This window comes from Castanea sativa, chromosome 5, assembly GCF_040712315.1.
Source record: "Castanea sativa cultivar Marrone di Chiusa Pesio chromosome 5, ASM4071231v1".
NCBI lineage: Eukaryota > Viridiplantae > Streptophyta > Magnoliopsida > Fagales > Fagaceae > Castanea > Castanea sativa.
In genome coordinates, this window is record NC_134017.1 from 54,804,887 (window position 1) to 54,876,975 (window position 72,089).

General features: G+C 36.4%; 3 protein-coding genes and 1 pseudogene across 7 annotated transcripts; all 4 read left to right on the forward strand.

The window, feature by feature from the left end:
- Window positions 1-25,242: 25,242 nt before the first annotated feature.
- LOC142633685 (uncharacterized) lies at window positions 25,243-40,306 on the forward strand. Of its 2 annotated transcripts, XM_075807926.1 has the most exons (7): window positions 25,243-25,330; window positions 37,698-37,732; window positions 37,852-37,899; window positions 38,190-38,250; window positions 38,347-38,481; window positions 39,519-39,686; window positions 39,787-40,306. In XM_075807926.1, exons 1-7 carry the CDS (start codon window positions 25,307-25,309, stop codon window positions 39,919-39,921), a joined length of 606 nt encoding a protein of 201 aa, XP_075664041.1. In that variant the 5' UTR covers window positions 25,243-25,306; the 3' UTR covers window positions 39,922-40,306. The 2 variants fall into 2 exon arrangements, with proteins under 2 accessions (XP_075664041.1, XP_075664042.1); XM_075807927.1 differs by lacking the exon at window positions 37,852-37,899 and having other exon boundaries at window positions 25,265-25,330.
- On the forward strand, window positions 25,248-27,591 carry LOC142633684 (uncharacterized). 2 transcript variants are annotated; one of them, XM_075807924.1, is made up of 6 exons: window positions 25,248-25,383; window positions 25,500-25,547; window positions 25,838-25,898; window positions 25,995-26,129; window positions 27,046-27,213; window positions 27,314-27,591. In XM_075807924.1, the coding sequence occupies exons 1-6, from the start codon at window positions 25,307-25,309 to the stop codon at window positions 27,446-27,448; spliced, it is 624 nt and encodes a 207-aa protein (XP_075664039.1). In that variant the 5' UTR covers window positions 25,248-25,306; the 3' UTR covers window positions 27,449-27,591. The 2 variants fall into 2 exon arrangements, with proteins under 2 accessions (XP_075664039.1, XP_075664040.1); XM_075807925.1 differs by lacking the exons at window positions 25,248-25,383; window positions 25,500-25,547 and adding an exon at window positions 25,601-25,726.
- Window positions 35,221-37,570, forward strand: LOC142637051 (putative disease resistance protein At1g15890; annotated as a pseudogene).
- Window positions 40,307-41,930: 1,624 nt separating the features above from the next.
- On the forward strand, window positions 41,931-48,376 carry LOC142637421 (putative disease resistance protein At4g27220). Of its 3 annotated transcripts, none has more exons than XM_075811699.1 (4): window positions 41,931-42,027; window positions 44,152-47,313; window positions 47,405-47,828; window positions 47,986-48,376. In XM_075811699.1, exon 2 carries the CDS (start codon window positions 44,157-44,159, stop codon window positions 47,082-47,084), a length of 2,928 nt encoding a protein of 975 aa, XP_075667814.1. In that variant the 5' UTR covers window positions 41,931-42,027; window positions 44,152-44,156; the 3' UTR covers window positions 47,085-47,313; window positions 47,405-47,828; window positions 47,986-48,376. The 3 variants fall into 3 exon arrangements, with proteins under 3 accessions (XP_075667814.1, XP_075667815.1, XP_075667813.1); XM_075811700.1 differs by having other exon boundaries at window positions 44,152-47,043; window positions 47,209-47,313; window positions 47,405-48,376; XM_075811698.1 differs by having other exon boundaries at window positions 47,405-48,376.
- Window positions 48,377-72,089: the final 23,713 nt, after the last annotated feature.

Below are 72,089 nucleotides of genomic sequence, written 5' to 3' on the forward strand. Positions count from 1 at the left end.
ACAGTATCAATGAAAACTCTTCCTCGAACACAATCCGAAGATAATTTATAATATTGCTGTCTAAGGCTGATTACAATTATAGATCATTGGATTATCATTTACTATTGTCTTTCTTCTCCAAAGAAGAAGCCTCCCCTCTACCGAAGGTCCCCTTGCTTATTTATACTTCCTCTTCTTCTCTTTATCATCTTCCACCTCATGGTTGTAACGTTGGTTTTGGATACTTGTCCCATCAATTTCTCCTCAAAATCCGCTGGGGTCAGGGACCAAGTTCCGAACCTCATGCTCAGATCCAACTTTTCCATTAATGCAGTCAGTATATCAATCACAGAGCCTTTAATGGGTGGGCGGTGGTAGCAGCTTTACCTTAGATATTTCCACTGTTCTTTCTATTATCCTCCACGTGTGCCGTGTCTTCCCGTGGTCTTAGGATTTCTTATAACATAGCCTGGGGACTTTAAACCTTTCTTCCTATGACCTCGGTTTCACTATCTGAGGACAAATATATTCCTCGAACACGATTGGTCAATCGTTTATCACCTCTTGCTTGGCATTTTCTTTATGAGGTACATTTGCGCACTCCTAGATCATTTGATATCCTCGAACTTGGGTTTTTAGCCCAAGAGACTTTGTTGGGCCATCCTCTGTAAACTACTGGGCCCAATGCCCCTACAATATATATATATATATATATATATATATATATATATATATATATATATATATATATAATGGTAAAAAAAGACTAATTAATGCAAATATTCTGATTGATCTGATTTATTATTCTTTATTTATGATATTCTATACTTATCTCTAAACCCAAAAAAAGTGTCTACCTCTTTCTCTCTTTCCCCTCCACCACTTTTCCTTTCAATTTCAAATTCAATTTTTCTTAGTTTATTAAAAAAAAAAAAGAAATTGAGTTTTGTCAATGACCCTTCTTGTCCCTGCAAAATAAAATGAAGTGTACATTTTAAGTCTTTCACAATTAGCTATAAGCATTAAGAAATAAAGGTTTACATACCATTACTAAAATCGTGATCAAACAATAAGGTTATGGCATGTTGTAACCACGGTCATGTGTCAAAGTGATTCCAGCAAGGTCATTGGACATAAACATGTGTCATTGGTAGGATTAGTTGCAAATAGCTACAAATAACCTGGACATACGATTACTACAAATAACCTGAACATGTGTCTATTAGTGAAAAAAACAAAAAAAAAAACCACAGTCGAGATTATATGATTAGTTGCAAATCAAAGTTCCCTCTCATCAAGCTCAAGGTTTAAACATGCAGTGGAGAGAGAGAGAGAGAGAGAGAGAGAGAGAGAGAGGTAAACACTTCTTTTGGATTTAGAGATAAGTATAGAATGTCATGAATAAGAAATAAGAAATCAGGTCAATCATAATATTTGCATCAATTAGAGTCTTTTTTAACCATTAGATACATTTAAATCCAATGGTTTAGAAAATGTGTTAACTCTTTAAAGTTACACTAAGTATATATTATTAATGAATATGCAAATTGCAAGAAGTTGCATTCAATGATAATTTGTGGTTAACTTGTGGCATCGGATTTTTTTGCAAAATACCCCCATTTTCATACAATTTCGTTAGTTAACAACATTTTTAAACTATTTAACAAACTAACATTTCGAGCCTTTTAGACTCAAGTTCACCGTAGCAAATTGAGCATAAAAGACTTGAGTTCTTTGAGGAACTCGACCTTATGAGACGCAAGTTCCTTACAACCCAGTTCCTTCATCAGCCTTTAGTTCCTACATAACCAACTCCTTCAAAACCTTCCTCATAGGTTCGATCTTCTTCATAGATCCGCTCACATGTACGATCTTCCTCACAGATCAGATTTTATCCAAGCAAAATCTCCACCACCTCATACCGATTTGATCGAAACTTTCCTCATAGGTCCTCACAAACATCTCACCAGCAAAACCAAACCCAACAAAATACACAAAGCCAATCGCACCACCACCTCATCCCGATTGGAACTTGCAAATCCAAACCCAACAATCACGCCACTACCTCATTCTGATCGGAACCTGCAAATCCAAACCCAACAATTGCCCACAACCTCATCTCAATCGAAACTTGCAAACCTAAACCCAAAAAACGCTATTCATCTCAATTGGAGGTGAGCTCCAGAGGGGAACAAGAGATATGAACGAAATAGATACCTTAATGATGAGCTTTGGCCTTGGAGGCTTGATTTGGGTTTTGATATAGAGAAAAAACCAAAGACAAGAAGGTTTAGGGAGAGAAGAAGAAATTAGAAAGAAGAAAGAAGAAAGAAATATGTCGAAGTTTTTTTATTTTTTGGATTTCTTTTAAGGAACTCAAGGCTATGAGACTCGATTTCCATTGCCATAACGTGAAACTCGAGTCTCTTAGGCTTGAGTTGCTATAGTGAACTCGAGTCTAAGAGATTTGAAATATTAGTTTGCTAAATAGTGTGGAAACGTTGTTAATTAATGAAATAGTTTAAAAAATATGTGTTATTTTGCAAAAAAATCCTATGACTCAGCAGCTTTGTGAATATATCAAAATACTTATGGCTTCATACTTTCTAGGCAAAGTTAAGACAGTGCCTCTCACAGCAAGCAACTTTTCAAAGCTCCCTTCTATCTCACTGAGACTAGCCTAGCCTGATTCAGTAAGTGATGCTTCACCAGACCGCATGTTTACCACTTAATAGGATGAGGGATCGAGTGTGTGAGGATTGTATCATCAGGCTTCCTGTTACATATGCTTGAGTCAATCTATGTGTACAAACACACAAGTGTACAAAAAATTGAAATTGTGAATTAAAAATACCATAAAAACCAATTCACTATCAAACATATATTTGTTATCGAAACAATGATACTTGTTGCACATCAGCATGTACGAATAGACAAGTGTGCAAACAATTGAAATTGTGAGTTGAAAATACCATGACAACCAATTCACTATCAAACATATATTTATTATTTAAATGGTGATACTTATTGCACATTAGCATGTACGAACAGAGAGATGTACAAAAAATTGAAATTGTGAGTTGAAAATACCATGACAACCAATTCAATATCAAATATATATTTATTGAAATTGTGAGTTAAAAATACCATGACAACCAATTCACTATCAAACGTATATTTATTACTAAAATGGTAATACTTGTTGCACACCAATGTGTATGGACACATAGGTGTGCAAACAGTTGAAATTATGAGTCGAAAATACTATAAAAATATATGGCTTGTTTCTAGTCTTCTAAAACCAAAATGTTGGATAAACAATTAAGTGAACTTAACATTAATGAGCACAAAGCTCAACCACTAGGAAATGCATAGATGAGCAACAAATTTACATTTAAGCTCCGTTTGGATCATGTTTTGGCATTTGTGTTTCTACGTTTTGCCTTTTTTTTTTCTTTACCAGTGTCTCTTGCACTGTTCATGGGACCCAATTCTGCCTTGACTCAAACCCAAAAATCATGTTCGAGCAACATAGGGTGAATGAATGACAAGTTAATCTAAGGCTTTCATCCAAACTCTCAGAATAGACTAAGGCTAAAGGAAATGAATGGCAAGTTAAACATCATACCTGATCATCTCGATCTATCTCCTCCAGCACCTAGTCATCCCGAACTACGGCCTCCATGGGCTCTAGCACCTCGTCTAGCACATGGTCGTCCCCCGCGTGGTCGTCCCGAACAACTGCGGCCCATTCTTTATATAATCCTCTCAAAGATTCAAGATATGATTAAAGGAAAAACTATTATCAAATTTGATGGAAAAGAAAAGAATATCATATCCTCCTTGGGTGAAACTAAAAAATACAGTATTTTTGGTGGAAATTTCATGGTGTGATCCTAAGAAGGGACAATCATGCATAATCTTTACATGATAAGCTACAACCTGAATATGAAGAAAATAGTCCTCTTGCTAATGCTAATTAGCCAAAAAAGTCATATCATCATGTTTTAAAGAACTCCTCCTAAGTCCTGATAAATCCAATTCTTAAGGCCTTTGTTCATGAGGAAGCAATTTTAGGTCGTAGCTTCACTTCAAGTGAGAACTTGAGTTCAATATTGATCTTCAATATTCTTTTAGTAATTTATTATAACTCCAATCTCCAAAACTTCTTTCAGAATAAGCTACAAACAAATTTTCCTTTAACTCCTTAAATTGATCTTTCAACCCTATACGAATCCAATCACAGTCGAACATAGTTTACTTTTTGTAGTTTTCCTAAAGGAAAAAACTACACAAAAAAAATTTAATCACAGTAAAGTGCACATAAATGAGAGAATGATTAATGTTAATTATTAATCAAAGGATTTCAAATTATTAAAGAGATAGATAATTAAATGGAACCCTAGAACTCACCTTTTGAAACATGTGTTAATATATATACATATATAAACAAACCAAATCTATGTAATGAGCTATAACTCATGTATTCAATATTCCTGGAAATGTTTCCATTAAATTCAAAAGCATGGAAATACCATCGAATATAATCCACAATGTATGCTATAGATAAATGTAATCACTAATCTATCAACAAATGTGCCACCAAAGAATTAGAAAATAAATGAATGAAAAAAAAAAAAAAAAAAAACCAAAACATAAAAAAGGGCAAACAACAAAAACTATATTATGTAAAAAAAAAATGCCAATCCAATTTTGAGGACCATCAACTCCAAAACCAGTTTACTCAAGCAAATACTGAAGAAATTAAAAGTCACAATACACAAACCAAAATAATGCAAAATTAAAACCTTTTATATAGACAGCAATGCTTCAGCCGCATACTGATAACTTTGAAAAAATATTACACAATCAGCTTTTCAAATATGCATTACTAATTAAATTCACACACATGCTCAATGTTTCAGTCTCATATTTCACTAAACAATCAATGAGTAGTAAGAAACATAAAAATATGATACACACCAACATTGATGTAATACACACAACAAAATAGAACTAACACAGTGTTGGCAATGCAAGACTACACAAAAGGTTCATTTCACTTATAATAGCCATAAATGGCCTCGCTGAAAAGACAAAAACTGGAAAGATATGACAAAGACAGCATAGGATTAAAGCTATAAATTTATTCACCAGGTGAAAAAGAAAAGGAGCATTTTGAACTTACCAGTTACCAATTTTGGCATTTAAATTTTCAATGTAGATTTAAAAAATGCTTCTTTCTCATTGAAATTTATGATTTATGCTAATGATGATTTTAGGGTCCCTCAACTTGTGAAAGTATGCTAGATTTATGTTTCTTTCTCATTATGTTTCTTCCAACCTAGGTGGATACAAGAAGAGTGAAGCTTTGACACTGAGGTTGATAGTCATCATTGGAGAGCTTCCAAATCCAAGTTCCCAATATATATTCTCTCTGGACCTGCTTTTGATTTTTGATACGTTGCATTATTTTTTGGGTGGTACACAACATCTTAGGGAAGCATCTGAGTGCAAAGGCGTCAATTAACTATATATATGGGATTAAAGAAATATGTTCTATGAGCAGGAGAATGCACCTTTGTAGATTCTCCCAGTAATTTTGTTCGATCACATATGTAGAAATAGACCAGAATTGCCCCCAACTCAGACCTACAGCATGCAGTTATGATATGAAGATAGAAAGAATGCTAATTTTGTATATCAACAAAAAAAAAAGATAATGACTTACATTGCTCTCAAAGTTGCTCTATTTTCTAGCAAGAAAGAGTCATCCATTGTCAGAAACCTAGAAACATGAGAAGCAGAAGGTAAGAACACCCAAAGATAATCAAAGCAGAACTCCAAAAGAATACATAATAGCATGTTACCTAATTAGAATTTCAAATTTTGCATGACAAAAAAGTCTAAATTGCTGAATTTATAAAAAGAATATGGGGTTTCTGTTCCATCCATTGCCTCACAGAGTGAAGCTACCATTTAACAAGCCAGAAAAATATATTGCTGCGTTTATAAAAAGAATATGGGTTTCTATTCTATCCATTGCCTAACACATTGAAGCTACCATTTTACAAGCAGAAAGAAAATGGCAAGGACATATTGCCTAACAAAGTACAATAACTTCTGAGTACTGAGTTGTTGTTTTTCATAATTTTAGTCTTCTGATGCTCATAGTTTCTGGGTGGATACGCAGTGATCAGTGGACCACTAGGATGGCTTAGTGTTCCTTTACCTCAGAGTGCTAAACGTATGGGATTTGTTTTGACATTGACAATTTTCATGTTACTCTTGAAGAAATCAAAATCTTTTTTCAATAACTTAAATTGAAGAAAAAATTGTAATAATTTGATACCAATTATTTTGCAATATATTACAATAGAAATTTCAAAGAGACAGTTTATTCCAACAAATATATCATTGTAATAACTAAATATCAATTATTTTGCAATCTATTACAATGACAAACATGAAGCTGCAATGAGTATATTATTGCAATGATCTTATACTTATTTTACAATCTATTGTAATGAAAAATATGAAACAATTATCTATTACAATAAAGATACAATTGAAATAATTTGATCCAAATTATTTTTGTCAATTATTTGCAATTTATTGCAATAAAATTCGTGAAATAATGACCTATTACTATGAGATATTCAAAGAAGTAAATTGTTTATTGCAACAACAAAGATATTATTACATCAAAATTGTTATTAAAATATGTAAGGTTTATTGTAACAATTTTTTTTTAGAACAAGCTTATTGCCTCGAATTTTATTGCAACACTTCGCATAAACTATTGCAATGACTCTGATGTTATTACAACGATTTTTTTTTTTTGTTGTTATAATAAACATTTTTTGTTGTAGTATATCTTATATGTCAGATTATAATTGACTATCGGTCACTTTTATATAGACCCACTATTTTTTTCACCACTCACAATCTGTTACATGGTCAATTTTAACAAAAAATTATGCTTTCATCTAAAACTAATCCATCTCATGCATTTCACAAGTTAAAAGCCAGTTTTAATATAAATTTAGGATCAAAGCAAGCTAGTTTATTGATTTATTTGAATATGCTTGAATGTTCTTGAGTGTTTTCACATGTTCATGATTATTCTTCACATGTTCTTCAATGCACTATAATTTTGATCTTAAAATTAGGTTGAAAATGTGAAATATGTGTTACTTCTTAACTTTATTCAACACATTTACATGCTAGATTTAGGGTAATCTTAATCACACACAATCACAATGTTTATCTCCATTATATTCTTTAGCTAATTAAGGTATAATTAGTAACCACCTCACATGTTACTTAAATTATGTACATCAAATTAAATAATACTACAAGAAAAAAGACAATATAACAAGTATTATTGCAACAAAAAAAATAGATGTAATATATATGCTATTGCATCTCTAGGTTGTTTTTTGTTGTAATAGTAACTTAAATTTATTACATCAATATGAGATTGTAGCAATAATTATTATTTTACACCGAAATATGTTGTTGTAATAGGTAACTCTTATTGTGACGTTACAAGGAAAAAAAAGATGATCATTTTTATTACCTATGGTTTTCCATTTCATGGACATTTTTCTTAAATTGGATGAGTATAGTAGGTGAGCAATTTATTAGCAGTAGCACATGAAATTTTCATCTAATTGGCAAAATAAAGATGCTCATGACAAGTTTCTAATACATATATTGTTTTTAGTAGTAAACCATTTGATGCAATATGATGATTAGATTTATTAGACATTAAGGAAGTTACTAAAAGTAAAGGCATTTTCTTGGGGAAAACTAGTATGTATGCCTTGTCATGCCCATTCTCTTCACCAACCCACCCTCATGCTTAATTTTAGTCATTTTATTCATTTTGGGGGTATTTTGGTCATTCTAGTAGTTTCAAGAGTATTTTGGTCGTGTTAGAGGTTTTAGGGTTATTTTAGTAATTTTTAGGTTTTAGAAATATTTTGGTCAATTTAGAGGTTTTAGAGGCATTTTGGTCATTTTTGAGGTTTCAAGCATATTTTTGCTCATTTTGGAGGCTTTGGGGTATTTTGGTTATTTTATAAGTTTTGGAGTATTTTAGTCATTTTAGAGGTTTTGAGGTTATTTTTTGTCATTTTTGAGTTTTCAAGGGTATTTTTGGTCATTTTAGAGGTTTCAAGAGTATTTTCGTTATTTTTTTTTTAGGTTTAGGGGGTATTTTGATCATTTTTAGAGATTTCGAGAGTAATTTTAGAGGTTTCAATGGTATTTTACAATATACAACCACTTTTATGATTATCGCTAAGTGTAATGAAAAACTACATACACCCAAATAAAATTGTATTGACACCCTCCATAACACACACACACATGTATATGATAGATTTTATTGTTTGCAAGTGATACAACAATGGCTTATATCGTGAACTATCCTCTCTCTCTCTCTCTTTATATATATATATATACACACACACACACACGGTTTCTACTTATTGTGCCTATTGCTGCAATATTACCTAGTTTGTTAGTGATAACTGTTGTTGTTAGCCTCCTATGTTTTTGCTACAGTGACAAGTTAAAGCAAATTATTGAGCACATTAAGCAGGGAGATCAGCTTGCATATGATAGAGGAGGTGCCCTTAAGGTAGAGGAGGGGGTGGCTGTGGAACATATATATATAAACACTAGCTGTTCTTGCAGAGTTTCGAAATTCTAGTCCAACTATGCATTTCAAACCGAAATTGATTTTGTGGCTTTCTTATGATTTTGCTATGATCTTAGGACCTGCACCCATGTGAAAATCAATTTAAAGGGACAAAACAAAATACTCCTCATAAAGACTAAAAATTCATGAGCAACTTATTCTCTTTTATTTTTGGTTGCGAACCATTCCAAATGACAATTAAATGGGCTTGTGGCCATTGTTTTTGAAGAAAGTTATATAGGGTCTCTTTTTATGGAAATTGATTCAACAGGTTGAGCCCAGTGAGAGAGGATGGGCTATTTCCTTTTTTATAAAAAACATGGGCTTTAGTTTTATTAGACAGTGCATATGGGCTTTAACTAAACTAGGATATTCGCGTAGTTGGGCTCTTTCTCTTTTAACAAAGACTCATACTAGCCCTCTAGTTTGAGTCACACACGCTATATATATATATATATATATATATATATATATATATAAATATATAAATATAGGTTAATAATTTTCTTTCAAATTAGCAACTACAATTAATCACCAATAAATCCTTTAATTTAAAAAATGTATATTCTTCAAAAAAAAAAATTCTAGTGAAAGTCACAAAAATTGTTAGGGATAATTGTAAAATGCATCCAACAATTTGACAACATTAATTTCATATGGAAGAGATGAGGTTGATCAAAATGAATCTAAATTTTAAGAGTTTCAATTAATGGAAAAATTATAAATTGAATCCGAATGGGAGGCAAAGTGGTATTTGCACAGTTTTGTGTTTTAATAAAAATCTTATACCTTTTTTTTAATCAAATTCTACCATAATATTATAATCAAATAAAAACATATGTATACCTATACAAATATTAGGTGATAGGGGATAAAACCAACATGACGGTACCACCACATATGGTTAAAATTGTTACGATAGGGTGACGGGTGATTGGACCAAGTAGGACGGATGCGTAGTGGACGGACAGGTAGAATGGATGCACATAATTTCTCCCGTCGTTCTCCGGACTACCTCAAATCACACTATATGATTAGGGCTGATATGGCCTTGATTGTAATTCACGCCAACGTGTATATGAAGAATTCTTGCGCTACACGTTAAGCCTTGATTGAAAATTCATATAAGGAAAAGAGCTCTAAGAGATACAAAATTCCACGAGTCACTCTCCTAGAAGGAAATGATTTCTTGACCAAGGCGAGAATCTCGGCCCTACGCTACTATATATACTCCAAAACCCTCACAAAGCAAGGTACGCACAATATTCTTAACTCTGGCATTCTAGGGTTGAAGAAACAAGATTCTAACTTGACTTTCGGAGGGTTTTTGGCCGGCACCCCACCGGTGCTCTCTTTTAGGTTCTCTATCTTCTTTTCGCAGGTATTGCTTTGGTCTGAGGAGTGCTTGCAACTCACTGGTGATTTTTTCGGCATCATCAGTTAGCGCCGTCTGTGGGAAATAGAAAATCTTTCGATTGCTTCAGCCTCGCTCTATTCCTGAGACAAAGAGTTGCATGGTACTCACTCGATCGATGGCAACAAACAACAACCAAGGCAACGAACCGCACGCCACAGCTCTAGAGAGGCAGGTCCAAACGCTTGCGGCGGCGGTTGAGCGCCTCACCAAGCAGAATCATGATTTGGAAAAACAATTGCGACAAAGGACCGCACACCCAAGTGCACCAGAGGAAGACCAGGAGGGCACTAGTCTGGAAGGAAGGAACGCAGAAAGACCTGAGGGCAGCAACGCTCTAACTAGACCCGAGCAACAAGAAACCAATCGACCATCTGTCTCAAACACTTTGCCGACTCACATAGCTGCCGAAATGCAGGAAATGAGGGAACGCATGGATGTGATGATGAACGCCCTTAGAGGGCGGGTATCCAGCAACCTGGACGACCTAGTCCATAGAACGGATTCGCCTTTCACAGCGTTGGTGAATTCATGCCCCGTTCCTCCAAAGTTTCGCATGCCCCATGTGGAAAACTACGACGGATCCAAAGACCCGTTGGATCACCTGGAGTCTTTCAGAACCCTAATGCATCTTCAGGGTGTACCGGATGAAATCATATGCAAGGCTTTTCTCACCACCTTGAAAGGGCCTGCGAGGGATTGGTACAGTAGGCTGACGCCTAATTCCATCGGCACTTTTAAGGAACTAGGCGCACAGTTCGTATCACACTTTATTGGAAGTCATCGACACAAGAGGTCTATTGCATGTATACTGAGTATTAAGCAGCGAGAAGACGAGACATTAAGGTCTTATATAGCCCGTTTTAACAAGGAATCCTTCTCGATAGATGAGGCAGATGACAAGATACTTGTGGTGGCATTCACGAACGGGCTACGAGAGGGTAAGTTCTTGTTCTCTCTATGCAAGAATGACCCAAAGACTATGTCCGATGTATATTACAGGGCGACGAAATATATGAACGCGGAGGATGCCTTGCTGGCCAGAGACGACTATAAGCCAAGAAAAAGGGAAAGACAGGAAGATACGAAACCAGATAATGGACGAAAAATGGCAAGAACCAGAGATCGACGAGAAGACCGGAGATCCAAACCACCTTCGGAGAGGTTTACAAGTTTCACCCCCCTCACAGCCCCAATTGACCAGGTGTTAATGCAAATCAAAGATAAAGGAACCTTGATGTTCCCGGGCAAGTTGAAGGGAGATCCGAACAAGAGGCCAAGAGATAGATACTGCCGTTTTCATCGTGACCACGACCATGATACGACAGACTGTTATGACCTGAAGCGACAGATCAAAGCCCTTATCAGGCAAGGAAGGTTGCTGAGGTTCGTAAGGAAGGAGAGAACGGATCAACCCCAGGAGCAGAATCCTAGACGGGAAAACGAACGTCCCAGACCACCGGTGGCAGACATACGGATGATAATAGGGGGCAGTACTTCAATGAGGTCGTCTAAAAAGGCCAGAAAGACCTATTTACGGACAGTACAAAGTGTCCAGTCGACGGGCTCTTCACTAGAAAGAACATGATGGAACGGCTCCAGTATCGAGTTTTCTGAAGAAGAGGCCCGGCGCCTTCACCACCTCCATGACGACGCGCTTGTGGTTAGTATACAGGTAGGAGACTTCAACGTCCACCGAGTTCTAGTGGACAACGGGAGCTTAACAGACATCCTTTACTACCCCGCATTCCAGCAGATGGGGATTACTAAAGAGCGCCTAATCCCGGCATGCACGCCCCTCGTTGGCTTTGCAGGGACCCGGGTCCATCCTTTAGGATCCGTCACATTGGCGGTGACAGTAGGAGACTACCCGCAGCAAATAACCAAGGATGTCTCCTTTCTAGTGGTTGATTGCTCCTCAGCGTATAATGCCATACTCGGATGACCCACTCTCAACGTATGGAAGGCCGTCACTTTTACCTACCATCTGATGATCAAGTTTCCCACTGAACACAGAGTTGGAGAACTACGCGAAAATCAATTGGCTGCACGGGAATGTTACGTGGCCATGATGGAGATGGATGACCATGTACAGGCAATAAACATCGAGGAACAAAGAACAGTAGCAGAATCTGTGGAGGAATTGGAGGAGGTACGACTAGATGATTCGAGGCCCGACCAGACCACCCGGATCGGAACCTCAGTCGACCAGACGGTCCGACATGCGCTCCTGTTATTCCTCAAAGAGAACCAATACGTGTTTGCATGGAGCCATGACGATATGCCGGGAATAGATCCAACAATTATAGTTCACAAGTTGAACGTATCACCTTCTTTCCCTCCAGTTTGACAAAAGAAGCGTGTGTTCGCCCCCGAATGGGATTGAGCCGTGACAGAGGAAGTACAGAAGCTACGAGAAGCAAACTTCATAAGGGAGGTATATTACCCTGATTGGCTGGCCAACGTGGTAATGGTCAAGAAATCAAACGGGAAGTGGAGAATGTGTGTTGACTTCACGGATGCGAGGAACGAGCATGCCTAAAGACAGTTACCCACTCCCGCGCATTGACACCTTAGTAGACTCCACCGCGAGACATGAATTGTTGAGCTTCATGGACGCCTTCTCGGGGTATAATCAAATTAAGTTGGATAAAGCTGATCAAGAGAAAACATCATTTGTGACAAGCCAGGGGCTTTTTTGCTACAAGGTGATGTCGTTCGGGCTCAAGAACACGGGAGCCACGTATCAACGATTAATGAACAAAATATTCGCGCACCAAATTGGCAGAAACGTCCAGGTCTACGTGGATGATATGTTGGTGAAAAGCGCAAAGGTGTCCGATCATCTGAGAGACCTCCAGGAGACATTCGACACTCTTCGGACGTATAAAATGAAGCTGAATCCAAGCAAATGCGCATTCGGAGTTACCGCTGGAAAATTCTTAGGATTCATGGTGTCCCAGCGGGGCATTGAAGTTAACCCAGAGAAAGTGAAAGCGATTATGGAGCTATCTCCTCCAAGGACGGTGAAGGAAGTGCAAAGCCTGACAGGGAAGATAGCAGCCTTAAATAGGTTCGTATCGAGAGCAACAGACAAGTGTCTCCCTTTCTTTAGAACGCTAAGGAGATCTTTCGAGTGGACGGACGAATGCCAAAGGGCATTTGAAGAGTTGAAGGCATATCTCTCTGCCCTGCCATTGCTTAGCCCATCCATGCTGGGGGAGGAATTGTTCCTGTACCTTGCCGTCTCATCAGCAGCGGTAAGTGCAGCTCTCATCAGAGAGGAAGGGAAGATACAAAAGCCAGTGTACTTCATCAGCCGGGCGCTAAGAGACGCAGAGGAGAGATACCCACGGATGGAGAAACTCGCTTTCGCTCTTGTAACTGCAGCTCGAAAACTCAAGCCCTATTTTCAAGCATATACCATAAAAGTCCTGACAAATCAGCCGTTGTGGAGAGCAATGAACAATCCTGAAACTGCTGGACGGATGGCTTTATGGGCTATCGAGCTGAGTGAGTACGATATTCAATACCAGCCACGAACGGCTGTGAAAGGACAAGTACTGGCAGACTTCATCACGGAATTCACTACACCTGAGGAGTAGGGGGCAGAAGAGACGCCCACATGGAGAATTCACACAGACGGATCCTCCAATAAGCATGCGGGAGGAATCGGGGTCGTACTCCACACCCCGGAAGGAGATAAGATTGAGTGCATGATCCGTCTGGAGTTCCCCACTACAAATAACGAAGCAGAGTATGAGGCCTTGGTTGGTTGGAGCTTGCGATAGCGGCTGGGGCCAGGAAGGCAGTGGTCTACTCCGATTCTCAAATCGTAGCCAGTCAAGTTAATGGGGGCTATGATTGTAGGAATGAACGAATGAGAAGGTACCTCGGAGAGGTGAAGGGTCGAATGAGTGACCTCTAATTCACGATAGCTCAGATCCCAAGAGAAGAGAACCAAGAGGCGGACCGACTCGCAAAGGCTGCTTCAGCTGAACCTATGATCACCCCAGAACAGGTATTGTCCTTCGTCCAACATTCATCGCTATTAGATAACGTTCGAATGCAGGAAGTAGGCACCAAAGACGACTGGACAGCTCCAATCGTGACGTACCTTAAGAATGGCAAGCTGCCAGATAGCAAAGAAGATGCAAGGAAATTGAAGGTTAAGGCTGCTCGATTCATCCTGATTAAAGACGTACTCTACAAAAGAGGATTCTCCCGACCATATCTAAGATGCCTTGGCCGTGAGGAAGCTGACTACGTGATGAGGGAAGTTCATGAAGGAATTTGTGGAAACCACTCGGGATCAAGGTCTCTGGTGCACAAGCTACTCCGAACAGGATATTACTGGCCGACAATGCAAAATGATGCCCATATATACGTTAGAGCCTGCGATAAGTGTCAACGGTTTGGCAATCTCATTAGACGGCCAACGGAGGAGCTCACACTTATGACGACTCCGTGGCCGTTCGCACAATGGGGATTGGACATCATGAGTCCATTTCCAATAGCAGCAAGACAATTGAAGTTCTTAGTGGTTGGTATTGACTACTTCACCAAGTGGGTGGAAGCAAAAGCTCTTGCTACTATCACGGAGAAAAACATTCGCAGCTTTGTATGGAGAAGTATAATTTGCCGATATGGGATTCCAAGAGTGCTCGTTTCAGACAACAGGAAGCAATTCGACAACGATGCATTCCGGGACTTCTGTTCTCAGCTAGGAATCAAAAATCACTACTCGTCACCCGCCCACCCACAGGCCAAAGGACAAGTTGAGGTCACGAACCGGTCCTTGTTAAAGATTATCAAGACCCGGCTCGAGGGGGCAAAGGGTATATGGCCGGACGTACTACCAAGTGTTCTGTGGGCGTACCGAACAACAGCAAGAACGCCAACAGGAGAGACACCGTTTCGATTGGCGTATGGTATTGAGGCTCTCATACCAGCAGAAGTGGGACTAACGAGCTACCGCGTGGAAAGCTATGACGAGAGCAAGAATAATGAAGCGTTGCGTCTAGAGCTTGACCTTGTGGATGAGCTCAGGGCAGCAGCAGCACAGAGACTGGCACGGTACCAGGACATGATGGCAAAATACTACAACTCCAAGGTTCGGCACCGGGACTTCAAGGTGGGAGATCTGGTATTACGAAAAGTGCTTGGCGCGACGAAGGATGCATCCCATGGAAAGCTGGGTCCTAACTGGGAAGGCCCATACAGAATTATCTCATGGCATAGGAAAGGAACATACTACTTGGAGACGTTAGACGGAAGAAAGTTGGGCCATCCATGGAACACGGAGCACCTAAAGAAGTACTACCTGTAGTGCGGCAGTCATAAGACAATGTTTACCACCTTATTTTCGATTTAATTTTAAGCATTCATAGTTTTACTTATTAGAACCCAAGTTTTTTTCCATAAACAATTTGGTCTGTTGAACTGATATAGTGAGAGGAATTTTTATTTAGAAAATATGAAGTGCATGGTGTTGAAAATTCTACAAGTCCACAAAGTGGATGGATCATCCCAAAGGGATAAAAACCTACAAGTCCACAAAGTGGACGGATCACCCAAAAGGTGAAGAACCTACAAGTCCACAAAGTGGACGGATCATCCCAAATGGATAAAAACCTACAAGTCCACAAAGTGGACGGATCACCCAAAGGGTGAAGAACCTACAAGTCCACAAAGTGGACGGATCATCCCAAAGGGATAAAAACCTACAAGTCCACAAAGTGGATGGATCACCCAAAGGGTGAAGAACCTACAAGTCCACAAAGTGGACGGATCATCTCAAAGGGATTAAAACCTACAAGTCCACAAAGTGGACGGATCATCCAAAGGATGAAAATTCTACGAGTCCACAAAGTGGACGGATCATCCAAAGGATGAAAACTCTACGAGTCCACAAAGTGGACGAATCATTCAAGGGATGAAAACTCTACGAGTCCACAAAATGGACGAATCATCCAAAGGATGAAACTCTACTAATCCACGAAGTGGACGAATCCTCCCAAAGGTGAAAGATTGTACGTCCGCAAAGCGGACGAATCACACAAAGAACATCGAAATGTGCTAAGTCCATACCATGGACGGATTAACTAAGAGCATACAAGTAGGCCAAATAAAAAAGCAAAAATTCGATGAAAATGGACGGATAGTCCGAAATATACAGATACAATAGAGTTCAATAATAAAAAGTCTGATACTTGGTTGAAAAAGTTAAATAAAAGACAAAAAATAAAGGTGTTTCCTATGACCATAATTTACATCAGTCATTAATTGTGACGGTCTCTTCAGGGCCTTCAGGCAATGGCTGGTGAGAATCGACGACGGTGGCTTCTTCGGCGGCTTTAGCGACCCCGTCTTCACCTGGAACCTCGCCAAAGAGTTCCTCCGTCCCTTCAGAGTCGACGGGGTGAGCAGGGGTTCGGGCCTCAGCATCTATGGTTATGTGAGCTAAGTCCAGGTCAGGGAATGATGCCTTCACCTGACAGATGCAGTCATCGAACCCGTCGCTATAAGAAGAACCGAGCTCCATCAGAAGCGCGTCGGAGTCACGATACTCTCTGATGGCATCAACCTTAGCTTGATGGATATTGTCGTCATGAGCTTTCACCGTCTCCCTGAGCAGCTCCACCTCCTTTTCTAAGTTCTCCCGAGCCTGCTCGGAGAGCGTCAGCTTCTGCTCATGACGGACCCTCCACAACTTCAGCTTGTCCAATTCTTCTGCCGTCGCCTTGGCCTTTGCACGTACTCGTTCAAGGGCTCTCTCTTGGGCCAGGCAACGGTCTGACAAGCCCTTGGCCATCAGCACACCCTGCAACAGTTCGGATAGAAATGAGTTCAAGGCGGAAAAGAATGAGACGGAGTCAAAATGACTAAATGAACCTATGATGGACACTAACCTGAGCTAAGCTGTACAGACATGTCTCACCCATGGTTTCGGTGGCATGATTTCCAAGGTCTTCGTAGTCCTCATCAGATATAATGGAACCAATACGATGGAGCGCGTATTGGGGGTCTTCACGAAGCAGGACGGGGGGCTTCTCCTTTACGGGGTGCGGGTTGGTCATCAGGCCCTTACCCTTGCCAATCCCAAGCTTGGGAGGCGGTTTCACCATGTCGGACCCCTGACTGGCAGGTAGACCGGTCATAAGTTTCTGTTTTTTGGAGTGACGGTCCCATCTCTCAGAAGATGGTCTTTTTGGGGCCGTCTGTGACGGATCCTTCTTTGAAGCGTTGCCCCCTTGTTTCTTTTTTGCCGCTTGCTGTTTGATGATAGCCCGTCTCCTGGCGTCGTCCATTTCTACAAAAGAAGACGGTTAAAAAAGGAACTACATAAAGCCAAAAATCGACGGAAGGATTCCAGAACTTACGTTTGCGTACACCTGCGTCGTATCGGCGGGCGACGGATGTAGGTTCAGGACCGTCACAATACCAATGTAACGTATCCAATGTGACGAGCTTCGACCAAGTCCTTTCAGACAACTTAGTCTTTTGAAAAATTTTCTCCAGAAAGCCGAACTATTCAGTTGAGATAGGTGGACGGTCCCTCGCTGCAAAAAAAAAAAAAAATGTTAAGAGTAAACTCATAAAACATGGATGACAGTTGATAAGTGGATAGACTCGTACCAGACGGGGGCATTATCCCCCACGTTTTATCTATCGGCATGTAGTCGTCGTCACCTGGACGACACATCCAGTTATCCCCTCGAAGGAAGAAGTAACGACCCTTCCAGTTACGATTTGAGTCCGGGGTCTCGGACACCAGCCTAAGTACCGGGCTCCTCGGCACAAAGCTGTACCTGCCCTTTGACTTTGTAATTTCAGACGGACGGTAGCAATGGAAAAATTCCTCCACCGTTAACCGTTAAGCCCCATCAGACATCACACCGTACAATACTTCGACGCTCAGGAAAACCCTCCATGCGTTCGGAGATATCTAGGTGACGGCCAGACCCAAGTATTGGAGGAGACGACGATGCAATGCACCTAGGGGGAAACGGAGACCAGCTTTTAGCATTTGCTCGTAGACCCCGACGTCTTCGAGACCGTAGTAATAGCATTTTTCTGTTTTGAATGGTAGACGGATGGATATGGTGTCTGGTATTTGGTACTTTTGCCTCAGCGTGTTGAAGTGCGCTGGCTTGATGGTTGACACAAAGTCATTCACCGTCCACAAAGGGAGCAGGACGAACTCCCTGAAGCCGTCAGGGCCAATGACGGATTGGACCGGGGGGTCGACACCGTCCAAGTTGTCAGTCAAGTCATACTCTGACCCGTCCCTATCCTGCCCTTCATCTTCCTCATGGGAAGGAGAGCTAGCCGACGGTTCCCTCTCCCCGCTGGAGGTGTCTTGGTTTGCTTGACCTAACGGGAACACCTCTTCGTAACCCGCTCCCTCACTGGCATAAGACTGACTACTTGACGCCTCACTAGACATCTGACACCTACATATGACGGGTAAAGGAAGCCTAAGGCTCTAGATTTATACCGACGATGGGACCAACAAGAAAAATAAGGAATGAAACATTGTATAAGAATAGCTTAAAAGCAGACGGTGAGAAAAACTTACAAGCAGACGGCGAGAAGCGCGCGACGGAGAAGTTATCAGCACGTTGTTTTTCGGTTTCCAAAGGAGACGGTTACTCTCTGAAAAAGGTTGACGGTTGCGCTCTGAACAAAAAATTTTCTAGAAAGTGTAAAAGTGAATACGATGGGTGGTATATATATAGAGGGAACGACGCGATAAACGAAGGGACGCCTCGATTCCAGCAAACAACCATTAAAATCCCCCCACGTGTCCCTGAGCATTTATGGCAGCATTCCAGCTTGTCCGTCAAAAATTATAACCGTCATTCCATGAGACCGCTTGGGTGAGATGACGGTATCATGGAATGAGGGGGCAACTGATAGGGGATAAAACCAACATGACGGTACCACCACATATGGTTAAAATTGTTACGATAGGGTGACGGGTGATTGGACCAAGTAGGACGGATGCGTAGTGGACGGACAGGTAGAATGGATGCACATAATTTCTCCCGTCGTTCTCCGGGCTACCTCAAATCACACTATATGATTAGGGCTGATGTGGCCTTGATTGTAATTCACGCCAACGTGTATATGAAGAATTCTTGCGCTACACGTTAAGCCTTGATTGAAAATTCATATAAGGAAAAGAGCTCTAAGAGATACAAAATTCCACGAGTCACTCTCCTAGAAGGAAAGGATTTCTTGACCAAGGCGAGAATCTCGGCCCTACGCTACTATATATACTCCAAAACCCTCACAAAGCAAGGTACGCACAATATTCTTAACTCTGGCATTCTAGGGTTGAAGAAACAAGATTCTAACTTGACCTTCGGAGGGTTTTTGGCCGGCACCATACCGGTGTTCTCTTTTAGGTTCTCTATCTTCTTTTCGCAGGTATTGCTTTGGTCTGAGGAGTGCTTGCAACTCACTGATGATTTTTTCGGTATCATCATTAGGTAATAAGTAAGCTTTCATCAGAGAAAGCAAAAAAACAAAAGATAATGATATGGAAAGGAAAATGATAAGAATATAAGGAAATGAAAAAGAGCCAGAGTCTAAAAAATAAGAATAAGCAAAATAGTGAAGAGCCAAACAAAATAAACCGGAATAGAGGAAAACATCAAACTTTAAATGGGAGGCAGAGTTGGTATTTGCATAGTTTGTGTTTAAATAAAAAACTTGTACCATTTTCTTTAATGTTTTATTTTAAAACCAAGCTCTACCGTGAAAAACAACTTATACAATTAAAAAAAAAGGATAATGAACAAAAGCTAGAGTGCAAATAATTAGAATAAGCAAAATAGTGAAGAGTTTGCACATGATCCAAACCAAATAAAAACCAAAAAGAAACGAATAGCAAAAATAAAAATACCCAAATTCAATAGAAACCTCTATGGTTGATTTGATTTTTTTTTTTTTTTAAACCAATATAGAAAAGAGTCATGTACATTGACATACCATTGAGCAGGAGTAAATGGAACAATGTGATGATGATGGTGTAGAGAAGAATGACACAAAATTAAGATAACTGAGGAAGAAGCAAACAAAATGTATTTGAAGTTGATGCAGGAGCATAGTGGTAACTTATGTGGCAACCATATAGGCAACATGTGTTATTTTTATATTAGTCTAATTGTCTTTTATTTATTTTTATTATTCAGTCAAAGATAATCACGAGTCTTGTTGGTAGTTGTTCCAATCTAATAAATTTGATCATAGGATGATGTGAAGTTAGTCTAGGGAGTTGTCACCTATATTGAAAGCTGTCAAGCATTTAGTTGAAAACATTTATTCACATGCATTGTATTGACCTATAATTATCAACCAGAAATCAGAATAAGGCAGAAACTTTCTATTCATAAAATCATTTGCAAGTGTCCTTGCTTTGGAGTTGAGTGATTCCTCCTAACAATCAAGTGTGTGACTTGGTCGCGTTGAGTAACATCCGCGATTAGTAGCATTGAGTGACATCCGCTAGCTCTGGTTTAGTGGCATCCCTAAACTATTCATCCTATCATTAGGTTAAATCTTTGATTGAGCCTATCTAGCGGGTCTTGGCCTGCATCAATTTGGTATCAGAGCTAGTATTTCTATTGTTCTACGTAAGTTCTCGTTCTGTTTCAGTAAAGTCTGTTCATCTTCTTTGGTAATTCTGTATAAGCTCATGAGGATTCTCTTTGCATGCCATATATGGTTGGAAAGATCTATCTTTCTAGTTTCTAGAAAAAAAAAGCAGATCGTGATTTGAGTTGTCCACAGTGAGATATTCTTGATTTACTGAGCAAACGTCAATCTGTCAGAAAGTTGCAAATTTGCTGGTTCTTATTCCAAAATGCCTCCAATACGTCAAAGGAACACCAATAGTGGTGATGTACAATCTGAGCTTGCTGAATTGAGGCAATCTAACCAAGCTCTCCATCAAATGATAAATGAAATCCTTCATCGCCTTCTAACCTCTCTAACTCGTGAAGGAAGTGATCGCACTACTTATCGCCAAGCTTTGGCCATGGTGATTGCTCGACTACTTCTAGTTCTATTCCAGAACCTGCTGCTACGGCTCAATGGTCTATGGATCATCTAGCTTGAGCATTAGGAAATTCTAATCGAAGCATTCAAGTTAATGTCAAGGATTTTGAAGGGAAGCTCAATGCAGATGAGTATTGTGATTGGATAGCATTTCTACAAGCTTTTTTTTGAGTGGAAGGATCTTACTAATGAAAGAAATGTGCAGTTTGTGGCTACCAAGTTGAAGGGACATGCTCTTATATGGTGGCAGCAGTACCAGAAGTAGAGATTGAAGGGGAACTCCAAGAGTCAATACTTGGGCCAAGATGAAGTTGAAGCTAGGTAAGAAGTTTCTGCCCTTGGACTATTCTCAAGCACTCAACCAAAAGTTCCACCAACTACACCAGCAAAGTGATCAATCTGTGACTGATTATATGGAGCATTTTTACAAGCTTTTGAGTCGTGTCAATTTGCATGAATCTGATGATCAGCTTATGGCAAGGTATGTGAGTGGATTGAAGTATAGCCTTAAAGAACTTATGATGCTCTCTCTACATTCTCTTGAGGAGGCTTATCAATGGCATTAAAAGCAGAAGAAAAGTTGAAACGAAGTTCATATCGCAGGGGAGAAAGCTCTAAGACAGCAAAGGAAAAAGGAGATTCAAGCTCTTTTGATCATCCAAACCCACAAAAAGTGGGAGGAACTAAAGAGCATGAAAAGGGTATGCCAACCTTTTCTAAATGTTTTCGGTGTGGAGAAGTGGGGCATAGGTCCTACGAATGTCCCAAGAAGAATGCTAAATTCCATTTGTTTGAGGAAGAGCAAATGGATGAAGGTAAAGAGCCAATTTATGATGATGAACTAGAGGGGGATTTGAATGAACAGTATTGTGATGCTGATTGTGATGCAGAAAGTCTTGTAATCGAACGTGTAATGACTGTCCAAGAGAATGAAAAATGGTTAAGACACAATATTTTCAGAACTCATTATGTTTCTTCTGGAAAGAAGTGTGTTTTAATGATTGATTCGCGAAGTGTTGAGAATATGGTGTCAAAAGTAATGGTTGACAAATTGAAGCTTTCTTGTGATTGTCACCCAAAACCCTACAAAGTGTCTTGGTTCAAGAAAGGAAGTGAGGTTATGCTATCTCACAAATGCAGAATAAAGTTTTCCATCGGAAAATTTGAAGATGAAGTCTATTTTGATGTTCTTCCCATGGACGCTTGTCATTTACTCCTTGGCAGACCTTGGCAATTTGATAGACATACACAACATGATGGGAGGAAGAATACTTATTCTCTTATCAAGAATGGGATGAAGTATGTGTTGAACCCACTGAGAGATGTGCACGCTAATGTGCCATCAAGTGTTCAGATCAACTTGCTTTGTTATGAGAAATTCGAATTATTAATGGCTTACTTGGTTGAAAATTTTATTACCTCCAAAATAAATATAAACTAGTTGCTAACCCGTGTAATGCACGAGAAAGCTATTAACTATGAAAAAAAATCCAACAATAAAAAAAGAATAGTTATCACATATGCAATGTTGTTGACAGTGTTAAACAGCCTAAAAAATTTTCGTTTTTGTTGCCTTAGTTAATGAAAAATAACAATTAACAAAATTTAAATAAAAATTAGGATTCCAAACACCTAATATCCTCAATTATCTAATAAATGTTGCAATGTTAAAATAACAATTTGTAATCAATTGAAAGACAAAAAAATATTTTTTATAATTTTTTGTGATTTTTTTTGCAATTTTAAATAATTTTTTGTATTTTCTTCTTTTGTTGCTTCGTAGTAGTTATTAAATAATTCATTTTGTTTTCCTTGAGTGCAAATGTTAGTGTGAGTTGTACATTGCATTTAACATCAATTTTTTGTAACTTTGTAGAATTACTATTCTGTTCACTTGATAAGTTACTCTCACAATCATTCGTAATACCTCTAATATAAGCCTGTGATACCAAATTAGTAATTTTGCTATATTAAATAAATACGTACTTTTGTCATTTTATCATGCTTAAATTGCTTTGCCAGATTCTATAATAGGGTTTATAGTCATTTAATTAGTTCTAATTGGAAAATAAAATTTTCCATTCAAAATTTCCCCTTGTATAGGAAGGATGAGCCGTTGAGCTCTTCAAGAACCTACAAAAAGTAATATTTTTAAACAAAAAGATTATTGTATAGTCATTTACAATAATCAAAAAATATTATTTTAAACGGAAAGATTATCTAATAAAGGATATTTTTAATTCTTTACAATGCATTAAATAAACTTATAAATCATAAAAATATCATTATAAATTAATAGTATCTGATAACGCACTTGGACTTTAATATGTTCAATATAAAGCTTTTTTTTTTTTTTTGATAGACAATATAAAGCTCTTGATCTAACTTCAAAATAAATTCTACAAACTAGGAATATAATTTTTTAAAATAGAAAAACTATTAAATTCATTAGAACCTCCTAATATCATAGAATAAAGTGAATAAATAACAATGCTATTTCCATTCAATAACACATATTGAGAGCATATTATGGTTTTGAAACCTAATCCGTTCAAAGAACTAGAGAAGGAAAATGTTCAATGTTTTTAAGGTCAAAATGAGGTCTAAACAAAGTTGAATAGTAATGACATCATAATTAACTTAATATTTATTTAAAATATTAATAAATATATTAAATTAGTATAAATAAAAAAATTAACTAAAATAATTCAAATAAATATAAATACCATCTTTAAAATGTACTTTTTATACCACAACTTTCATTATAGTGTTTCAAAAATCAACAAAATTTTATTAACTGTTAAAAAAATAATAACAATAAAAAGAAAATTATTATTTTACATTATACTATCTAGATAAGCTTTATATAATAAATTAAAAAAATGTCTACAAAATTTTATATTTTTATGCAAATGTGTATAATATTATATATATTTTAATAGATATATAAAATATTATACACACTATATGCATTTGTTTAATTTATGATATAAATCTTAAATTTACAGTATATGAATTTAATATACCAATACGTGGGTTTATAGTATTAGCCATTAGGAATCAAAGTCCAGTCAAATCCAATAAATAATGCAATTAAAAGAAAAAAAAAGTTATAAAAAATTTCAAAGCAAATAAATGGTGGCAACATGGCCACATTTCCAACTTTTTCACGGAGAAGAGGTAGTGTCTGCCATAGTTTGGTGGTAGACAACTTTATCGGAAAATAAAAAAACTTAGACTTTTGGTTTTGGGTACCAATGACAGAAGAAGAGAGAAAATGCCTAAGGAGGAATAAGAAAGAAAACGCAGAAGAATGGAGAAGAAAGAATTATCAGCTAAGTTTCAATTTAAGTTTTTATCCAAAATTTTTAAATTTTCATCGATTTTAGATTGAATTTTTGCATAACTTTTTAAACACACAATTGTGATTGAATTGTCACAAAGGGTTTTTATTTTTTATTCTTTTTCAATTCACAATCTCTCTCTCTCTCTCTCATACTTTCACCCTAAAGCAACTGATTACCTATCCCTCTCACTTCTCATCTTCATTATCTCATGGCAAAGTTAATTAGTCATTGAAGGCCCGTGAATATGCTATGCCATATATGGAACCCAATGGGCTTTCACTCGACACTTGAACCCCTTTCTTTTAACTTCCCGTGAGAAAACCCATTGACTTTCTCAGTCCTCTGCCAAAGCCACACAGCCCACACCCACCAAGGCCCAAGCAGAAGACACTCAATTAAAAGCTCCACAGTCCACTACCACCGCCACACCATAAGTTGCACAGAAAGTCCAACCACACAAAGCCACACCCACCAAGGCCTCTCTACAGAACACAATCAAGGTAACACAAGATTGGACTCTTGTGTTTGTCACTGATTGTGGGTATTAATTCAAATCTTCCAAATCCGTTGGGTTCTTGGTCATGTTTTGGGTTTTCATTCCAAGCAATAGCATTGTAATATTTTGGAGAATGTGAACGGCGGATTTGATTGGAGAATTGCGCAAAAGTGCTTGATTTTTAATTTTCTATGGGTCTGAGTTTAACGCAAGTCTAACTTACAATCTCTTGGGAGCTTTTTCGACTCTTCGTCAAACACCTGGTGTGCAAAAGCAAAGACCAAAAGCCAACCATGCCAAGTAGAAAGAAAGCTTCAAAAAACGATATAGAAATCTCAAAAGCAAGCTTCCTTCCTCCTCAAGAGCAAGAGTACGTGAGCTTTTCTCTTATGGGTTTATTTATTTATTTTTTTTGGGTTGTCAACAATATTAGTATTTTTGTTTTGAATGAATTTTATGACGTTTTGTTGGGGTTGATATATATAGTTGCTACGAAGGGGAACGTCTCGCTTGTCTACTCAAATCTATGCATAGGTGAAACTTCAATCCGTTATCGATTATTTTTTATTGGTGGTGTTTGATTTGACTTGTTAATGGAATCATATTCTCATGTCGATGCTGCAATATACACTTTCATGATTTTGTTGCATTCTAAAAGTTGCCAATTGGGTTTGACTCTTAACGCTGTTCTGACTAGTTAGCCTGTGCAAAATGTATGTGAGTTATGGCTGACTAACTTATTGGACTTGTTACTTTGTCATTGAGTTGTGAACTCAGATTCTCATTCGCTGAATTTTTAATAATGTGATTGTAATGTTGAACAGGGAGATAGAGTCAGCGAGACTCTTGGATAGAAACTCCTTGCCTGAAAAAATATGGTTAAAGGTTTTCTTTCTTTTATGTTTTTGGTTTGGTGTTTCTTGATATGATGATTGTTTTAAATTGAAGAAATCTTATGCGTGTCGGGTTCTCTCTTTTTAGCAACAATTCTCTATTGGGGTCAATGATGTCACTCGCGTCCTTGAACGCATGGCGCCAAGTGCTCAAGTGGGAAGCTCTCCTCAACGGCCCTCTTCAATCAGGAACAATTGTAAAGTGCCTTTAGTTCAGCTTCAAGTAAGTCGCCTCATTGTTATGTTGTATTTTTCTGTGAGATAATTTTTTCAATTGAACTGAGAAACCTGCTGTCATAACAACTTATTCTCACTCTTGTGCTCGTTACATAAATCTCATATTTTGCTATTTCATTTGCCAATGCATGTTACTGTGACTGAACAATATGCTCCATATCAAATTAGGTGGCGGTCAAAATTGCTTTTATTTGATATACTGTCCGCTGAAGTGAATGTAATTCTCTTATTGAGTGTTTATACAATGGTCCTGCAAAGACTATTATGTGAGTAGATATTCAAGTATTGTCGTGTGAGTAGATATTCAAGAATTGTCCTTTTTCTTTGCTAAGGTATTCAATTATTGTCTTGTTTAACATTTAATATGGAGTGGGCAATCACAGTGTACAATGTTCTAACTAAGGCACATTGTTGGTCGAAACTTATTTCCAAAGTTGTCATTGCTAAATTAATTTTCCTGCAGATTTTTTGATAATTAGCTTCCGATGAGAACTTAGTAATAGATAATTGTTGTTTCAATTCACACTTGCAAATGTGAAATGTTTCACACAATGTCCACATTCTCACACCAAATATCTATATTTTACACATGATTTGAAAGAATGTGGATATGATGTTAAAGATTGTGGACACTGTTGGATGTGAAAAAATCAAAGCCCCTTAGTAATAAGGTAGTAAGGATGCCAAACAAGTTCATGGATATACGTGACTATAATAAAAGAAAAAGGTTAAATAATGGACAAGTGAACAATATTCATTTTCAACTTATTGGTGACTGAATCTTGATGCATATATTATTAGGATTTATTGCCATTTTTATCCTGTTCTTAGTTCACCAAACTCAGCACTTTTTTTTTTTTTTGGGTCCAAAAAGTACAATATTTCTCTTTTTGAGTTTGTAGGCTGTACTGTTAGCTTCTGATTGCAACCCGCGGTGGCTGACAAAGCATCTGCCAAGCTTGGCCTCATCAAGGAGGGTCCCACTTATCTTTGTCAAAGATATGAAGGGAGGTTCTTTAAGGTTAGGCGAACTTGTTAAGCTCAAAACTGCAATCGCTATTGGAGTAAAGGTATGGATGTCACTAGATAGAGGATAAATATTTTCTTTTCTTATTATATACCTGACTCTTATCAAAATTATATACTTTGCTTATATCTAATTAAATACAGGCTAAAGGAAATGCCATTAATCAAATTTTTGAGAAAATTCTTCATGGTGATGAAGTAAGCCAGACAGACAGACATGATTCAACTAATATGAAGATTGAAGCCACGGCAGAAAGAGAGTTGTTAGTCAAGAATTAGCTATTTCAAACAAACTGGCTCATTTTCATGGCAGTACAAACCTATAGCTTGAATTTTTTCCTTTGAAGATGCCGAAGAATCTTCACAATGATGAGTGTCTACATACCTCAAGGACTTAAAGACCTCTGAGGACTTCTTTTTTTTTTTTTTACCAGTTTTTGGGTTGTTTTTTTACCAGTTTTTGGGTTGTTTTTTTACCAGTTCTTGGGTTGTAATTATCTTTTGATTAGATCTTAGGGATGTAATTAAAGTTCTTGCATATCATTAGATATTCAACAAATGCTTTACAAGGTTAAAAGATTAGTGGATGTCACTGTTCGAGTTTAGATATAGATCCACCAATGAGACAACAATGTGGGTTCAAAATTTTCAGACATGCAATTTGGCAAGTGTTTTTGTGCGGAATTTATGTATGGAATGTTGATCTCCATGATATTATGCCTTAATACTCTCTCTCTCTATCTCTGGTAGCAAGGTAGGAAGATGGTTAAAATACCACATAAATGAGTATTTTGTTGTATTAAGCTCTAGATTCTGACTATAAATGACACAAGCCCAAAATAGAAAGAATTTCATTCAGGCGTCCTCAGAATATTTTGGATAGCAGTTAGCATATGGATATCTCATCTTCTTTTTCTAAAGGGAGGAGTTATATTTCATAGATGTTGAAAAAGCATTACATTGGGCTGAAGTTGATTCACCAGTATTGGGTATTTTAACCATATGTCTTGCATACTCTGTTAAATTATGCGATACCTGATTTTCATTATAACCAATTCTAACAGAACTAATTCTGATCCGTGCCATTTCTCCTTCACCTCCTCTATTAGGCAGCCAATCTTGGACGGGTGCGTTGCCTGTTACTGCAATGCCGAGATGATTGAGCTAGCATCCCCTTCAAAAATCACACCTTGTATCCCATTTCTAGAGCAAACTCCATTGTTCTCCTTGCTGCGTAGATCTCAGCTTCTTCCCCATCAGATATTGCTTGGCTCTTAGAATTTAGCAATGAGAGCAAGTTTCTTTGCTCATTTGTATGATGTTAACCATTCCTAATGTACACGGCTCCTTAAAAACTGCTCCATCAAAGTTTATTTTGTATAATTTGTCCATGTATGTTTGTTACCCTTTGATGTTTTTGTCTTTATTATCCTTGATGTGCTCATTTTCATTCTTAAAATGTGTGGTCTCACACAAGTGATGCCTATAAATTGTGAAATGAATGATACAGATATTTAATATATAAAATAATTATTGACGCTGAACATCACAGGAGCTTCCTTAACATGTTACCTACTTTTTAATTTCTATCTCAAACATAGCAATAAAAAAAAACAAAAAAAAAAAACGATAAAATATATAGTTGGTCTCAAAATTTTAGAATAAAGCAATTTTAATTCTGGAAGTTTAAAATGATCACTTTTGGTCCTTTAGGTGACATGACCAAAAAAATCATCATTTGGCTAGACAAATTAGGAACTAAAAGCCACCATATAATATAAGTTTGCCAAGGTCTAAAAGTGATCTCTTTTAAATCTGTTTGGTGGGGACTAAAATCGTTAAATTAGGAATCCATAGTAGATTTTGAGGGGGAAAAATAATAAAAAGTGAAAGTAAAAATGTAATTGTAAGGACACAATTCAATTTCTCAATCTATGAATGAAAGGAAATGGGCTTGAAGGGTCTTTTTTACAATAAATTTGTAGATGATGGGTTTAGAATCTAGATTTTAAGGATGGTTTTAGATAACAAGGAAAAGAACGGGCTTCGGGCCCAATGGCACGAAATAAAGAGTTATTTGCAAGAGTATAACTGAAAGCTTCTCCTCGGACACAATCCGAGGATAGTTTATAATGATATTTTTCTAATGTTAGATACAAATATCGATTTATCATATACTATTGACCTTCTACTTCACTGAAAAAGCCCCCCCTTTCTTCGTAGGTCTTCCCCTTTATTTATACTTCCTCCTCTTCTCTTCATCATCTTCCACCTCATAGTTGTAACGCTGGCTTTGGATACTTGTTCCATCAATTCTTTCCCAAAGTCCTCTGGGGTTAGGGACCAAGTTCCGAACCTCATGCTCAGGTCTCATCTTCCCCCTCTCTGCAGTTATTTATATCAATCACAGAGCTTTTAATGCATGGGCGGTGGTAGTAGCTTTTCCTTAGATATTCCACCGCTCTTCCTATTGTCCTCCACGTATGTCGTGTCTTCTCGTAGTCATAGGATTTCTTATAGCATAGTCCTCAGACTCCAAACCTCTCTTCTTATGACCTCGGCTTAACAATCCGAGGACAAATCTACTCCTCGGACGTAATTGGTCACTCGTTTATCATATCTTTACTTGACATTTCTTTATTAGATACACTCAGATACTCCAAGATCATTTGATGTCCTCGGATTTGGGTTTCTAACCCAAAAGACTTCGTTGGGCCATCCTTGGTAAATTACTGGGCTCAATGCCCCTACAGTAATATATTATATATAGCAGATGTTCCGCAATAATTTGTTCGAATAAAAATTGTTGCTATATTTGTTATGTTTTATCAACCTTCTGTCAATCTCCTTCTTCTCTTTAGAAAAGTCAACTGTTGCAGTCTTTCTCTTTTGGCAACTGGCAAGTACGGAGCAGATTGACATTTTGGGTATGGTTGGATAAGCTGTTTTAAGAGCATCCACAGCAGTAGAGCTAAAAATTTAGCTTTTTAACTCTACAAAAAATTACTTTATCTATTTTACCTACACACTTTACAAAACATGTTGCAGCAATAGATCTATTTTAACTTTTAACATAATAAAATAATATAAACCTCACAATAAAATAATATATCAACTACAATAAAATAATATACCCACTATAATAAAATAATATATTCATTACAATAAACAACAATCACAACCAACCGCAACCGTTATCACTACCACTACCGCCGCCACCACCGACTCTTCCACCGCCACCGCAATCGCTACCGCCGCCACCACCGATTCTTCCACCACCGTCGCCGCCACCTCTTCCATCGCCACCGACTCTTCCACCGCACAACAAATTCCTGCAAACAAAAAAATCCCAATACATTTCAATTACATTCTGTCCATTGATGGATGGACTGAATCAAAAGCCAAAAAAAAAATGTAAAGTTCCCTCTGAACACAAAAAATTCCCCAATTCCTGCAAACAGAAAAATCCCAATATATTCCAATATAAATACATTCTGTCCATTCATGGATGAACTGAATCAAAAGCCACAAAAAAAATACAAAGTTCCCTGCACACAGAAAAGTTTCAAACTGCCAATAACAACAATTGTACTTCCAAATCTCCAATTATACTTCTATCTCTAGTCTCTACAACAAACTAAACCAAGGTTCTACCTTGTATTAACCATAATCTTCACCTCATTCTCCATCACCACCATCACCGTAGTCGATTATCACTATCTAAACTAAACTCATAACACACTCATCTTTACTGTATTTGTCAAAACCCTGTTCAAAAGCTCACAATCAAAACCATATCACCATTAAAAACTAGAAAATCAGAAATGGGATTAACCACCATCAATCTCAACCCATCATGCACCACCTCACAACACAAACAAGATGAACAGAAAAAAAAATTATTGCATCTAAAATAATAAACTGAAAGAACAACTGACCTGAAGTGAAAGGGTTGAGCTGATCGGCGGTGGGTCTGAGCTGACCGGCGGTGAAAGGGTTGATCGGCGATGGGTCTCAGCTGAGAGGGTCGGTGACGATGTGGGTTTGAGAGCTTGGGACGAAATGGGTCTGAGGCTGAGAGGGTTGATCAGCGGTGGGTCTCAGCTAGTGGGTCGGTGACGGTGGGTCTCGGCAGCGGTGAGCTTGAGAGAGTGAGCTTGAGTGAGTTGAAAAAGAAGAGATGAGAGTTAAGAGCTTCAGTGGTGAAGAGATGAGAGTGACTGAGAGAGAGAGAGAGAGAGAGAGAGAGAGAGAGAGGCGTGAATAAAACAATGAACACAAATAATCAGTTTAAATTATTTTAATCGGGAGCTGAATAAAAAACTAATTTTTTTTTTTTTTTTTGCTTTGAGCTACAGTGCTCATGTATTGATACATGAGCACGCACTGTAGCAGTTAAGCAAAAAAATTTTACCTATACTTCCACTACTGCAAGGGTATTTTTTGTGTTTTGGTGGAGCTAAAATAGCTATATAGCTATTTAGCTCCATTGCTGCAAGTACTCTAAAAAGTGTATTTTTAAAAAATATTATTTTTAAAACGTGTGTTTTGAAAACACTATTTATCAAATCACACTTATTCGTTTGGTAAAATTACGAAAAAGTGTGGTTTCTATAAATTGAACATTTGGATAAAATTGGTGTAAAATGTACGTGGTAGGTGTAATTTACCAAAATGAACATAACTATGTTGATAAGACTCCTTTCTTATCTTGTAACTTATAAGACATATAATAATAGATTTTTTTTTTTTTTTTAAGGTTACTGATTGGTTATAAAATAAGAAAAAGTTTTCATAAAAATTAAAAAAATTATAAAAAAAGGAAAAAAAAAAAAAGAAAAAGAAAAGAAAAGGACACCCACTTTAATGTTTTATTTTTTTTTTATATATATATATATATTTATATATATATATATATATATATATATATATATATTTATATATATATATATATATATATTGTGCAAAAGAATCAATCCCCTAGACTCCTACCACAATTTTTGCCAATATACATCTTCTACAGGCACTACTTTTCTACTTGCTTGTCTTCCATTTCTCATCCCTATAGCGCGGCCACCCATTAATCTTCTCTGGCTCCAATTTTTACCCATGCCCATAAGATTCTAGTCAAGCAAAACATTGAGGACAACTAATCCTTGCAATGAAAACGCAGCAACAAGCTAAAAAGTGAACAACTGGAGGCAGACAGGAGATAGATAGAGGCAATTGGGCAAAAGCACAGAGGAGATCGATAGTGTCAAGGCAACAAATGTTTCTCAAGTATTTTGGTCATTATGCAATTTTGTGAGGATATTTTAAGAATTTCACACTTAAAAAGGAACTTTGATAGTAAATCCATAATTGCGTTTTCATCCGTGTTTTTGAAAAAGCTTGAGCTCATTGTGTTTTGAAAACTCAGTTTTTAGCAATTCTGAAAATGTGATTTCTTTATCAACGCAATGCCAAACATTTTAACTTCTAGCAATTTCTTTATAAACGCTCATTTTGATTACCAAAACGCTTATCCAAACGGACTCTTCATTCCAACTTGCAAGATTTTTTAGGTAACAATCTATGTCTTCTTTGTTATTAATATCAGTGCAGTATCATGTATCTAATCATCATCATCATCAATTTCATGTTCGCTTCCATCGATTTCGCCTTGATAATTTGAGAAGTTTCCTTTAGGAAATAGTTGGGTTGTTAACTCTAGAATTTGAATATGGAATCTTTTCAATTTTCATTTTTTTTTAATAGCTCTCTCTCTCTTTTCAAGAATATTGGTGTTTTTAAACATGCTGTAGTTCAGGAATGGTTGGGGTTTAACTTTAACCATTATCCAATCTATAAAATACCCGATCTGTAATAAGATTTCTGGCAAAAGCGTAGCCTTGATTTTCCAGTCTTACCCAGTTAATCTTTTAAACAAACTGGTCAATCAAGATTCAAAGACACCAAGTTGTTCTTGGGATGGAGAAAGCTGTTGGAATTGAGTGAAGTTATTATTTACTATTCTGTGTAAATAGCTGCACAGTTGTCTTATAGGCCCTTAACCTAGCTAGAGTTGTATAAAGGTAAGGTAAATATAAGTACAGGTGTGGTACAAGCGCAACAAGGTATTGAATGTAGGGGTGACAATTTGTGTTTGTGGGTCATATGCATGTTGTGTTGAGGTAGGCATCGTTGGAGTCGTGTCAAGGTCGAGAAATTCAAATACATGGGTTGACACGAACATGATTCATTTAATAATCATGTCAAAAACCCCTCATTCCTAACATAACCCTTTTATTATGTGGCCAACATGATCCATGTACCATGTTTAATAAACAAATTGTGTTAGGTTGACACATACATGATTCAATTCAAGTCGTTTAATAAATATGTTATTTTGGGGTTGACATAAAGACAACCTCTTTTACCTTTTTAATAAATATGACCCAAAAAATTGAAATGGTTAACATAATTTTATATTTTATAAGTACATAAATTATAATAATTGTAAATAAATAAATTCCATGCAAATTCATATTTCATAATAACATTGATTAAAGTACAATTAGCAGACCAATTCTATTTCTTTGATGGAATGAGTTAAGATTTCTTGTAAAATATAACTATTTTTTGATTACAAGGGGGGCAGTGCTTAGCAATGAATTAATTTATAGTTGTACGTCATGTAAGCAAGTCATTATATAAATCCTGTACTCGGCAAGGGTGTGAGAATTAACTAATTATAAGTCATACAGTCAGCCAATTATTGGAAGCCCAATTTTCTATTCTTTTTTTAATTAACAAAGACTATTAACCCTTTAAAAAATATTAACTTTATCCCTTTAGTAATTAAAAAAAAAAAATTACTAGCATAAGGTTTGTTGAAGGTAAGAAGAGAGGGAGGACGGGTTTGGAAGTGGGGGAAGGATGGGGTGAGATTATTGGAGGGTATCATGTAGGTTGTCATACACAAAAACATCATGGGAAGACAAGCCTAGCTGGGATACAAACCATATCAGAAATTCTGCTTTTATTTAAGTTTCTAGCATGAAAATCTGGTTATGCATTTTCCATGAGTAGTTGAGGTTCCATGTCTGGTATTTCTTTAGAATTTTCCAACTAGCTATACTGTTAACCCAAATTGTTAGGAATAAGAATTGCAGCAATGACTGTTACCTAAGTAAGTCTTATATGTTGAAGGTAGGAATTGACGTAGGATCGTTAGGAATTCAGCACTAAATTAGATTACTTGATGTGATCTTGAAGGGTTTTGAATAGGATTTGATATTTAAGGGTTTAGGTAATAAAAATATTGGATCTTTAATATATTTGATGGTTATTTTGGTATTAAAATGGTGAATAGAATGATAAATAAACAAAGATAAATGCTAGGCTATCTCACCTAGGTTTTCCTAAGCAATCGCATTGAAGTAAGAGAAGGCAATTGCCCTCAAAGTTTAAAAATAAGCTATTGGAATTTTATCAAAACCAATCTCACTCTAAATGCCATTGACCACAATAAAGCCTTTATATAGGCAATCGCTAAACTCCTTCCCAAGAAAGCTTTCCATCATCCAAAACATCCCCAATTAATGATTGAGCACTAGAACCAGCTTTCCCTTGCCTCTTATAAGTCTTGAAAGGGGGCTGCCATTTATGTTCCCCATTAGGAATGTTTATCCTTCTTTTTAGTGGAGCTGAAGGTTTGAGGGAAACTGCTCTTGAGTCTTGGGTGCCTTAAACTTTACAGGGTGATCCATTAGATAACTCCTCTATCTCTTTAGTGGCATTTCCTTGAAAATTTCTACATAAGGCATTTAACTTGCAAGCATATTTTTGGAAATAAGATTAGGTTGTATAAGAAGCATAAAAATTCATAAGCTCTGTTGCTGTCAAATATTGAGCCTGTAATAAGGTTATAGCTTTTAAGTATAACTTCAATATGTTATAGCTTATTTGATTTTATTTTTATTTTTATACATGATCATAAATTTGTGATTGTTCCTTCCTTTCTTCCTCTTCTCTCTTTTCTCTTCCTCATTTCACTTAATACAGTGACCATGGATATAGTTGGGAGTCTTGGGACTGTCATTGGGGTTGTTAATTCATCATGGGAAACCCTTGCCACACAGTTCTCCTATTTGAGAAATGTTCGGAAACACCAAGAGTCACTTCATTTCAATGTGGAAAAACTAAATGGTCGAGCAAATGACATCAAAATGGAGATGAATATGGGATTAACATACTTGAGTAAGAAGCTAAAAGGTGAGGTAGAGTTGTGGCTCAAACTTGTGGAAAAGGTAAACAATGAAGTGGATAGCTTAGAAAATGAAATCAACACTACAAGAAGGTGCATGAATGGTGTTTCTCCTAATTTCTATTCAAGATATAAAATAGGAAAACACCTTTTACAAAAGATTAAAGAGGTGACTGAGCTTCAAGAAAAGGGAGTGTTTCCAAATGGTTTATTTATTGATTTATTGCCAGATATAGGAAAGTTTATGCCAGCAACACAGTTAATCGGTAAAACAATACAAAGGGATATTTTGCATGAGATTTCGAAGTGTCTGATGGATGTCAACATCAATCAGATAGGTGTCTATGGTATGGGTGGAGTTGGGAAGACAACCATTACGATGCATATATATAATCAACTCAATGAAGCTCAAATATTTGATAATGTTATTTGGGTGACCGCATCAAAAACTTTTGAGTTGGAGATATTGCAAATTGAAATAGGGAAAGCAGTAAACCTGGATCTATACAAGGTGTTTTCATTCAGTAATAATTTCATCAGGAGATCAACCATATTATTTGAGCATTTGTTGAGAATGAAAAATTTTGTTCTCATCATAGAATTTATGGAGTAAGTTTACCTTAGAAGAGGTGGGGATCCCACAGCCAAATAAAGATAATGGTTGTAAGTTAATACTCATTACTCGACTCATGGAAGTCTGTCGGGGCATGGAAACACAAAGAGAAATCAAGGTGGGCATGCTTTGTGAGGAGGAAGCCTGGAATTTGTTCACTGATAAAGCTGGAATAGATAACTTTCTTTCTCCTGAAATAGAATCCTCTGCCAAGCTAATTATTAAAGAATGTGGTGGTTTGCCTCTTGCAATCATCACTGTGGGAGAGCCATGAGGAAAACCAATGATGCAAGAGTTTGGAAGAATGCACTGGAAGAATTGAAAAGCTCAAGAGCTGAAATTGAAGGCATGGAGGAAGATGTTTTTGCACGTCTGAAATTTAGTTATAACCACTTAAAAAATGACAGGGTCCGGGCTTGCTTTTTGTACTGTGCATTATATCCTGAGAATTATAAAATTGGTGTTGAGGAGCTGATTGAGTACTGGATGGCAGAAGGTTTCATAGATGAAGTGTGGGATAGGAGCATGAGAACAACAAAGGCCATGCATTTCTTAAGGAACTCAAAGATGCTTGCCTGCTGGAGGTTATTGGAACTGGGTGTGTAAGAATGCATGATTTGGTGAGGGATTTAGCAATCAGAATCACAAAGGAGAGTCCTCGGTTCATGGTCAAAGCTGGTGTTGGATTGAAAACATTGCCAAGGACGTGGATGGAAAATGTAGAGTGGGTCTCTCTAATGGAAAACTACATTAAAATTCTTCCAGATCATCCCAATAGCACAAATTTATACACTCTGCTTGTGATACAGAGGAAGAAAGGAAGCAGAAAAAAAGTCGAAAGAGTCGGGTTTTGTTTTGTGATTTTTTTAGTCGAATTTTTTTTTTTAATATTGTGAATCAGAATTTTTGTATTTTTTATATAAAATCAAAATTTTTTTTATTTTTTATTTAAGGTCCGATAGGCATATATTAACCCATTCATTTTTAGAAAAAAAATTTTGAGAATTGAAAAAACTGCCTAAATTTTCTCAATTTTAGAGGAAAAATTTTCAAAAATAATAAATTATTATGTACCTTTAGAGCACACATTAACAAAATTCTTTTATTTTAAATAATGCTACGTGGAATAAATAATACCCAACAACGTGATAGCCAATTAGTCATTCAAGGCCTGTGAATATGCTATGCCTAAATGGAATCCCATGGGCTTTGACTCCCTTGGACACTAGAACCCCTTTCTTTAACTTCCCGTGAGAAAACCAATTGACTTTCTCAGTCCTCCTCCACCTCTGCCTCAGCCACACAGCCCACACTCACCAAGGCCCAAACAAACGACACTACACCATAAGTTGCACAAGAAGTCCAACCCCACAAAGCCACAATACAGCTACACCCACCAAGGCCTCTCTACAGAACACAATCAAGGGAACAAGATTGGACTCTTGTATTTATGGGTATCAACTATCAACTCAAATCTTCCAAATCGGTTGGGTTCTTTGTCAGTATTGATTGGAGCATTGGGCAAACCAAAAGTGCTTGATTTTTAGTTCTCTTGGTCTTGGGAGCTTTTTTCGACTTTTCGTCAAGCACCTGGTGTGCAAAAGCAAAGACCGAAGGCCAACCATGCCAAGTAGAAAGAAAGCTTCAAAAAACGATATGGAAATCTCAAAAGCAAACTTCTTACCTTTTCTCAAGAGCAAGAGTACGTGACCTTTTTTCTCATGGGTTTACTTTTTTTTTTTTGGGTTGTCAACAATATTAGTATTTTTGTTTTGAATGAATTTTATGACTTTTTGTTGGGGTTGATAATGATATGTATAGTTGCTACGAAGGGGAACGTCACGCTTGTCTTCTCAAATCTATGCATAGGTGAAACTTCAATCAGTAATCGATTATTTTTTGTTGGTGGTGCTTGATTTGACTTGTTAATGGAATTATATTCTCATGCTGATGCTGCAATATACACTTTCCTGATTTTGTTACATTCTAAAAGTTGCCAATTGGGTGTGACTCTTAATGATGTTCTGACTAGTTAGGGTGTGCAAAATGTATGTGAGTTATGGCTGACTAACTTATTGGACTTGTTACTTTGTCATTGAGTTGTGAACTCAGATTCTCATTCGCTGAATTTTTAATAATGTGATTGTAATGTTAAACAGGGATATAGAGTCAGCGAGACTCTTGGATGTAAACTCCTTGCCTGAAAAAATATGGTTAAAGGTTTTCTTTCTTTTATGTTTTTGATTTGGTGTTTCCTGATATGATGATTGTTTTAAATTGAAGAAATCTTATGCATGTCGGTTTCTCTCTTTTTAGCAACAATTCTCTATTGGGGTCAATGATGTCACTCGCGTCCTTGAACGCATGGCGCCAAGTCCTCAAGTGGGAAGCTCTCCTCAACGGCCCTCTTCAATCGGGAACAATTGTAAAGCGCCTTTAGTTCAGCTTCAAGTAAGTCACCTCATTGTTATGTTGTATTTTTCTGTGAGATAATTTCTTCAATTGAACTGAGTCACCTGCTGTCATAACAACTTATTCTCACTCTCACGCTCGTTACATAAATCTCATATTTTGCTATTTCATTTGCCAATGCATGTTTCTGTTCCATAATTGACAAAAGAAGTTGATGGAGCACTAAGTTATCCTAGATCTTTCTCATGTTCTGAACTCCAGTTTCAAGTCATTAGATTTTATGAGTCCGTGGATGACAGATTTGGTAGTGTGGACTCTAGATTACTGTAACTGAACAATATGTGCCATATCAAATTAGGTGGCGGTCAAAATTGCTTTTGTTTGATACACTGTCCGCCGAAGTGAATGTAATTCTCTTATTGAGTGTTTGTACAATGGTCCTGCAAATACTATTATGTGAGTAGATATTCAAGCATTGTCATGTGAGTAGATATTCAAGTATTGTCCTTTTTCTTTGCTAAGGTATTCAATTGTTTTCTTGTTTAACATTTAATATGAAGTGGGCAATTGCAGTGTACAATGTTCTAACTAAGGCACATTGTTGGTCGAAACTTATTTCCAAAGTCGTCATTGCTAAATTTATTTTCCTGCGGATTTTTTGATTATTTTCTTTCAACAAGAACTTAGTAATGGATAATTGTTGTTTCACACTTGCGACTGTGGAATGTGTCCACATTCTCACACCAAATATCTACATTTTACACGATTTAAAAGAATGTGGATTTGATGTTAAAGAGTGTGGACACTGTTGGATGTGAAACAATCAAAGCCCCTTAGTAATAAGGTAGTAAGGTTGCCAAACAAGTTCATGGATATGTGTGATTATAACAAGAGAAAAAGGTTAAATAATGGACAAGTGAACAATATTCATTTTCAACTTATTGGTGGCTGAATCTTGATACATATATAATTAGGATTTATAACCATTTTATCCTCTTCTTAGTTCACCAAACTCAGCACTTTTTTTTTTTTGGGGTCCAAAAAGTACTATAATATTTCTCTTTTTGAGTTTGTAGGCTGTACTGTTAGCTTCTGATTGCAACCCCCGGTGGCTGACAAAGCATCTGCCAAGCTTGGCCTCATCAAGGAGGGTTCCGCTTATCTTTGTCAAAGATATGAAGGGAGGTTCTTTAAGGTTAGGCGAACTTGTTAAGCTCAAAACTGCAATCGCTATTGGAGTAAAGGTATGGATGTCACTAGATAGAGGATAAATATTTTCTTTTCTTATTATATACCTGATTCTTATCAAAATTATATACTTTGCTTATATCTAATTAAATACAGGCTAAAGGAAATGCCATTAATCAAATTTTTGAGAAAATTCTTCATGGTGATGAAGTAAGCCAGACAGACAGACATGATTCAACTAATATGAAGATTGAAGCCATGGCAGAAAGAGAGTTGTTAGTCAAGAATTAGCTATTTCAAACAAACTGGCTCATTTTCATGGCAGTACAAACCTATAGCTTGAATTTTTTCCTTTGAAGATGCTGAAGAATCTTCACAATGATGAGTGTCTTCACACCTCAAGGACTTAAAGACCTTTGAGGATTTCTTTTACCAGTTTTTGGGTTGTAATTATCTTTTGATTAGGTCTTAGGGATTTAATTAAAGTTCTTGCATATCACAAGATATTCAACAAATGCTTTACAAGCTTATAAGATACATGGATGTCATTGTTGGAGTTTAGATATAGATCCACCAACGAGAATGTGAGTTCAAAATTTTCAGACACGCAATTTGGCAAGCGTTTTTGTGAGGTGTTTATGTATGAAATGTTGATCTTCATGATATTATGCCTTAATACTCTCTCTCTATCTCTTGTAGCAAGGTAGGAAGATGGTTAAAATACCACATAAATGAGTTATTTGTTGTATTATGCTCTGGACTCTGACTATAAATGGCACAAAAACCCAAAATAGAAAGAATTTCATTGGTGCCCTCAGGATATTTTGGATGGCAGTTAGCATATGGATGTCTCATCTTGTTTTCTAAAGGGAGGAATTATATTTCATAGATGTTGAAAAAGCATTGCATTAGACCGAATTTGATTCACCAGTATTGGGTATTTCAACCATATGTCTTGCATACTTTGTTAAATTATGTGATGCTTGATTTTCATTATGACCAAGTCTAACAGAACTAGTTCTGATACGTGCCATTTCTCCTTCGCCTCCTCTATTAGGCAGCCAATCTTGGACGGGTGAATTGCCCGTTACCACAATGCCGAGAAGATTGAGCTAGCATCCCCTTCTAAAATCACACCTTGTATCCCATTTCCAGAGCAAACTCCATTGTTCTCCTTGCTGTGTAGATCTTAGCTTCTTCCCCATCAAATATTGCTTGGCTCTTAGAATTTAGCAATGCAAGCAAGTTTCTTTGCTCATTTGTTTGATGTTGACGATGCCTAATGTACACGGCTCCTTAAAAACTGCTCCATCAAAGTTTATTTTGTATAATCTGTCCGTATATGTTTGTTACCCTTTGATGTTTTGGTCTTCGTAATCTTTGATGCATGCATTTTCATTCTTACAACATGTGATCCCACACAAGTGATACTTACAAATTGTGAAAGGAATGATATATATATATCTGATATATAAAATAATTATTGACACTATACATCATAAGAGCTTCCTTATACATTTATCATGTTACCTACGGTTTAATTTCTATCTCATACATAGCAATAAAAAAAAAAAAAAAAATAGATGGTTGGTCTCAAAATTTTAGAATAAAGCAATTTTAATTTTTGAAGTTTAAAATGTTCACTTTTCCTCTTTTAGGTGACATGACTAGGCTAAAGTGGTTAAATACCATTGTTTTTGAAAAAATTTACAATCTACCACTATTTCTGAATTATATAGGTATCTATCACTATTTTGAAATTTGATTTTGCGAAAATCGAGTTTTTTATGTAAACTCTAGTACCATAAAAAAAATTGAAATTTTTTAATGTAACTTGAGTTAATGGAACTCGAGTTCCATGAATTCTAGTGCCATGAAAAACTCGATTTTTGCAAAATTGAGTTTTAAAAAGGTGGTAAATTGTTAAATATTTCGCAAACAGTGATAGATCCACAATAACAACCAGTAATATCCTACCACTTAGGATTTATTGTAAAAATGTTGTTGACATATCATTTTTCTTTTCTAAATAGTGGTATATGACTATTTTGGCCTACATGAACAAACTAAAATCATCATTTTGCTAGACAAATTAGGAACTAAAAGCGACAATATAATATAAGTTTGCTAAGGTCTAAAAGTAACCTCTTTTGTTTTTTTCCCCCAGGAAAAGTGACTTCTTTTAAATTTGTTTGGTGGGGAGTGGGGACTAAATCGTTACATTAAAAATTGTTACGCAATGACTTTGTTCCAGTAAAAATTGTTGCTATATTTATTATGTTTTATTAACCTTCTGTCTTATTATCTTTAGAAAAGTCGACTGCAGCTGTTTTTCTCTTCTGGCAACTGGCAAGTACGGAGCAGATTGGCATTTCATTCCAACTTGCAAGATTTAAGGTAACAGCCCTTAGTCCTTTGCCATGAATCAATCTATGTCTTCTTTGTTATTGATATCAGTGCGGTATCATGTATCTAATCATCATCCTCAATTTCATGTCCGCTTCCATCAATTTCGCCTTGATAATTTCAGAAGTTCCCTTTAGGAAATAGTTGGGTTGTTAACACAAGATCATTTGAATATAGAATCTTTTCAATTTTTCAATTTTTTATAGCTCTCTCTCTTTTCAATAATATTGCTGTTTTTAGACATTGCTGTAGTTCAAGAAATGTTGGGGTTTAACTTTAACCATTATCCAATCTATAAAATACCCGATCTGTAATAAGATTTCTGGCAAAAGCGTAGCCTTGATTTTCCAGTCTAACCCACTTAATCTTTTAAACAAACTGTTCAATCAAGATACAAAGACACCAAGTTGTTCTTGGGATGGAGAAAGCTGTTGGAATTGAGTGAAGTTACTATTTACTATTCTGTGTAAATAGCTGTACAGTTGTCTTATAGGCCCTTAACCTAGCTAGAGTTGTATAAAGTTAAGGTAAATATTAGAACAGGTGTGGTACAAGTACAACAAGGTAATGAACATAGGGGTGGCAATTTGTGTTTGTGGGTCATATGTATGTTGTGTTGAGGTAGGCATTGTTGGAGTTGTGTCAAGGTAGAGAGATTCAATTACATGGGTTGACAAGAACATGGTCCATTCAATAATCATGTCAAAAACCCCTTATTCCTAACATAATTCTTTTATTATGTGGCCAACATGATCCATGTACCATGCTTAACAAACAAATTGTGTTAGGTTGATGCATACATGATTCAATTCAAGTCGTTTAATAAATATGTTGTTTTGGGGTTGACATAAAGACAACCTATTTCACCTTTTTAATAAATATGACCCAAAAAATTGAAATGGTTAACATAATTTTATATTTTATAAGTACATAAATTATAATAATTGTAAATAAATAAATTCCATGCAAATTCATATTTCATAATAACATTGATTAAAGGTCAATTAGCAGACCAATTCTATTTCTTTGATGAAATGAGTTAAGATTTCTTGTAAAATATAACTATGTTTTTATTACAAGGAGGGCAGTGCTTAACAATGAATTAGTTTGTAGTTGTACGTCAGGTAAGCAAGTCATTATATAAATACTGTACTCGGCAAGGGTGTGTGAATTAACTAATCATAAGTCATACAGTCAGCCAATTATTGGAAGCGCAATTTTCTATTTGTAGAAAGTGTCACAATTATTGGAAGCACAATTTACTATTCATTAGGAATAAGAATTGCAGCAATGACTGTTACTTCAGTAAGTCTTAATGTTGAAGGTAGGAATTGAGGTAGGATCATTAGGAATTCAGCACTAAATTAGATTACTTGATGTGATCTTGAAGGGTTTTGAATAGGATTTGATATTTAAGGGTTTAGGTAATAAAAATATTGGATCTTTCACATATTTGATGGTTTTTTTGGTATTAAAATGGTGAATAGAATGATAAATAAACAAAGATAAATACTAGGCAATCTCACCTAGGTTTTCCTAAGCAATCATATTTAGGTAAGAGAAGGCAATTGCCCTCAAAGTTTAAAAATAAATTATTGGAATTTTATTAAAACCAATCTCTCTCTGAATGCCATTGACCACAATAAAGCCTTTATACATGCAATTAATGGTTGGGCACTAGAACCAGCTTTCCCTTGCCTCTTATAAGTCTTCAAAGGGGGCTGCCAGTTATGTTCCCCATTAGGAATGTTTATCCTTTTTTTTAGTGGAGCTGAAGGTTTGAGGAAAACTGCTCTTGAGATTTGGGTGCCTTAACAGGGTGATCCATTAGATAACTTTTCTATCTTTAGTGGCATTTACTTGAAAATTTCTACATAAGGCATTTAACTTGCTAGCATATTTTTGGAAATAAGATTAGGTTGTATAAGAAGCATAAAAATTCATAAGCTTTGTTGCTGTCAAATATTGAGCCTGTAATAAGGTTATAGCTTTTAAAAATAACTTCAATATGTTATAGCTTATTTGATTTTGTTTTATTTATACTTGATCATAAATTTTTGATTGTTCCTTCCTTTCTTCCTCTCTCTTTTCTCTACCTCATTTCACTTAATGCAGTGACCATGGATATAGTTGGGAGTCTTGGGACTGTCATTGGGGTTGTTAATTCATCATGGGAAACCCTTGCCACACAGTTCTCCTATATGAGAAATGTTCAGAAACACCAAGATTCACTTCATTTCAATATGGAAAAACTAAATGGTCGAGCAAATGACATCAAAATGGAGATGAATATGGGATTAACATACTTGAGTAAGAAGCTAAAAAGTGAGGTAGAGTTGTGGCTCAAACTTGTGGAAAAGGTAAACAATGAAGTGGATAGCTTAGAAAATGAAATCAACACTACAAGAAGGTGCATGAATGGTGCTTTTCCTAATTTCTATTCAAGATATAAAATAGGAAAACATCTTTTACAAAAGATTAAAGAGGTGACCGAGCTTCAAGAAAAGGGAGTGTTTCCAAATGGTTTATTTATTGATTTATGGCCAGATGTAGGAAAGTTTATGCCAGCAACACAGTTAATCGGTAAAACAATACAAAGGGATATTTTGCATGAGATTTGGGAGTGTCTGATGGATGTCAACATCAATAAGATAGGTGTCTATGGTATGGGTGGAGTTGGAAAGACAACCATTATGATGCATATAAATAATCTGCTCAATGAAGCTCAAATATTTGATAATGTTATTTGGGTGACCGCATCAAAAACTTTAGAGTTGGAGATATTGCAAATTGAAATAGGGAAAGCAGTAAACCTGGATCTATACCAGGAGTTCTCATTCAGTAATAATTTAATCAGGAGATCAACCATATTATTTGAGCATTTGTTGAGAATGAAAAAATTTATTCTAATCATAGATGATTTATGGAGTAAGTTTACCTTAGAAGAGGTGGGGATCCCACAGCCAAATAAAGAGAATGGTTGTAAGTTAATACTCATTACCCGACTCATGGAAGTCTGTCGGGGCATGGAAACACAAAGAGAAATCAAGGTGGGCATGCTTTCTAAGGATAAAGCCTGGAATTTGTTCACTGATAAAGCTGGAATAGATGACTTTCTTTCTCCTGAAATAGAATCCTCTGCAAAGCTGATTGTTAAAGAATGTGGTGGTTTGCCGCTTGCAATCATCACTGTGGGACGAGCCATGAGGAAGTCCAATGATGCAAGAGTTTGGAAGAATGCACTGGAAGAATTGAAAAGCTCAAGAGCTGAAATTGAAGGCATGGAGGAAGATGTTTTTGCACGTCTAAAATTTAGTTATAACCACTTAAAAAATGACAGGGTCCGGGCTTGCTTTTTGTACTGTGCATTATATCCTGAGAATAATAAAATTGATGTTGAGGAGCTGATTGAGTACTGGATGGCAGAAGGTTTCATAGATGAAGTGTGGGATAGGGAGCATGAGATCAACAAAGGCCATGCATTGCTTAAGGAACTCAAAGATGCTTGCCTGCTGGAGGTTATTGGAACTGGGTGTGTAAGAATGCATGATTTGGTGAGGGATTTAGCAATCAGAATCACAAAGGAGAGTCCTCGGTTCTTGGTCAAAGCTGGTGTTGGATTGAAAACATTGCCAAGGATGTGGATGGAAAATGTAGAGAGGGTCTCTCTAATGGAAAACTACATTAAAATTCTTCCAGATCATCCCAGTAGCACAAATTTATCTACTCTGCTCCTGCAACAGAACCCCCTAATGGAAAAAATCCCTGATTTATTCTTTCTGAACATGCAAAACCTTAGAGTTCTTGACTTGTCTAATTCTTCAATAAAGTCACTTCCAGATTCCCTTTCCTGTTTACAGAATCTGCGTGCAATCATGTTACGCCTTTGTGAGATTGAAGAATTACCTTCACTAGCGATGCTGAAAGAGCTGAGGGTGTTGGACCTTTCATATACCTTGATCAAAGAGTTGCCTAGTGGTATCAAAGGCTTGGTAAATCTCAGGCGTCTTGATCTTTCTTATACAGAAGAGCTTAATATGTTTCCTGCAGGGGTCATCCCAAACCTGTGCTGCCTAGAAAATCTATCAATGTTTGGAAGCAAATGGAGATGGTCCTTGAATTCACAAGGAAACGGAGGAGGAGCAGATTATGCAGAAATCAAAAACTCCTCACAACTATCTAATCTTGGTCTTTCCTTTGAGGATTCTTACAGCTTCAACAACTATGTGAGATCTAGACATTGGCAGGTGCTGAAAAGCTACCATATTGGTATAGGACTTCTATCAAGCCTTTTACCTATTTCCAAGGGAACTTACAGTGCAGAAGTTCAAGGCTGTAACCTCATCACCAATGGGAGTTCAATAGAGCTCCCAGACAATACTCAAGAGTTGGCATTGCAGGGTTGTGATGATATTGACATTCTTTCTAAACTGTCAAGCACATCAAAATTGGATGACCTAAAAGAGTGTTACATCTCCACTTGTAGTGGTTTAGAGTACATCATAATGGCAGATGAAAATTCCTTCCCAAGTCTAGAGAAATTGATCCTCTGGAAGCTACATAACTTAAAGGCAATTTGTCATGGAGCTGTGACAGACAGTGTATTTTCTAAGTTAAAAACCCTGCACATCCACAATTGTCACAGGCTTAAATACATACTCACATTTGATTTGTTATCATGCCTTCAAAATCTTGAAGAGGTTGAGGTATGGAATTGTCATTCAATAGAGGAAATCATTGAAGGGAAGGAAACCAGTGGGGTAAACAGCAATGCTTTTCCTCCTTTCATGATTCACAGGTTACGTCTCCTATACTTATCTTCTTTACCAGAATTGAAATCCATTTCCAAAAGGGTATTAATTTGTAATTCATTGGACTCCATTGATGTATGGGACTGTGAGAAGCTAAAGAAGCTTCCATTCTTAATGGACAACCCGCCTTCTTCCCTCACACACATCAGCGGAAGCAGAAAGTGGTGGGATGAGTTGTACTGGGATGAGCCTAGTTGTAAGAGTCTTTTACAACCTCTTTTCAAGGAAGATAAATAAAAAATAAAAATAAAAAAAAAGCAAAAAATACTGACTACCTAGGCACGGGGCAAGTCCTTCTGAATTGTTATGGACATTTCATCTGACAGTGAACTGCCACTTTTTTTTTTTTTTTTTGGAGAAGAATCCGCCACTTGATTGATGACTTCATCAGCATGAATTGAACATGTCCCACTTCAAATTTGGGAGTTCAGACATTCTGAGCCCAAAATTTGTGCTGACTCACAAGGTACTCCATTGTCAATATTTTTTTTATGAATATGCAACTTGCAAGAAGTTGCATTCACTGATAACTTGTGGTTGACTCGTGGCATCTGCAGCATTGTGAATATATCAAAATGCCTATGGCTTCCTACTTTCCAGGCAAAGTTAGGACAGTGCCTCTCTCAGCAAGAAACTTTTTAGTTCTCCCTTGTATCTCACTGAGACCAGCGTAGCCTGCTTGAGTAAGTGATGCTTCACCAGACTGCATTTATACCACTCAATAGGATGAGGGACCAAGTTGTGAGGACTGGATCATCTGGCTTCCCGTTACATATGCTTGAGGGAATCTTTGGAACAATCAACATTCTTGTGCTGCTTTTATTTAATGGAAGAAAGAGGCTACAAAGAGGATGGTGTCCTCCCCTCAGTCACTATCGTAAAGCATGTTAATTGAAATAGGAACCTTACTGATCTCTGGGACCACAGTTACAAAATTTAAGATCCAAATGCAAGCTGCATATGCAATTGAGGGTCACAGAGGTGAGAATAGTCATCCAAATTTCTTTACAATCAGAGCTTTCATATTTTGTTGGTAGGTGGCTCATTGGCTTGCTGCTTCACAAAAGGGAGAGAGGTCATGGTATGTTTCTTAGATTGGGATTAGGCTACTAATTTTTTGTGGATTATTTTGCTGCAGGGATGGCACAGATCTAAGGTTATGTAATGATACTAATGCCTCTTGAAATGTAGTGGTTTAAACTATAGCAGTTGAAATCATGGGATGGAGTTCTTTATCATCTTGGAGAAAAGTCCCTTCGGAAATACAGTCTTTAACGCAGACAGTATTTCGAAGCTGAAATTAAGCAGTGGTCTGTCAATCTTGTGCTTCCTTCAAAAACAGAAAAATAAGACGCGCCAGCTTAAATCAAGAAACTTTATGTAAAATGTTCCCTTGCTTTAATCTAGGGTTTTGGGTTATTTATTTACTTGTATTATGACCGGGTGATGCAAGTTTTAATCAAGAATCATTTAATATACGGTTTAATCAAGAATCAAATGTAAAGTATCCACCAATATTTATCAACAAACATCATTCATGGCTAATATATAGTACACTAGTCGTAGACACGCGCTATACGCTAAAAAATATGACATGATTATTTTTTATTGAATAATTATTGAATTAATATATTAGATTATATATTATTAAAAATTCAATGTGTTATTTGAAATTATATTTTAAATTTGAAATTTTTTGTAGTGTAACAAAATATATATATATTTTGTAGTTAGGTTTATATATAATGAGATATGTATGAAATCACAATGCAATAATTTTATTTATTTTTTTAAAATTGATAGTGTGAGAATTATTAAACCAAGTTGTAATTATGTATGCTTTGTCTATTACTATACATATGTATGCAATTTAACTTTTATAGATATATTTTTCTCAAAAACATAGATCCATGTCTCTTTCTTCCTCACAATTGAAACTAAGTGAAAAAGTAAATAAAAATAACTATTCAATAGATCATTATCAATAAACCATATATTGTAAAGTGAAAATATAAAATAAAATAAAATGCAAAAGGAAAAAGTTCCTTAAGTATCTATACATAAAAACATTAATGGCATAATGAGCTATAAAGTAAATTATATTTTATCTTATTCTTTTTTTGGCATTTTTAGTAAAGATGATCAATTAAGAAAAGTAAAAGTTTACCAAGAAAGTTCCAATTAACTAAAACTTTGATGGTGGAGATGCTAATTATTTGTAATAAAATTACCCAAAAAAAAAAAAAACAAATAGATTTGAGAAAAACATATAAGATTTCTAAAAGAAATTTTACCAAACACATGGGATTCAACAATACAAAATTACTATCCTGAATATTTTTTCACTGTTTTGATACTCTACAAATAAAAAAAACTTTATTCACTTTTTGTTACAGTATAGACTATAGGGCGATTACAAAATAACAAAAAATTAAGGAACTTATAGCAAAAGGCTTTCTATACAAAATTCCAGTAGAAGAGATAGGCCCTCCACTTTCTGCAAGACATAGGAGATTATGAAAGACCATACATCCTTTGCCTACCATTTTCTCTTTCTCAAATTCACATTACCAAAGACGTATATGAAGCTAAAAACATTGTGAATACATCTCTATTCAGTGGAAGTCCATTGGTAGGCACATTTAAATTCGTAGTCATGTATATTTTATTTTGATATAAACTCAAATTTCTATTAAAAAAAACTACATATTAACCCAAACCAAAATTCAACCAAAGATATAAGATTATAAGAGTGATTTGTGATATGAAATTTCAAAAATACAACACAAAAAAAATTAAATAAAAAAACCATCAACCTAAATTAGAGTTATAAGAAAGAATAAAAATAGAGAGAGAGAGAGAGAGAGAGAGAGAGAGAGAGAGAGCTCATAGTTTTTGTGTGGAAAAAATATGGATTAAATTGAATAAATGATATCAAATTTATACGAAATAAGATGGGGAGAAGAAGAGTTAAAATATAATAAAGAGAAAATGATGAAGAAAGTTTAACAGTAAAGTAAAGAGTAGTGAGGAGATAAAGAGGCAAAGAGGGAGGGAAAAGGTTGAAGGAAGAGAAGAAGAAGTTTTTTTTTTTTCCTTAGAATAAGAAGATGAAAAGTTTAAATATTTAATTGCTTGAAATTAGAAAGAAGAAAATAAAAAGTTGAAATCAATTTAGATTGTTGAATATAGTTAAACATTTGCAACTAATGAATACTAACGTTTGTAATAAATAGTAAACATGTGCATATATCCACTAAATGATAATAAATTATTTAATTTTTACAATTACTTAAAATTACCGCTCTCCCTTGGTGCAGTGGACATTCTACAAGTATAAATGCTTATGGGGTGGGTGGGTGGGTGGGGGAGGGCAAGGGTTGGGGTTCAAGTCTCCAGGAGGGAGCTTCACACACATATACACTTAGATTAGGCTAGAGTAGAAATTCTATCTTGTATAAAAAAAAAAAAAAACAATTACTTGAAATTAGAAAAAAGTAAATAAAAAGTTGAAATCAATTTAGGTAGTTGAATAGTTAAATATTTGCATTTAAAAAAAATGAATAGTAACATGTTGAATAGTACTAGAGTGCATTAGGAGGTTTGTCCATTAACTATATTTAGTTATTTTATATAAATAAAATAGAAAAATTATAAAGGAAATTAAAAAAAAAAAAAGTATGACGTGGCTGATGTGGTGGTTTAACAAAAGTACAACAATATTAAATTCTACGTCTTAGATTTTAAATATATATATATACATTTGAAGACATTGAAACTTAAGATTCAAAAACTTTTACATATATATATATATATATATATATATATATATATATTAATTGTACTGTAAATATTACAGGTAAATATTTGTAAGTAAGAAACTACCCCTTAAGTGGGCTTTTAACAATGAAGATTTAAGTTTAACACAAATTATACCATAAATCATTCAGTAGACTTAGACCTATTCTTTATTTTTCTACCATAAGAACTACTGAGTATAGAGAAGTAACATAAATGTAATAGAAGACAAAATATGAACACCATGAAATAAAGTAAGATACCCTACTAAAAAGATCTCACAATTGCAATAACTACATATAATCAAATTGAAAGTTTAACTAATCCATTGAGTACAATTTAAACTACATGAAATCTCTCTTACGCACAAAACCTATTCGACTTGAAGCATGGATGAATATGAGACACATGGACACGGGAATATTTCGTGAGAGGGAGAGCCTACAATGTTGATAGGTAGGGTAGGTAGAAGAAGAGATGGATTTGAGATGATTTATGTGGACCACACCAAGGAAAATAAAGAACATATATATATACACACACACACACCAAATTTGAAGAGTTTCCTCTGGTATAAAATTTAAAATTGTAAAGTAGTTAAATTTTTTAATCAACTTATGAATTATAAGGAGAATTATCAATATTGGTGGAATGAAAAGTTTGATAAGAAGAATAAATAAACTAATTTTTTTTTTGTGACAGTAACATAAATTTAAATTTTAAAAACGAAACCGTGTATTGGGGAAAAACTTGTGACACTTTCTACATAATATCTATTGATTTTACCATAGAAAAAGACAATGTGAAGAAAAAAAAGAAAAAAAAAATTGATTAGCTTTTGTATCTATCCAAAAAGTGGATAAAGTAATAGAGGAAAATGTTGTATATATTTAAAAATTTATTAAAGTAATAGAAGAAAAGTTGATAAAAAATTAAAGGTGGAATTTCTATGTAAAAAAAACAGTGAATAAAAAAAATTGATAACAATAAATAAGTTTTCATATTTAATCAATTAATTGATAAAGTAGTAGATGAAAAGTTGATAAAAACAAATAAGTTGTTTAATCCAAACAAAAAGCTACTATTTGATGCAACCATATGGCAATTAAACATGATATCTATTTGGCACAATCACGACTTCTAAGCGCTACTTTTATTATATTAGTACTAGTTTGTAATCTCATTTATATACATGAATACATTTAAAAATATACAATAATATGTATAATATAATTCCTATATAATTTAAATACTATTGATAGTCATTTTTATATTTTGTTAACTCTTTAAAAAATTTTGTAAGGATATTATTAGGTATAAAATGTAAATTGTCTATCTTTTTTTAAAAAAAAAAATTAGAGGGAAACACTTTTTTTTTTTTTATGATTCATTTATTCTAGATTCTTTGGTTTTTGTACTTAATAATTCACTTGGATGAATATTTATGATTTGATCTCACATTTGATTCTAAAATTAAGAAATAAAACTCTTTAAGAATAAATAATTTAGGACATATGACACAAAATTGGAGCTCTAATTTGAAATTCTAATTTGATTTTTTCACAACTTCACCTATTATTATATATATATATAGATTAGTATATATACATAATTTATTTTTGTGAAATACGTAGTAATGTGTTGAGTCAATCTTCTAGGTAGGTCTAATTAACTCTCTGCTTTTTGTAACTGTTGGAAGATCAATTTTGACCCCAATGTATCTAATTACCACAAATTCAGCAATTTTATGTTGATTAAGTCCCATGCAATTTCTAGTATTTTCAACAAAGACATCCATAATTCAAATGTCTCGTACTCAACTATTGAATTATTAAATAATAATAAAAAGACACTTGTTGAAAATTTCTTTTAATTACCACTTAAACAAGATATAAGTAAAAGTAAAACAATCAACAAATAATAATACGCCCATTGGTAATGATTAATGAAGTGGAATTTCGAAGGAGAATGTCTCCATGTGAAAAACCAATACGGGAGTAGCAATACCCCCACCAAAGCAATCCACTATGGAAGACGCTTGTTACCTGAGCCCACAGCAACTCTGAATTTGTTCTACATGAACAGTTTCATGAACGAAACATCCATGGCTCCATGCTTAAATCTGGAACTCGGGGATCATGTTGCATGCGCTGATGCAAGACTGTATGCTCTGTGGTTTTAGCAATTATAAGGTGTTTAAGTGTTTTCGTGGTTCTTGATTAACAACAAGGCATAGAGGTAAGGAATCAAGAAATATACTGAATTAAGCTTCGATTTAAAAAAAAAAAATGAGGAAAGGCTTGCTGGATTTCTATGTGATAGCTAACCTTTTCTAACTTTAAAAGTTGTACTAATAAGTGTTTTATATATAAGGTTGAGAAAATAGAGGCGTACTTAAAATTAAATTTAACAACAAAGTTTGTGCCTCTCAATCAAACGAGTTTCGATTCATTGTCTATTGAATTGCAACTCTCCAACAATCGAGCTGCAATTGGAAGTCTATCAAGGTTTATAGTTCGCTTAACACATGACAGTCAAGCAGGGCATAAAAATTAACAAACACTCAGTTAAGGATCAATTGAGGTTGTGCAGAATGCCCTTTATAGTACGAAATTGTTTGATTTCATTTATGATTTTAATCTTGTGTGTCGTTGTTCTTTAATTGCTATGTGATTAGGAGATGTCTGTTAGAAGGATCCTTATTGGAATATGGCTTCAAAATATGTTAGTGGAGGCCGGCTTACTCGATTGGGCGGGCTTGGGTACATAACACCTATCCAAGCTTATGCCTACTATGGGCAGGCTTGGGTAATTAACACCATCCAAATTTATATGTAACTCTTTACTTAATGTGACAACTCATTTTCTGTGTCCTATCCCACTCAATCTGTGGCATACTTTTATGGTGGCTCGCACCAAATTACACCTGTTGTATAACGAGAGCACTCATACCTGAAGAGGATTTTTAGAAGTACTAATATCCAGCATCACCATGGGCCCTGTTACAGTAAATGTTGACTCCAAGTCATAAATATCATTGCTTTTTCTAATATGCTAAAGTAACCATGGGTCTATGAGAATGATGATGTACCCTCCTTTGTGCATCAAAAAGTATATTTTCCCTTTAGGAACTCTATTATAACCATTCATGGAAACAATAAAGTCACTAGGGTGCCAAACCCTAGTGTATTTATGCCGAAGATTATGAAAATAAATAAATAAATAAATAAAATGATTTTACTAAAAAGTTTTGATCTTGAAGAAATTCACACTCAAATTCTTTGATGAAGGTTTGGAGTGTTCTCCCATCTATTATGTTCTTTATAATAATGTATGTGTAGCAGTCATGATGAAAGGAATGGATCATTTCCATGGAATGCAGTTGGGGAAATTGAATCAAGAAATCAATAGGTTATTGGATTAACTATCTATTATCCCTCCGCTTGGCTTGGGTTTGAGCCTGCCGGTAAAAATCACCTTAACAAAAGAACGAAAGGTAAGGGAGAGACCCAAATAAAGGCTATTATTTTCTCTTGCCTAAAAGTTTTCTGGTTTAAATAATATGACATATAACTTAAATTATTCTTATTATTAATTTATTTTTTAAAATATTCTTAAATGGATAAGGATTTCCTCCAAACATGTTTGCAGCAACTGCTGCAAACATGAACAGGTGTCAATCAAATAAAAAGGCACTTAAGCAAGGTCATGTGCAACGCCCATTTTAAGAGGACTGCTGTTAACCTTAACATTAACAGCGTTAGCCAAACAGTCTTCTCCTCAAACACATCTCTGCTTCCTCTCACCCACAGCAACAGCCTCACGCCTCTCTTTCATCTCCTCCACCTCTGTTTTCTCAGCAAACTCAGACCGGCAAGAGCTTGGGTGAACAGGCGAAATGGATGGCGGCCACCCACTGCACATGGCCAGCCTCTCTCTTTGTCACATACATTCAATGGCCCATTTTTAATTCACACCCAACTACTATTTTAACCACTCAGATCCATCAGACTCTCAAAATTCAGAAAAATATATATAATTGAATGTCAAACTCAAACCCCACTAGTTTTCTATTTGGTTTCTCAGAAAATATAGAATCAGAACCCCCCAAAAAAAAATGTGATTTACCTACCTGACCGCTGGAACAAACAAACATACAGCTTTTAACAGTGGAGAATTCAAAAAAATTTATTCCTCCTCAGATTTCTCAACAGCCAAAAGACCAAAAAAAAAACTAAAGATCCCACCAAAAAACTAAAGAATTTCGCTCAAGAAACGGATCCCAAACTCCAAAAAACGCATAAACTGACAGATCCAAGCTGGGAATTCGAAATCAATGAAAATGGAATTCACAAGCAGTGCAACCGAATGACAAGAAAATTAAGAACCACGAACCGGGTCGTGAAAATGATATCAAGACAGGTACCAGAATCAGATGCCACAGCAAAAAAAACAAAAAAAAAAAGAGTTAACAGAGGTGGAGGAGATGAGAGAGAGGTGTGGGGTTGTGGGTGGCCGCCGTCCATTCCGCCTGTTCATCTAAGCTCTTGCCGGTCTGAGTTTGCTGAGAAAACAGAGGTGAAGGAGATGAGAGAGAGGTGTGGGGCTGTTGCTGTGGGTGAAAGGAAGCAGAGGTGTGTTTGAGGAGTTTGGCTAACGCTGTTAACGTTAGGGTTAACAATAGTCCTCTTAAAATTGCACATGACCTTTGCTTAAGTTGCACATGACCCTTGCTTAAGTGTCTTCTTATTTGATTGACACCTGTTCATGTTTCAGCAGTTGCTGCAAACATGTTTGGAAGAAATCCTTGTCCTTCTTAAATTGTTTAAGTTTATAAATATCTTTAATATTTATATGTTTATACATAAGATTTCTATGTTTATTAAAATGTTTAAGATTTTTTTTGTATAAGATATTGTAATTATATACTTGATTAACCTTTTATATGGCATAATAAATATCACACTACATTTCAAATTGATTGTAGCATTTAAGGTAAAATTCAAATTGTGTAGTTAATGGATTGTTAATTGCAACAAAGTGAACATGACACAAACCAAACTTAATGAATTTTTGAACTTTTTATTGGTGCAATAATTGGATATTATTTTAAATAATTTTTTATTAACAGAACCACTGTTGGTCCTCTCCTTTTTGTACTACAGGGGCGCAATCAGGGGATTATCAAGAAGAAGTTGGTCTTCCATTCTACAGAGCCTTAAATTGTTTGTTTTATATTACAGCGAGTAACAGTTATAATCCCACTGTGTTGGTCATTTTTATAACAAAGAGTCACAATGCCAATTATTTATTCAAATGAAATTATTGAAACTTTTTAGGCAAAAAAAAAAAAATTGACTTATTTACCAAATGTTATTTTTGTCAATAATTTTCAAGAAAAAAAAAAACTCTACCAATCCTTTTATGACACTTTTAGTTGTAAATTATTATTTACTTTTCAATATTGGAAACTATCATTAAAATATTTCTATTGCGGTTATATCTTTAATCTTATTTTTGTATTTATGTTCGAATATATGTTAACCATTGTCTTTGATAATAATACTTTTATCTAGGATGAATTTACAATGTAGGAAATTTATTAGATATTGATAAAGGCATTTTGTTGTAATATTTTGTTGTAATATTTTCGCTCTTTACCGTTACAATTTGATTGATGATATGTTGAAAAGAATAATTTTATAACAAAACAAAGCTCAACTTGAGTTTCAATGATTTTATGGAACTTTTAATTGCAGTTGTTGTATTGTTTCTAATATTTTAAACTAACTATAAAAATATCTTCATCATGGTTATGTTTCCATTCTTATCGTTGTTTTCATGTCTAAAAATATGTTTACCATTGTGATTGTGATTGATAATAAAAATTTATTTGGGATGAAATTTTACGATGTCCGAGACTTACTAGAGATCAAAAAAATATTTTGTAGTGCTTCTTCTTTTCAATTTTACTTATATATTTAGAAACATATTTAAGTTAATAATTTTCAAAAAAAGAAAAATCGATTCAATTTAAATGGATTTATAAAACTTTTAATTGTAGTTATTTATGGTTTTCAATGTAAAAAACATTTGTTCTGTGAGTGACATATCTTTGTGTTTATTATTCATTATTGATTACGAGAGAGAGAGAGAGAGAGAGAACCATTTATTTGATAATTATTGATACTTTTATTTGGGATTAACATTTATAGTGTTGGTGATTTAGGAACTCAATTTTTTCGTTTTTGAGAAGGAGAAACTTTCAGCTTTATTAATCAAGAATTCTGAAAATTAGACATGAAAGAAGACAATATCTGGTGGAGCAGACTCCATTAAGACTAGTAAAGGAAAAGAAAGTCTTACTCTCTAAGTTGAGGCATGAGTAACTAAATTACCTTGCCATAGAACATGAAAGAGAAAAACTCTATAGAGAGTTTTAATAAGACCAAATGTCTTTAATAAGATGTCACCCTTGGGAATTTTCCATACCCCTTCCTTGAAAGACTTCATGACCAACTCCAAGTCTCCTTCAAAGATAGCATTTGTGAAACCCGCTTCTAAAGTGAAACTAACGGCTCTCCTTGCAACCAGTAGCTTGAGAGCTTCCATAGAAGGTGGTTTCTTAATCTTTTCAGTGAGGGCTGCCATAACTGCACCATCGGAATCACGAATAACCACTCCAATGCCTACCTTTTCTGATTCACCAAACATGGCGCCATCATAATTCGTCTTCATGCTTCCTGTAGTAGGTGGTGTCCACTTCTTTGCAGCAGCAGGTCAGTTTTTGTGAAGAGGAAGGCCTAGGTTTTTAAAGTTTCGGATATACTCCTTTGAAAAACTCGATATTCTGTCCAAAGGTAAGGAGTGTTCTTGAAGCGAGTTTTGTTCCCGTGCCACCAAACTGACCAAGAAGTAGCACCAAAAAAAGTAACTAGCGAAGGCTTTTCATGGATCAGTTTAAGTAGCTCGGAGAAGAAATTCGATTGCACCCTTGTATAATCCACCCATACAAAATCAATTGCCCATATAGATTGCAAATTATCACAACCCCAATATAAGAAAACACGAATTACAGAGAATTCAAAGAAGATAGAAAAGCTAAAAGCTAGAGAGAAATTGGAATGAAGAAAAACTTGTATTCCATCAAATTGAATGAATCTGTACATGAAAAATGGCTTTATACAAAACAGAGAACATAACTAAAATCCAACTTATGCAGAATCTGTTATGACATGTGCAACAGGTAGTTACAACACGTGGAAGAATTAATACATAAATACATTACTAAACTACTTACAGTTTAATCACAGTAACAAAACAAAAAACTAAGCTACTGTCATTTAATGCCTAATGACTTATTTCAGCTTCTTTCTTCTTTTCTTTTTTTTCTTTTTTTTCCTTGTTGATCTACTTTCTTCCTTGTTGATCTGTACTACTTTGATACTCCCCTCAAGATGAGAACCAGAATTGTGTATATTCACAATGCTCATCTTGGTAAGTAAAGCTTTCAATTGTTGACCGCTAAAAGCCTTTGTTAACAAATTTGCTAACTGTGAATGTGTGGGAGTGAAGAACAGCCTAATAACTTTGTCTTGCACCTTGTCTCTGACCAAATGACAACTTATCTCTATATGTTTTGACCTTTCATGAAAAACAGGATTCTCACTGATGTATATGGCTACTTGATTGTCACAAAATAGCATTGCAGGCTTTGGATGATATACTTCCAAATCTTTTAGCAAAGCCAATATCCAAGTCATTTCACATACAGTCACTGCCATGGCTTAATACTTTGCTTCAATAGAAGATCTAAAGGCTATGGATTGCTTTTTAGACTTCCATGAAACTAGAGAATTACCCAAGAAGACACAATAACCAATAGTTGACCTTCTAGTGTCAACATAGGATGCTTAATCTGCATCTATGAATGCTTTTAGGTGCAAATCTGAACTAGATGACAACAAAATACCTTGTCTAGGACTTCCCTTTATGTACTGTAACACTTTATAGGTTGCATCCAAATGAGGTTTTCTTGGTTTTGACATAAATTGACTCAGTTTATGCACTGAGTATGTGATGTCTGGTCTAGTAATGGTGAGATACAACAGCCTGCCAACCAGTCTCCTATAAACACCAGGATCAGGTAACAACTCCCCATGGTACTTGCTCAATTTCAAGTTCTGTTCCATAGGAACCTTGCTAGGCTTGCATCCTATCATGTCTGCATCCTTAAGCACTTCCAAAGCATACTTCCTTTGACATAAGGAAATGCCCTTATCTGATCTAGCCACTTCAAGTTCAAGAAAAAATTTCAAGTTTCCAAGATCCTCTAGCTTAAACTCTTGATCCAGGAACACTTTAAGCTCTTCAACAGCATGAACATTTTTACTAGCTATAAGTCAATCATCAACATAAACCAAAAGTGCTATGAATGATTGGTTGAACTTCTTGGTAAATAAGGAGTAATCAGACTTGGATTGTTTGAATCCACACTTTAGAATAGTGGATGAAAATTTAGAGTACTATTGCCTTGATGCTTGCTTAAGGCCATACAAGGATTATTAAGCTTGCATACTAGATTCTCCCCCTTGTTGTGAAAACCTTGAGGCAGCTGCATGTAAACCTCCTCATGAAGCTCACCATGGAGGAAAGTATTGTTTACATCAAGCTGATTCAAGTGCCAACCTCTCACTGTAAATATAGCAAGCAAGGTTTTAACAATAGTCATCTTAGCAACAGGTGAAAAAGTCTCTATGAAGTCCAAGCCTTCTTGTTAGGTTACAAGTCTGGCCTTATACCTCTCCACTGTGCCATCAGCCTTATATTTCACTCTATACACCCATTTGCATCCAATTGCCCTTTTATGAGGAGGTCATGGAGTGAGAGACCAAGTCTAATTAGATTCCAATGTAGCAATCTCAGTAGCCATAGCAACATGCCATATAGGATCTTAGACAGCTTCATGATAAGACTTAGGTTTAGAAACAGTAGTGATAAGAGAGCAAAAATGTGCATATGATGGAGACAGATTAGAAAAACCAAGATAGTGAGATAAGGGATATTTAGTACCTGAGATGCTTAAGGCTAAACCAGACTTGATGGCAAGATTGGAATGACCAAACTGATCAGTAACAATAGAGCCGCACTTATAGTCTTGCAAATAAGAAGGAGGCTTAGACACACTGGTAGACTTCCTTAAGGGTGGAGGTAATGAGGTAGAAGGTCTAATAACAGGATCAGTAATACTAGGACCAGAATCTACATTAGGATTAGGAAAGGGCAAATCACAAGATGGAGAAGAAGGTGCATCAGGTGATGAGGAACTAGACAAAAGACTAGAATCTGGAATAGGAAAATCATAACCAAAGAGAGACTAAGGGTTCATAGACACAGGAATTGAATTAGAAATAGGAATGGAATCAAGGGAAACAGGTAGAGGTGTGGGAACCAAAGGAGTAGTAGATGTATCCAAAGAAGGGAAAAGATGCGGGAAAGTAATAGTAGAGTGAGGTGAAGAAGAATAAGTGGATGAAATGAAAGGAAACATTGTCTCATGAAAAATAACATCTCTAGAAACAAAAATCTTCTTATTTGACCAAATTAAGTAACACTAGTAAGGAGAGGCAACAAGCACAATCATAACATTGCATCAAGTCAGTCTAATCAATAACCAGATAAAGCAAATATGAATAAAACCCTAGCAGATTGAACATGGAAAAAGAACATTTTGTAATTTCCATTTGTTTGAACCAAATTTTACATGGAGTACTCGAAACAGAGTATGAAGTAACAAAAAATAATTCTATGGATTTTCTAAAAGAAAATTGAATCTAATCACATAAACAAAAAAATCGATGTAAATTTCTGATGAAGAAATTCAATGCGATTGTCTGTAATTGAAGTTGAAAGATAGAAAAATTAGAATTCTGATGATGATTACTAGAAGAAGCAAGTCCTGCTCAGTGATTTCAGCTTCCTTCACTTTCTGTGCTACAACTTGAGGAAAACGATTACGTTACAATAAGATTCTAAAGCGAATGATCAATTAGAAATTGAAATAGGGAAATCGATGATGAGCTCAGTTTTATGAGAAATGTCAAACGAAAATCATGGGGAAATCGATGAAAAAGTGTGGGTAAACCAAAAAATCAAAAAATCAAAGACAAAATTAGGGTTTGTGATTCGTACTTAATTGGAGTTGAGAAACACAACACCAAGAGAGATGAAGAGTCACAAAACTAGAGATGAAGACTCGTACTTAATCGAAGCTGTGCGATTATGTACCAAATCAATGATCGTCGAGCCCTATGAGATCTCCATGATCGATGATGAGCTTTCTTAGTTTTAGGCTTTTAGTGAGAGAGTGAAACAAACGTAATCGCACACCTCTTTGAGCTCTATGTGTTTGTTGGTTTCTGGGCTATATTTTTAAATTTTGTTGTGGGCTTTTTTCAAGGGTTATGAGCTGAAAAGGCTGGCGCCTTTTTTTTCACATTTATTTTAGGGGTGTTTTAACTTATTTTGAGGGACCAAATAACATTTGAAATAAAGTTTAGTAATATAGTCTTCCGCATTTTTATTTATAGTATCAATAGATTTTAGTAAACCGTCGATAAAAGAGGGTTAAAATAACTAAAGTTTGTTGTAGTGATTGTATAAGATAAGGGCACCAAGATCTAATTATCACGGGCCCTATTACCATAAATGTTGACTCCGGGTCATGGATATCTCTGCTCATTTTAATATGCTTCTTACATAACCATTGATCTATGAGAATAATGTCATACCTTCCTTTGTACATCAAAAAGTCTATTTCTCCTTTAAGAACGCTATCATAACTATTCATGGAGATAGTACAGTCACCAAGTTGCCAAAGCTAGTGTATCTATATAGAAGATCAAGCAAAAAATAATGATTTGACTAACATGTTTTGATTTGTAGATATTCACTATCACATTCTATTGATGAAGATCTAGAGTGTTTTTCTATGTATTATGATATTTATAATAATCAGTGTGGCAGTTATGATGAAAAGAAAACAAAATCATTTCCTTGGAATGCAATTGAGAAAACAAAATCAATTAGTTCTTGGATTATCCATCTATCATCCCTCCACTTGACCTTGGATATGAGCATGTTGATAAAGATCTCCTTAAAAAATGAACAAAAAGAAAGAGCACTAGCCTTAGTTAAGAGCTATTATCTCTTGCCTAAAACTTTTTTCATTTTAATAAGTGAAAATATAAGAAAAATATTTTTTTTATTATTTATTTGTTTTAAAATATGCTTAAATTTTGTAATTTTATAAATATCTTTAATATTTATATGTTTATACATAATATTTATATGTTTATAAATAAGCTTAGGATTTTTTTTATAAGATATTTTTTTTGAGAAGATTTTGTATAATATGTTGGAATTATGTAATTGATTAACCTTTCATATAAAATAATAAATATCACACTAAATTGCAAAAAATTAGATAAAATAAAATTTACATTAAATAAAAGCAAGCTTTATATACTTAGGGAAATCCTATTTATCTAATGCCTAAAGATTACATTGTCTCTCTTTTATAAGCATGCTGAAAAAATATTTTCAAATCAATGATATAAGATGATTTAGGGCCCGTTTGGTAGAGGAGTTTGAGTTGAGTTATTTGTAGTTTTTTGAAATACGTGTGAGTGAAAAAATGAGTGAAAAAGTGTGTAAGGTTGTTTAAAATTTGGTAGAGTGGGTTTGAACCACTCTACCAAACAGGCCCTTAATACCCAAACCAAACTGTAAGGTCGCAATTTATACCTAAGCCCAACAATCTGAAGGGTTAGGCTCAAAGAGCCCAGTACAATAAATTTATAGAGAATGAGTTGGAAATTTTGTTTCTAATGAGCTTAAATAACAACAACAATGGCCTAAGATCACAAAATGATAAAGATGAATTGGTTTGTGTGATGAAAATTTGTCCTCGGACTCAAGCCGAGGGGTTGGTTCTTATCTCTTATTTCTTAAAGATTGATTACAATTGTTTTAGTTCTACAGTGTTTCCTTTTTTTTCTTTCTTATCCGGACCTTCTTCACTCTTATACCTCATGCTCCCCTTCATTTTTGCTCTCCACGTGTAGGTCCATCCTGCTAACGTGGATACTTGTCCCATCAGTACATTCTTGAAATCTTTAGGTAATAGCCATAAGGCTGAAAATTACTATTCATATATCACTTCCTCATTAATGTGGCCAGAGACTTAGGTACAAAGTATTTAATACGGTGGTAGCAGCTTTTTCTAAGATATTTCCCAACTGTTCTTGCTCTCCGTGCCCCCGTGAAACATATCTTCATCCACAAAACCTCCTAAAAGATCATTCTAGTCAACATGACGTACCATCTGACCCTTACTTCGACTAGCTGAGGAGATACCCCTACTCAAATTGCTTCCATTAGCCTCTTCTGCCACAATTTGCTCGTGGGTCTCTAAGTTTGACATCTTTATCACTACCAATCCGTACTCAGACAAGTAATCATCCTCGGACAAAGTCCATGGCCCAAAAGCACATCTTGAGCCTTTTACCCCCACAATAGCCTCTCAAAACTCTATTTTTCTCTTCCATCCGAGGAGAAAATCGGGGTTTTGATCCAATGCAACGGCTCCTACACGTTTCTTCCACCTTTACACGTGAGAATGTCATTTCCTACTCTTGTAACTGTTCTGACGCTTCGTAGCCCATGATGGCTCTTTAAATGCTCCAGGTGGTACCCTGTCTTCCTCAGTCAACGGTGAGATGCAGATCCTACGGTTAGAATGTCCCCTTGAATTTTGAGCGGGATAACTCCCACTCAATCTTGCCTCTCATATAGAATTCCTGGGATATTGTAACATCTCCTTTACTTCACAAATGGCTTAACCCTCAAGAATTTCTTGAATTCTCATTCTTCCAGGAATCCGCCATTTTCCTAACCTTCAAGAAGTTTCTGAAGAGTCAACTATTCTTTCTCTCGTAAGTTTTCATGTTCCTAGGCTCTTTTCTTCTCTGCCACTCTCCTCGGCCTTTTAATCTTTACCCCCTTCTTCAAAATCTTCGTTTTTATTTTGGTTAAATGGGTAGATTCAAAGACTTAGTAGATACTCCTGTTGGTATGAAGGGTTTTAGAGCCAAATATCACATTCCCTAGGGAGTTGGTTTGAGGTATTATGCCCCAGATCAAATACTTACTGATAGGCAAGAAGGGGAGGTCGTTATTCCTATGATCGCCTTCATAGAAGGAGGAATGACACTTCCCATAGGGAACGTAACTCGAGACTACCTGTATAACCATAGGTTGTGCCCTCACCAATGTGCACACAACGTATTTATAATTCTAGGTAGCGTCGACGCTCTCAATGAGCAGATGGGTTTGAGGTTCACATGACACGACGTTGTCCATATGTATAAGTGTCACTTGCTAGCCGACTCAAGGTATTACCTCAAGTCTAGATCCAGCATTGTTAGGCTCATATTGTGTTTTCCAAAGTCTAACAAAGGCATGAAAGATGACTACCTAATCACCTCCGGGGAGTGGCACGACGATCTTCACTGCCCAATACAAGAAGGAACACCAGGTGTGATTCCTATAGGATTAGGTCCTTTGGCACGGGATTTAGTTCTCTTAGTTTTATCGTTCATTTTTTTTCTTTACAAACATGTCCTTTTGATGATGGATTTTATTAGTCTGACCATGATTTGCTCCTCGGATGTTTTTGCAAATAAACAATACATAGTGCCTCGCTTAAGCCTAGCCAACATCAAAGACCTCAACAGGGTTTTACGGTCCGAGGTGTTCATGAGTGAAGACGGGCAGCTAAGGGCAATCCATCTCATTTTGGGTTTTGAGCCAATATCGGCCATTTTCCAAGACGTGGGCAACGCAAGTACAACAGGTGACCCCAGGCGTCGAAGAATAGACATCTCCAAAGCAGGATTCCTTGCCCGAGAAGACCTGCTCAACGAGTTTCCTTCCGTTCTCGTACACCTTGTAGCAACACTTCCCACTCTAGAAGTAGCAACTTCCAGGGAGGAATCTACCTCCTCACGTCTTTCTCTCGAGGAGGAGATAGACCAATTCCAACTCAAGAAAGGAGAAGAAGAAGAACAAGTCATCCCCATTGACCTCATAGATTCCGAGAGTGAGCTTGATAGTTAAGCAGCTTGTTTCCCTCTGTTGATAATAGCTGAGGTAGACAGTAAAGCCGAGGACAAATCGATGGCTCTGAATTTGAGAAAAGGTTTTAAGGACATCATGGTTGCGAGGCACAAGGGGTCGTCATCCAAAGAGGCCCCTAAACCTTAGTTGCCACTCACCCTTCCACCTCTCCCTCCCCCTCCTACAACCACAACCAACCTGCTCCCCATGGATAACCTAAAGAAGAAAAGGAAGGAGCGAGAATTGGAGGAGGGAGAATTGGTCCCTCTGAAGGGAGCCAAGCAGCAAAAAATGGCAAAGGATAAACAGGTCTCTCCCTCGGACAACAGGGAGGATCCAATTGTACTCGAGGTGTGCTAGCAATGTGCTTGGGCTCCTCGATTGGAGTTGGATGGCACCGCCATCCCCTAGAATTCCTCTATTAGAGAATTCCAGAGAGGTCATTCTGCTTACATTGCTGAGACTTTGGAGTAGCCCATCCTCTTACCAAAAGACATGGATGCTCTGAAGAATATGAGGCAGTATAACCTCTTCATGTCACTAAAGAGAGATCTCACCATGGTAAGTTCTGCTATCACCTTTGTTAGAAAAATGTTAGGGCATTCTTTCAATCCATTATTCTCTCATCCATTCTCTTTTTCTCCTTTATTGATTTTTTTTATCATTTTTTGCAGGCCATTCAAGAAGTCTTTATGGCCTAGGAGTAGGTCAAGGATGCTCGGAAGGTGACCTAAGCTGAGGCCCAACTCCATGCCCAAACCACTAAAGCCTTAGGAGCGGTGAAGTAGGAGAACCAGGAGTTGGCTGAAAATTTGATCACTGAGGAGAAGGCTCGTAAAAGTGCAGAGTCCAGCTTAAAGAGCATTGAGAACCAGGCTGAAGACCAGTGCAAAAAGCTTCACTTGACAGAAATAGATCTGGCCAAGCAAAAATAGTTGGTCCTGGAGCTCAAGGCTGACTTGGAGAAAGCCAAAGCCTCTACTCTGGTGGTCGAGGAAGCTACTGAGGCCGTAAAGTAAGCTACCTACAACCGCGGAGTAGAAGAAACTGAGATCCGGTTAGCTAAGGAGCTGGCCGAGGTGTGTAGGGATTATTGTAAGGAAACATGGGAAAAAACCCTTAACCTTGCAAGGGTCCCTACATCCTCGGAGTAGAGGCAACGTGGGACAATATACTACCATCCCGACATTCGTGAAGTCCCAATTGCCTCTACTCCTCCTTCTGTCACTGCCCTAAAATCCTCTGAGCAGCCCCTGGTTGTGCTGAGTCTTCCTCCGCCCCCTGAAGCTTCCAAAGGATCCATCCAAATTGGTGACCAAGGCAATAGGGGCGAGGTGGGCAAGGATAAAGGCAAGGACAAGGAGGTTAAGCCCCCCTCCGAGGCCAAGGATGCTGCCAAGGCCAAGGTGAAGGAGGAAGAGGCCAAATCTAAGGAGGTAGATCTCATGGTCAAAGATGTCAATACCTCTCAGACAAGCAAAAAAGAAGACCCTCCTCCTTCAGCTAAAGAAGTCCCTGCTCCTCTAATCAAAGTTTAACTCCTAGGGATTTTATTTCTTTTGTGGCCATTTTTTTTGTAAGTTTTTCTTTATATATACTTTTTTTATGGCATTTTGCCAATATGTGTAAGTGAACTTTTTTGTAAGCAAATTGCCTCTTCCCAAGACTTATATCAATGTGAATCACGAGTTCTTTATTCATGATGGTTTTTCTTGTGTAACTTCTATTTTCCTTAGTATTTAACTAGTTAGACAATGAAACATTCTCCATTCTGTTGTCTACATAAGGGACAATAATTTCCTCTCTACTTATCAGAATCAAGAGTTACTGAGCCAACAATATTAGTGAAAAACCCTTGTGATTTTAAAATCCATCCGTCACAACAAAGCAATTATTCACATCATTCTTGATAAACCTAATGCTCTTGATTAAACATCCAAATATTGACCAGACAACAAATATATTTTATACGCATACAAATGCTTTAAGTGATACTCATGAACCTCCGTTTATCCAGATCACTGTTACAGGAATCTTCAATATATGTGATCAAAGGGACAAACCATAATCCAAATTAACTTCAACACTTAAGAAAAAAATAACTCAAAGTGGTAACTTACCTAAAGTAGATGGTCCGAGGAACTAGACATAAGTAAGGTTTTGTCTAATGCTTAGAGAAATAACTAAAGATATCAATTTCTCCAAGGTATGTAGTCTGAGGAGCCAAGCATAGCCAAGGTTCTGTTTGATACTTAGAAAAATAATTGAAGATATCAATTTCTCCAAGGTATGTGGTTCGAGGAGCCAGACATAGCCAAGGTTCTATTTGATACTTAGAGAAATAATTGAAGATATCAATTTTTCCAAGGTATGTGGTTCGAGAAGCCAGGCATACCCAAGGTTTTGTTTGATACTTAGAGAAATAATTGAAGATATCAATTTCTCCAAAGTATATGGTTCGAGGAGCTAGGCATAGCTAAGGTTCTGTTTAATACTTAAAGAAATAATTGAAGATATCAATTTTTCCAAGGTATGTGGTCCTAAGAGCCAGGCATAGTCAAGGTTCTGTTTGATACTTAGAGAAATAATTGAAGATATCAATTTTCCTAAGGTGTGTGGTCTGAGGAGCCAAGCATAGCTAAGGTTTTGTTTGATACTTAAAGAAATAATAAATGTAACGCAAGAACTAATAGGCTATATGTAACAGAAAAGACTTTCATTAATAATAATACCTTCGCAAGTTATTTACATTTTAGGGACGTGGTACAACTTTTTCATCTAGGTCTTCTAGATAATAAGCTCATATTCTAGCTACTGAGGTGATACGGTATGACCCTTCCTAGTTTGGCCATAATTTTCCCCAAGTTGGATTTTTTGCTATACCTAAAACTTTCCTTAATACTAAATCCCCTGACGCTAATGGTCTTAACTTTACGTTTGAGTCATAAACCTATTTGAGTTTGTGTTGATAATATGCTAGTTGAACCATAACATTTTCCCTTTGTTCTTCAACCAAATCTAGGCTCCTTTCTAACAACCCATCGTGTTCTTCAGGGTAAAAGTGCTCGTCCTCAGTGTGGGGAAACCGGTTTCAAGAGGAATTACTGCTTCAGCCCCATAAGTCATTGAGAATGGGGTCTCACTTGTGGATCTACGTGGTGTAGTCCTGTAGGTCCAAAGGACGTGTGACAGTTCTTCCACCCATTTTTCCTTAGCATCATCTAATCTTTTCTTAAACCCATTGACAATTACCTTATTAACAGCCTTGGCCTGCCCATTCCCTTGTGGATAAGCCGAGGTGGAATATCTGTTCGTAATGTCTAGATCATAGCAATATCTTCTAAAAGCCTTACTATCAAACTAAACACCATTATCTAAGATAAGGGTATGAGGAATTCTAAACCGGGAAACAATGTTTTTCCAAATAAATCTTCCTGCGTCTAAATCCCTAATATTTGACAATGGCTCGACTTCAACCCACTTAGTGAAGTAATCTGTGCCGACCAACAGCCGTCTCCTATTCTCGGCTGCCTTGGGGAAGGGTTCTACAATGTCCAAACCCCATTGAGCAAAAGGCCAAAGGCTGGATAGAGGATTGAGGACGCCTCCTGGCTGATGAATGTTGGGAGCAAACCTTTGACACTAATCACACTTCTTCACATACTCTAGTGCTTCCTTCTGCATATTGGGCTACCTATATCCTTGGGTAAGGGCTCTATAAGATAAAGGTCTACCTCCTATATGACTTCCACAGATCCCTTCATGCAACTCTTCTAGGAGTATCTCTATTGCTTCAGAATGTATGCACAGCAGGTATGGTCCCGAAAAAGAGTGCTTGTATAACTTTCGATACTCGGATAGCCAAAACCGAGGAGTTTTTCTACGTACTTTATCAGGCTTGAACTTTCCCTCAAGTAAGATGTTCTTTCTAAGGTATAGCACAATGGGGTCCATCTAGTTAAGACCCACCCTAATCTGATGAATAAACAAATCTTCCACCAAAATGACCCAAGGTAAACTCTATGCCAAGGACGTTGCCAGGGTGGCTAGAGAGTCAGCATGAGTATTTTTGTTTTCGGGAATTTGAACTAAAGTGAAGGACTCAAATTTTGATTGTAAACGTCTAACCTGGCTTAAATATTCTTGCATCCTCAGATCTTTGGCTTCCAGTTCTCCTTCCACTTGGCCTACAACCAGTCTCGAATTCAAGACCATCTCCACACTCTTCCCTCCCATCTTCTGAACCATGGTCATTCCTACTAGTAGAGCTTCGTACTCAGCTTCATTATTCGTGGCCGAGAAATCCCTCCTCAAAGATTTCTCAATAACGATCTTATCCGGAGATATTACAACCAACCCCACTCTTGATCCTCTTTGATTTGCTGCGCCATCCACGTACACATTCTACAATAGAAATTCTTTCAAGGAATTGATTTTACATCCATATTCGACTTCATCGTATTTTCTTCCAATGAGGGCTCAGCGAACTCGGCCACCAATTCGGCGAGGACCTGGCCTTTTACAGAGATGCGTGGCATGTACTTAATGTCAAAAGCCCCCAGAATTGTTCCCCATTTGACAATCCTTCTCGTATAGTCTGCATTTCAAAGTAGAGACTTAAACAGGAGTTAGGTTGGGACCACAATTGTGTAGGACTAGAAGTAGTGGGGAAGCTTACGCGTGGCATGCACCACTACTAAAATGGTTTTTTCCAGTGGTAAGTAACAAATCTTAGCTTCATGGAGTGATTCACTCACATAATAAACTGGTCTTTGAACATCATTGTCAACCCTTATCAGCACCAAATGAACAGCGTGGGAAGCCACAGCAATGTACGCAAACAACACTTCATCCACCTTGGGCCTGGACATAATGGGAGGCCGAGAAAGATATTCTTTAAGATGCTGAAAAGCCAAAGCACACTCCTCAGTCCACTCAAATCCCTTCCATTTATTCAGCAATTGGAAAAAAGGTCTACACCTATTCTCGAATCGAGAGATAAACTGGTTTAAGGTAGTTGTCATTCCCGTCAATTTTTGAATTTCTTTAGGATTACAAGGTGGTTGCAAGCTATTAATCACCTTAACTTGATCAAGATTGACTTCAATTCCCCAATGTGTAATCATAAAACCCAAAACTTTACCGAACCCCACACCAAAAGAGCCTTTGGAAGCATTTAGGCGTAATTTGTGTTTCCTTAATATCTCAAAGATGTTCTGCAAATTCCCAATGTGCTCAGACACCACCTTACTCTTTACCACCATGTCATCTACATAAACTTCAATACTTGTTCCTAGTTGCGATTCGAACATCCTGGTCATCATCCTTTGGTAGGTAGCCCTAGCATTTTTCAAACCAAAAAGCATTACCTTGTAATGATAGTTTCTTGTAGGAGTGATGAAGGTTGTTTTCTCTTGATTGTCCAAAGCCAAAGGTATTTGGTAATAACCTTGAAAAACATCTAGAAAACTCATCCGAGGATGCCCAACTGTGGCATCTACCAACTAATCAATGCGAGACATAGGAAAAGGATCTTTAGGGCACGCTTTATTCAAATCAGTAAAAACCACACATACCCGCCACTTTCCATTCTTCTTTTTAACCACCACTGTGTTGGCCAACCAATTAGGATAAAATACTTCCTTGATAGTCCCTGTCTGCTTGAGCTTGATTACTTCCTCTTTAACAACCTTAGAATGTTCCTTAGATGATCGCCGAGGTGGGTTCTTCCTTAGCACGACGGCAGGGTTGACATTTAAATGATGACAAATGAAGCTCGGATTAACCTCGGGAACCTCGTAAGCATTCCAAGCAAAAACATCAATGTTCTCCCTAAGGAACATCATCAACTCTTCCTTCTTTTGAGGAGGCAGTTGAGCTCCTACTTGAAAATACTTCTTTCTATCATCACTTATAAAAACCCATTCTAAACCTCACATTCTGTTTCCGCCACTAGACCCTTTGATAACTTCGGCTCCTTTGATTGCTACAAGCCTTGTTCATTTGATGTCGAGGACTCTCCTTCAACTTGATGTCCAATTGCAGCCACCATACATTACCTAGCCATAAATTGGTTTCCAATTAGCTCCTCAACTTGATCACCAGATGGATACTTCATCTTCAAATGCAAAGTGAAAGGAACAGCCCCATGGCATGAAGCTAGGGTCTTGCCACAATGGCTGTATATGGAGAATATACATCCACCACAATGAAGTTGATCTCTACCACTTCCGACCTCGTCTGCACTGGTAACTTGACTTGTCCCATTGGCATAGCCATCTTTCCTTCAAAATCCACTAGAGGTGAATCATAGCTAGTCAAATCCCCTGGTTTCAACCCCAACCCCCTATACAAGTTAGGGTACATAATTTCCACCCCACTACCCTGATCAACCAGTACATGCCTCACATCATACCCCCTACCTTGACCATGACCACCAAAGCATCATCGTGTGGTTGTATGGTTCCCAATTTATCCTTCTCGAAGAAACTCAATGCCAGTTGGATTGCAACTTTAGCCTTCTTTGGTTCATGATTAGAGTCCTCAGATAGTGGCCCAGCAACAGACATTACTCTGGAGGGACACGAACCCGTCCTTCTGGGAGCGGCAAAAATGACATCAATTGTGCCCAAATGGGGCCTCAAAGAAATGGTCCCTTGAGTCCCAGAGCTTGCATAATCTGCTTGCCCATTGGGTTGATACAAGAACTGTTTCAGTCTTCCATCCCTGACCAATTGCTCCAAACGATTTCATAAAGTCTTGCAATTCTCGGTGGTGTGTCCTCGCTCCTGGTGATATTGACAATGAAGATTCTAATTGTGATTGATGGGGTCTCCACTCATCTTATTAGGCAATTTGAAGTATGGCTCATTCTTGATCTTCTCTAGAATTTGATGTACTGGCTCTTGGAACATCGTGTTGACTGCTTGTGGCACAATAGCAGCCTCGGTCTACCTTGTAAAATCTCATCGAGGACGATTGTTGTTGTACTTATACGACCTGAAGTCCCTCCTATCCTGAGAGACCACCTTCGCCTTTCTTTTACTTAATTGATGGTCCTCTTCCATTCGTTTATACTTATCAATGCGGTCCATAAGCTGGCGTACATTGTTAACTAGTTTTCCCGTTAATGATTTCCTTAGACCATGCTCGGCAGGTAAGCCGACCTTGAAGGTTCTTACGACCATATCATCAAAATCCCCATTAATCTCATTGAACATCTCCTAGTACCTATTTGAGTATGTTTTTAAGGTTTCACCCTCTCGC

Excerpts from the sequence above, each read along its gene's own strand:
- LOC142633684 (XM_075807924.1), top strand. The coding sequence starts at position 25,307 with ATGCCAAGTAGAAAGAAAGCTTCAAAAAACGATATAGAAATCTCAAAA. Across the intron at positions 25,384-25,499 it reads CTTCCTCCTCAAGAGCAAGA|TTGCTACGAAGGGGAACGTC; the intron begins GTACGTGAGCTT and ends TGATATATATAG. Across the intron at positions 26,130-27,045 it reads TGCCTTTAGTTCAGCTTCAA|GCTGTACTGTTAGCTTCTGA; the intron begins GTAAGTCGCCTC and ends TTGAGTTTGTAG.
- LOC142633685 (XM_075807926.1), top strand. The coding sequence starts at position 25,307 with ATGCCAAGTAGAAAGAAAGCTTCA. Across the intron at positions 37,733-37,851 it reads ACCTTTTCTCAAGAGCAAGA|TTGCTACGAAGGGGAACGTC; the intron begins GTACGTGACCTT and ends TGATATGTATAG. Across the intron at positions 39,687-39,786 it reads CAATCGCTATTGGAGTAAAG|GCTAAAGGAAATGCCATTAA; the intron begins GTATGGATGTCA and ends AATTAAATACAG.
- LOC142637421 (XM_075811698.1), top strand. The coding sequence starts at position 44,157 with ATGGATATAGTTGGGAGTCTTGGGACTGTCATTGGGGTTGTTAATTCA.